The sequence below is a fragment of the Pinus tabuliformis genome, chromosome 4_2 (assembly GCF_031772625.1).
Source record: "Pinus tabuliformis cultivar Carrire ecotype Pingquan chromosome 4_2, CPIR1, whole genome shotgun sequence".
In the NCBI taxonomy this organism is placed as follows: domain Eukaryota; kingdom Viridiplantae; phylum Streptophyta; class Pinopsida; order Pinales; family Pinaceae; genus Pinus; species Pinus tabuliformis.
This window is the reverse complement of record NC_142304.1, coordinates 106802792-106874880: the sequence shown is the minus strand read 5'-3', so window position 1 is coordinate 106874880 and position 72089 is coordinate 106802792.

The following is a 72089-nucleotide window of genomic DNA, read 5'->3' as shown; positions in this document are numbered from 1 at the left end:
GAGGACACTTGCTTTTGTATTACTATGATTTGATTTCTGCGTGATTTGCTTATCGTCGTATTTGGTAATCTTATATGCTTTATAAGTTTACATCACATGCTCTGTTAAGATTAATCCATTAAGATTTTTACAGATGGAACTGTTGTATTGACTCTGCATTGTATTATTGATCCTTTCTGAGTTGATTGAATATTACTAGTCTTGATCGAATATTGTTATTATTTTGTTACAGAGCTTTTGTGCTGTACATTCATGTTATAGAATTCATCTGAAAGTTGTGTTCTTTATGATTGTTTGATTCAGAAGTAATTTTGTTCTATTTTGAAACGCAGTCATATTCCTGTTAATTAATATTGATGCTAGATTAGATTACTATTCAAGCATGTTGTGTGCGTATATGATTTCCAAGCGCTATTCCATAACTTATCAGTGATTAGTGTTGTTCTATTAGTGTGTGCTGCTTGATTTGCCTTAAGAGTGAAAGATTGCTATTTGATTACTACGAGTGCATTTGAGTTAGTAGATTAATTTTGATTACTGCTTGCGAGACTTAGTTGTTTGATTGCTGTTCCATTTCAGAATTGCTGTTCCATTTTAGAATTGTTGTTCCATTCTAGATTTGTTGTTTGATTTCTTATTTGCTGTTCCATTTTTCTATTTGCCATTCCATTTATTAGCATTTGTTGTTTTGGTGTGAGAGACGATCTAAGGCTGTAGTGAGCCTCAAAATTTACTGTCTAGCTCCCAGACCCGTGGTCCATGCTCTAATTTCCTTTCCATCAGTTTCCAAAGGGATGGGTTATCACTGCCGAACCCTTGACTGATAAGTTGCCTAGTTTTTTGAGTGTGTGATTTATTCATTTGAAGTAACTTAGTTATAGACAAGCATCCATTTACTCTTGTATTTTTGAACGTTGTACTACTAGCATTACTTTGACAAATGATAGCCTCAGACTGAGACACTCTTTGAAATAACAAAACACTCCCAGGTTGACATATTAATGTGAGGTAATTAGAGGTGAAAGAGACCCTTTTTATAGCTCTACATTTTGGCGCCGTTGCCGGGGAAAGAGTGTATCCATTTGTCTTTTCAGAGTAGTGTATGAACCTGCTAGGGAAGAGTTGGATCTTAAAAACAGAAGGTAAGAACCTGCGTACGGAGCATGTAAAAGCCTTGCTCCACTGTCCTCTTTCCTAATAGATTTGTTGTTGCTTTGTTTGAATAGTATTTAGTAGTTCATTTGAGTGCATGACTAAGCAGAAAAAACCAGAAAAGAATATCAAACCTCCACCCAAACCTGAAAAAGCTAAGGGGCCGGTGACCCTTGGCTGAACGACCTTCATAGACAAAATCTATAAGAAAACAGAATCTCAGCCATCAGTAGGCCCCAGGAAAATCAATTCTAAACAGCCTACTAGTTCCCTTCAAGCCACAGGATCACCATCTGTAGCCTTTGCTGAGGTGCATAGTCAAACTGAAGAGTAGGACTTTCAAGAAATTGAAAATTCTACTCCAAAACTATTGTAGGAAGGGAATTTCAGCAACCTTTGTGAAGGAGAAGGAGAAACCGGGAAACCGAGGAACCAAGATCTCCTATTGGAACAAATCAGCCATTAAATAGCCCAGATAAAGGGAGCGCTGCAAAAATCATTGTTGAAAGAACCCAATCTCCTCAGACATCAGGTATTCTCATTATCCCAGATAAAGGAAGTGCTATTAGAACTATCCCTGTCAAAGCCATTCCCTCTCAACCTAGGAATACCCTCCTAGATATCCCAGAAGGTTATTGGCATATATTTAATCCTATGGCTCAGAACCAGCCAAACACTCAAACCCCTACATTACAATACCCTATAGTGGATTCTGCAGCAAATGCGCGCATGAAAACTATCCCTCTTCAACATATCCCTACATTTCACGGTCTCACATCAGAAGATCCGGATGCATTTTTATTCGAATTTGATGTGTTGTGTAGGGGATATGATTACACCACCGATCCCCAGAAATTGAAATTATTTCCCTCTACATTAAAAGGGGCTGCTTTAAGATGGTTTATGGGATTAGGTGGTGGGGTCATAAACAATTGGGATCAAATGAAAGAATCTTTCTTAAAAAAATATCAGGATTATTGTAGGTCTAGAGAATTAAAGGACGAAATATTCCAAATGACAGCCAAACCGAATGAAACATTAGAGGAGCATGTGGAACGTTTTCAGTAAAATCTACAAAGATCTCCTTATGCATCACTATATTTACCTGATAATGTGTTAAAAATTGCATTGATAAGGGGCATGAAGGAACAATGGATTGAAACATTAAACATCATGGGAAAGGGGATATTTATCAAGAGAATTTTGCTGACATCATTGATTTATGTATCAGGAGTTCGAGAGGCAGCACAAGAGTAAAACGGGCAGAACATGATCGGTTTGTAAGTGATAACAAAATATCAACAGAAGGAGTAACACGTGTAGAAATTGGAAATTTATTGGAAAATTTTAAAACTGATATTCTGGGGACACTAACTACACAACTTGATATTACGCAGGCTAAACAGAAGCAGATGGAGGCAAAGCAGAATTTGGCAATCTTCTGTCCCCGATGCAGGAAAAAGCATAGTCACACGGAATGTCCACTGGATACAGTCCAAACATGTGCCATCTGTACAAAAGATCACCTTACGGAGAGTTGCCGTTCACTTCCTGGATTGAAAGTGGTATATAAGGAAGCAGAAGAAGAACCAGAATCGGTGTACTTGATCAACCAGCACCGCCAGTGGTAGCAAAGACAATCTGGTATGCTTCTAGACCCAAGTTCTTCTTTTCAGCCTCCACAGTATAATGCTCAACAATATAGTATGTGGCAAAGTCAGTCCCAACCCCCATTTTCAAACAGGTCACCACAGTCGTTTCCTTCTTCAAACCCGTGGCTGAATCAGGCAAGCCAATCTGGTTGGCCGAATTTCCCTTACACTCCACCATATTGGCAAAATAGCCCGTATCCTCCACAACGGACTCCCCCTACTTCACAAAGTTTAGCCTGGCAGACAAACTGGCAGAGACCGATGCACCAGCCAGTATGAACTATTCCGCTCCCTCAACCTACTCTGCCAACCTTACAACAAAATCCCCAGTCTAATCTGAGACCGCAACTCCTAGCCTAATCCAACCCCAATCCAAAGACCGGTCCAATCTCTCCAAATCATACAATCACCAGAAATAGGACCCAACCTGACGGAGTGTAATGATCTTTAGTTATGATCTGGACGTATTATTGAAACTGAGGGAGATAAAACAGTTCATATTGAAGATCAGTTACCAAGAGAACATCTGTTGCAACAAGAGGATGTGAATAAGTAGCAGAATCATAATCAAGCAACCACATCCTCTCCTTCATTCCCAGAATGATTAGTCATAACTCGACCTTTACAGTATCCTGACTTCGAAATTCTGGGAGAATTACAAAATCTGTACATAAAAATTCCATTCCTCCAAGCCATTCAAGACATTCCTACATACACAAAAACTATCAAAGAATTGTGCATAAAGAAACCAAGGAAGAAGATAACAAATAATCCAAGAGTCCAAGTAGTCGGCACTTTATCTGATTTACTATCAGGGAAAGAAACACCCATTAAATATGAAGACCTAGGAAATCCAATTGTAACTGTTCAAATTTATGGTCAGACCTTGTCTAGTGCCTTAGTTGATCTAGGAGCTGCAATTAATATTTTAACAACCACTACCTGCCAAAAGCTCGACATTACATCTGTAGAACCCACTTCTACTTTGTTAGAATTGGCTGACCGATCTGTGGTTAGACCAGAGGGTACTCTACATGATGTCATGGTCTCCATAGATTCCTGGGAATATCCAACCGATTTCCTGATAATTAATCCAAAAACCTGACTTGATGGACACCCGCTAATTCTAGGTAGACCTTGGCTTGCCATTGCCGATGCTTACGTTGGCTGTCGGCAAGGAAATATTACCATAACTAAAGGACCCAATATCAAGAATTTAGTTCTATATCCTCCAGCGCAACCAAGTGTCACAATAATTAAAACTAACAAGCACCCTGTATCATACCTTACTGACAACATTAGATCTCCATTAACTATACAAGAGGCGCCCAATTTTAAAGATCAAATAGAAGATGATGCCATTAATAACTTTATTAGTCAAACTAAATCCGGATCCTGCACACAGTGTCACATGATAGAAGCAGCATTTGATAATGAATTAGAAGAATATCCTCTGAAAGATATGCATGATCAAACAATACCTATTACTTCTATTGCAAATAGTAAAATTGTGGAAATTGAACCGGGCAAAACCTTAAATATTAATGCCAACCTCACACTTGAACAGAAAACAAAGCTCATCCATTTGTTAAGAAAATATCAAGAAACATTCGCATGGGATTACCCTGATATGAAAGGAATTGATCCCCAATTATGTATACACCACATTTATATAGAAAAAGATGCCAGACCTGTTCGTCAACTGCAAAGGAGACTTAATCCTCATCTAAAAGATGTGGTAAAAGCTGAACTTCAGAAACTTTTAGATGTCAATTTTATCTATCCTATCTCCGATAGTAAATGGGTCTCTCCGCTTGTGGTGGTACCAACAAAGAATGGGAAATGGAGAATCTGTGTGGATTATAGGGACCTAAATAAAGCAACACAAAAGGACCACTTTCCTCTCCCATTCATAGACCAAGTATTAGATACTTTAGCAGGAAAGAAATTTTTTTCTTTCCTGGATGGCTTCAGTGGATACAATTAGATTCAGATTGCCCCTGAAGACCAAGACAAAACTACTTTTACTTGTCCTTGGGGAACATTTGCCTATCGAATTCTACCTTTTAGCTTATGTAATGATCCTGCCACATTCCAAAGGGTTATCCTTAGAATTTTTGCAAATTTAATAAATGATGGACTTGAAGTATACATGGATGACTTTACACCATATGGTGATGATTTTGATCTAGCACTAGACACCCTAGAAAAAGTCCTACAACGTTGCATCGCTACCATGCTTTGCTTAAGCCACGAAAAATGTTACAAGATGATAACTGAAGGACTTATCCTAGGACACTATATTTCAGCAGCCGACATTTAGGTAGACCCAGCCAAAATCCAAATACTTTTGCTTATTCCCACTCCTAGTACTCAAACAGAGGTACGCAAATTTCTCAGATTTTCTGGTTACTATAGACGATTTATAGAACATTATTCACACATTGCTGCACCTTTATATGCACTAACTAGTAACGTTGATTTTCTTTGGACAGAAAAATGTGAGCATGCTTTCAAAGATTTAAAGAAGCTTGTACCCACAGCCCTAGTCCTTCGAGGAAAAATCTGGGATTTGCCATTCCAGATATCATCTTATGCCTCAGATACAGCCATTGGCGCAGTCCTTGGGCAGGAAGAGGATAAAAAACCATATGCTATCTATTACATCAGCAAAAATTTATCCCCTGCTGAATTAAATTACATTGTTACTGAAAAAGAATTCCTAGCTGTAATACATGCTGTCAATAAGTTTAGACATTATATTACAGGATATCCTATTATCTTGTATAAAGATCATTATTCCATCAAATATTTAGCAAATAAGCCAGTCACAAATGCCAGAATAACTAGATGGTTGATTTTATTGCAGGAATTAGATATCAAAATCAAGGATCGGCCTGGAAAATAAAACCCTGTAGTCGATTTTCTTTCAAGAATGCCAAAGCCAATCGATGCAGCAGCAGTTGAGGATCAATTTCCGGACGAACATTTGTTTGCTGTTGCTGTTCAAACACCCTGGTATGCTGATGTTGCCAATTACCTCGCAGTAGGTAAACTACCAAAACACCTAACCCCTAATGAACACAAACAGATTGTTCAGAAGAGTGCTCGATTCTCGTGGATTGGGGGCTATTTGTTTCACACAGGGGCAGACATGCATATCAGGAGATGTGTTCGAGAAGATGAAATCTTTGACATCCTAAAAGCCTGTCATGATGGACCATGTGGTGGACACTTCACTGAGCGCAGAACTAGACATAAAGTACTGCATACAGGATATTATTGGCCCACGATTTTCAGAGATGCAAAGAAATTTGTCCAAGCATGTGACAGCTGCCAGCGAGCAAGACGTCCTGGTCAATCTGACGAGATGCCTCTGAAACCACAGTTAGTCATTGAACCATTCGAGCGATGGGCTCTTGATTTCGTTGGACCCATCAACCCATCATCAAATCAGAAAACATATATCTTGGTGGCAACAGAACATGTCACCAAATGGGTTGAAGCAGAAGCATTGCCAAGAGCCACAGAGGACTTTGTCATACAGTTCATGTTCCATCTATTTATACGTTATGGCCTTCCAAGGGAAATAATTACAGACGAAGAACCACAATTTGCTGGCAATAGATTAGCTGCAACACTCAACAATTATCACGTCCAGCATAAAATCACTACTCCATACCACCCACAGGCGAATGGACAAGTAGAAAGAACAATAAGGTAATAGAATCAATCCTAATGAAAACCATTGCATAACATAGGCGTGATTGGGCTGCCAGCCTATCTGAAACACTCTGGTCCTATAGAAAAACATGGAGAAGCACCACTGGTTACTCACCTTAGCAATCAGTGTTTGGAAAACAACCCATTTTTCCCATAGAATTCGAAATCCAAATATTATGAAAAACACAGTGTTATAGACATTTTTGTGCCTTACAGCATGAAGCATGAAATGTCAATAATCTGAGGGATCCAAAGTCCCTAAACATGTTGTTCCTACCCCTAGAGGAACAAGGTCAGCAAACCACAGCACTAAATATCAGTTCTCCACCTGAAAACACTCAAAAACAAGCTAATTCTGGATCATGTCAACTGCTCCACTGAGCATCTGCGCTGAATGTCAACTGCTCCACTCTGTACCTGCACTGAATGTCAATTGTAATGAAGGCTACCTGCGCTGGGCGAGTTTGGCCAAGTGGCACTGTCATTCCTCAAGGTGTCAATGCCCAGGAAGCTTCCAAAATGACACTTGGGTCAGGGAATTCGCCTAGTGATGAGTAAGAGGGTCTAGATCTCCAAGTGGAAGCAAGAACCTCCAAGTGGACTCAAGAACTGAAGAATAACTAAAGTGGGAGAGGACACTAGTCAGCTCCATGCCAAGCTCAAGCTGACTCATCCTTTCTCCAAATATCCTATATATAGAGCTCTCTCATGAGGTCTAAGGAGGCTGGAATCTTGTGAATGTAAGGAAGTGCTGTTGGTTTGAGTATAGAACTATTGGGTGATTTGCTTGAAGGAGGTGAAGAGGAGATTTCTTTCTGCTGGGAGGTGATGCTGGATTGGGCCTATTATGGTTGTATTACTTCCTGAACTTTACTTCTTCCATTAATAAAGCATTTGAAGTTCTTCTATATGCATGTGTCTCAATGGCGTATTGATACTTGTATATTTGATTTATTCTAATCCTTGAATCAATTATGAATGTATGCTTCTTGTAGTTTCCCTCTCTTGTCATTTTGCAAGATCTTGGTGTAGCTGGGCCAGTGAAAGAGCAAGGAGCTGGGAGCAAGCAGCAAAGAGAGAAGATTGGATCAATCATTAGTGGAAAACAACGGTTAGTGGATCTTTCTCCCCTCTCTTACATCTCATAAAGAAGTAATCTCGAATAGCTTTTCTTTGATTGTTGCTGAGGTACTATCACCCTTAGAGTGGGATAGGGTCATTCCGTATTGGATACTTTTCCCAACAACACACAGGAAGTTGGCTTAGATCTAAGCGAGGCACATATTAACCGACTACAACAAATCAATGAGTTGGACGAAATTAGGCTCTCTACACTTCAAAATACAACACTGATTGAACAACAGCGAGCTAAATTGCATGATGCACTCATTAAAAACAAAGTCTTCCATGAGGGATACTAGGCTCTGTTGTACGACTCTCGGTTTTAGGACTTCCCTAGGAAACTCCAGACTCGTTGGTTGGGACCATACGAAATCCGGAAGGTACATGAAAATGGAACCCTTACTCTAATCACCATTAACAGTTCTGGATATGCCTTCAAAGTAAATGGTCACCGAGTTCGTCTCTATCGCAAACCACTCACTCGGGAATCCTTCTGCCAGCAGCTACCCCGAGACAATGATATGCAGATTTTAGGAGAGGAAGAGAAGTCTTCCTCACCTGTAATTCATTAAGGAATTCATTTCCTTTTACAATTTGTACATAAGTTCTTTTCTTTGAGTCATTATTGCACTTAAGTTTGAACTAATGTTTTCCTGTCATTTTTATTGTTCTTTTTTTTTTCAAAAGAACAGCATTTCGATTTTTGTCGTTCCTTTTCCAAAAGGATGGCATTTGTGTGTTTCTGTTGTTCCTTTCCTAAAGGAACAACATTCTCGATTTTCTGTAGTTCCTTTTCAAAAGGAATAGCATTCTCGATTTTCTATTGTTCCTTTTCAAAAGGAACAACATTCTTGATTGTCTGTTGTTCCTTTTTCAAAAAGAATGGCATTTGCTTGTTCTGTTGTTCCTTTTTTAAAGGAACAACATTTCGATTTTTTCTGTTCCTTTTTCAAAAGGAACGGAACTGCTGTGTGTTTGCTATCCCTTTTCCAAAGGAACAACATATTTTTGATTTATGTTGTTCCTTTTCCAAAGGAATGGCATTTTTGCATCTTTTATTGTTCCTTTTTCAAAGGAACAACGTTTTTGGTGGTTGTTGTTCCTTTTTCAAAAGGAATGACATTTCGAGTGTTTTCCTGTCCTTTTCCAAGAGAATATCATTTTTTTTTTTACTTTTGTTGTTCCTTTTTCAAAGGAACGAAATTGGTCTATTCTGCTGTTCCTTTTTCAAAAGGAACGACATTCACACTTTTGATATCTATGCTCCTTTGTTGTTCCTCTTTCCAAAAGGAACACTACTAGCATACTTTTTCTCTCCTTGTGAAACAGATCATTCCTTTTGCTGATCTAAATTGAGGATGCTTCTTGCTCCTGTTCTTTCAAAGTCTTTAAGATACAGCTAAGCACTTATGCAATGAACACAAAATCACAACATACTGAAATCCGCAAATTATAGATCGCTCTTTATAAGGCTCTGTATTGGTAAGAGGACAAAAGGAAGGACACACTTATTCATCATCTTTTTTTGTCATTGTCTTACTAATTTTGCTTTGATTGGTTATCTTTATCATGACAATCCCTTTAATCTTCTTTGATTATTGTTTAGGAATAAGAGCAAAAGGTTTATATCTTCCTATTGAGATGATAAGACTTATTCCACCATTCCTACTCTTAAGGAGTGTCGAACCACCCTTTGTATATAAATAAGGAAAAATACTTTATGAAAAAGAGAAAAGTAAACATGAATTATAAGTTGTCAAATGCAGGATAGGGGGTCTCATCAAGAGCTAGCCTACCATGATCATGAGGATGGAAGTGAAGTGGCATTCCCACTATGGCCACCACACCAGGGATATGGTCCAAAAGGTATCTCAGATAAACAAACCTTGGAACAAGAGGTCTCATCACGAGCTGGCCTGCCCACTTTTTGCTCCTTCCTCATGAATGGCATTATGGCTAACTGGTTACCAAGCCAGCATAATGGTCTACACTTTGACATTACACTCCTTAATATACACATAAAGGATCATGGTTCCAGGGGTGAAATAAACAACTCTGCCAAGGTTATGGAAACCTGTCGGCAGCAGAGCACTATTAATGGTATTGAAGTCACATTGGTTACACCAATAGGTAATATACTAATACTCTTTTATTTCTTATATCCTAGGAATTAATCATATATTATTTCCCGACTTATATATCGCATGAAAATTTATTACCACCAATCATGGCAAAGTAAGTGAAAATGACCACTTGAGATTTGGCAAGTACGATAGACATCCTATCCCCCAGCCTCGCATCATATCACAATAGCCTCTTACGTAATACGCGATCCAACTTTACGCCTCAATTTCGGTAATTTGTTGTTTTTCTAAACATGGCATATTTTCATACGCTATTCCTTTATGATTCTGTTGCAGATCAGGTTCTGCTCCTTTATTTGACGGCTGGGACAGCCTATCACATTGTGGGGGGGGAGGTTAACCTCATTATTCCCTAGATTACGTGTCATCTCACTATTTGGGAAAGGTTGTGTACTAGGGTATGGCACGGCTTAATGACATGCTGTTTCTATTTTTGTTACACAAGTTGTTGTTCATAAGCCATTTCTGTTGCATACTCTATTTTTTTCAAAATCTCGTGACTATTACCTTCTCTATGTTTCAAACAGCACAAAGAGTTATTGTTCCATTGAGAATCCACAGTGAAACCATGGGAGGGAGGGCGATTCGAAGGGAACCAAAGGTGTTGACAGTCTCTGCTGCTACCCGGGAGATCCTGGAAAGAGCAGGGTGGTTGACTTATCTCAACCGCTTGCAGGAGTCTAAGGAAACATTGGCGATTGAATTCTTGCAGAACCTGCAGGAGGATTACTCCATAGTAAGGGGGAGACAGATAGCAGTCACCGATGATATAATCGCAGAAGTCTCGGGACTACCAGCCACCGGACCTATATGGACACTAAAAAAGGAAAGACTACAGAAGATTATAGAAATCTTCCAAGACGAAGGCCAAAGCTTGACGATTAAAGGGAAGGGAGTTCTGCCAGCAACGCGAGGAGAGCCCTAGGCAGAATTAGCAAGAACCGTGCAAAGCTACATCACCTGCGAGGGTAGAAAAGACGTAGTAGTACCACGACATCTTAAACTCTTAGTTGTTTTAAAGCAGAAATGCTTTGTAAATCTTCCTGCACTTTTGAACTCATTACTTCATGACGTTGCACGAAGCTTAAAAAAGGCACATCATGTAGAGTCAGTTGTCAGTCACCATGGGTTAATTCGATTAATTGTTAGTCATAGCCTCACCCAGTGGCAAAGCAACTGGGAAGAGCTAATTGCAATAATTGAGGGAAGGGTGACAGCACCATCCCCAAAATGTAAGCATACTACCAGCACACCAGAACGTCCGGAACGTACATTTGAATGTCTAGATACACGCCAGGAATAAGAAAAGCGTAAGCATGCCACTGGTACACCCGAATAGCCAGAGAAATGCAGAAAATCAGTCTAGTTAGCTCGGATACAAGGAAGGCTGCAAAAGCTTCAGGAAAGCACCAACAAGCCAGTAGAAATTGAGGACGAGCAATCCTCACGGCCAGAAGTAGAAGTAGAGCAAGATGGAGGAGAAGAGAAAGAAGAGGTCGAGAAATCTGAAGAGGAGGCCGAGCAATCCAAAGAAGAAAATGAGGAAGAAGCTGAGCATTATGAAACAGAAGCTGAGCATTCTGAGGCAGAAGCTGAACAATCCAAGTAGGAGGAGGAAATGGGACAACAGGAAGGTAGCCCACCACAGGACCAGTGGGAGAAGATGAATTGGCCACATTTTTGGCCAATATGGGTGAGTATGGCCAACCTTCCAGTCCAACAGACCTCCACGACAAACCCCAAGAGGAAAATGCATCTGAAAAACCGCATGCAAAAGAGGCAGAAGAAGGAAATCTGCCTATTCATGATGAAGAAGAGATAAGAGATACTGAACCAGAACAATCCGTTCCTAAGGCACCGGGAGAAATTCCGGAGGAAGTAGGGGTAGAAAAAGAAGTTGCCCAGGAATTGATAGAACCAGCTAAGGTTCCTACCCCAGAACAGCCATAGAAGAACAATGAAGAAACGCCCCATGAGGAAGATCCAGCGACTAGTCACAGCCCAAACCGCAACAGATAACCTGTTGTTCCTTCTAACGAAACTTTGGAAATTAAAGAATTGCGAAAGAAACAACAGAGATTATTGAGCAAAATAGCCCAACTCCACCAGCAGATCAGGATCCTGAAAGCAAGGCAGAGGGTAAGAAAGACCGCAGGGAAGAAAAAGGTGACCACTCTACTAAAACTCCACAAGGAAAAAAGGCGGAGGACCAAAAATCGCCCTGCTATTCAAAACCCTGTTGAAAATCTAGTTGTTGTTCCAAATGATGCTGAAGAATAGATTGTTGTTCCATTTGAAAAGGAACAGCAGCAAACTGATATTCATGTTAAAATAGAAATGGATGACATGATGACTTGTGATAAGGAAATCCAGACGGAGGCACCACCCTTAGGGGTGATAAGGGTTCTGAACACAAAGCAACGCAATAAGAAAGTTCAGGTAAAACTCCCGGCCTCCACTGCTGCATGGAGGAGAGATCCAAAGACATTAACCTTGCGTAAGGGATTGAAACAGGCTCAGCAAGAAGCAGAAAAGATTAGAGAGCAAACGGTCCCTTGCGAGAAGTATGAAGAACTACAACAAAAACTTAGGAACGTCAATCAATCTGAAAGCCAGGCCTTTGAAGGTTGGTGGAAGGAACAAGAAAAAGTTGCAAAGGTAACTCGTAGACTAGATATTGTTATCAAGCAGATGGATACCTTATGTTCTTTATACAATGACGTTTTAGCATGTAGGGCCCCTACCAAAAATTATGCTCTGTATTTACTGGAACGATATTTACAATTAAAAATAAAAGTTGTTAAAGCAGGCGCCCCCATACAAATTAACATTGTCAATGACTTCATAGACTGTTGTAAACACTATGGGGTGAAGGTCCAGAGATTGTTGTGCGAATTCTATTTGCATAACCTTGTACTAGATCAGGAGACTGAGCTGAACCCTGGCCCTTTTGTTGGAGACATCCAATTGCAAGCATTCATCTCATTCGGGGTTAATTATATTAAATGGCTCAAATCCTATAATACTTTCCAGAGGAAGGAAAATGGCCTAGATTTGTGGGTAAGGACTGAGCCTAGGAACCCAGTGCAGTTGTGGAAAGCACATAGAAACCTCATGAGGACTTCGGGTGTCATTGAAACATTAGGACCCATGCATGAGGCACTCATTCAACAAGGTTTAGAATATTTTCTCGTTATCAAAGACCTTGCCATTGATGCAGCCAAATTTCGGTACCAAATCTCTAATCCAAATATCCAACTCAGGGAATCGTTTAAGTATGAGAATTTTGAATTAGATGCCAACCATTTGAACCTCTATGGTGAAAGCATTTTGAGAGCAGGGCCATCCTGGTTAGGATATAGATTCTGCAGTCCAATTATTTGGCACCCTGCACCCGGATACCAACCCCTGTATGAGATACCTGAGGGTCAAACAGGCCAGTTCTTTGACTACCTAGTTACTCATCACAGCTGTAGGCCTCCACATGAGATTCCTTCTCCAGCCAATTCCCTCATTGCCTTGCATGTCAACTACAACATTTTCATGAGGGCATGAAACAGGGTAAGCAGGGGGGTGTGTGGAGTACTAAAAAGGTATGTTTTTGATGATCATTTCAGTGGCTTTTTAGTAGAACTTGTAAACCTTTTTGCATCATGAAGTTGGAAAACAATAAAAAATTATAACAAAAAATGTGAGATTAATATGCAAGACTTAACCGCTAATAATTGTCATTCTCTCGTGCAGGAAGGGGTGAAAACGAGGAGTTGCTGTTCCAAAGAAAAAGACAAGGACAAGGTAACTACTGTCCATTTGATGGGAGACTGAGTGCAAACAAGGCTAAGAAGATCAAAGCAAATCGGCCCTGAAAAGGAGGAGAAGACACCAGCTCGGTGCAGGAGAAAAGAGATGATTAAGGATTAACAGTTTGGCGAATCCCTCAAGATCTTTGATCCCGAGGGATCATTGCTTTATCTATCTTGTTACTTAGACATCTCCGTTGTCACCCTTATATAAAGGGACAACACTGTTAGCTTTGGGGGATTATGATTTTATGTAATTTCTATTAAAGATCAAAACTTTGATCATCGAGTCTCGATAAGAACTGGTTCATTGTACTTTTGTTTCATGCATTAATACCAACTTGGTGATTATTTTATCTCTGCGTATGCATTAACCTAAAGCAGTGTACCCTTGGAGGCTAAGGGCCTGGCCTCGGAGGACACTTGCTTCTGTATTACTACGATTTGATTTCTGCGTGATTTGCTTATCGTCGTATTTGGTAATCTGATATGCTTTATAAGTTTACATCACATGCTCTGTTAAGATTAATCCATTAAGATTTTTACAGACAGAACTGTTGTATTGACTCTGCATTGTATTACTGATCCTTTCTGAGTTGATTGAATATTAATAGTCTTGAACGAATATTGTTACTATTTTGTTACAGAGCTTTTGTGTTGTATATTAATGTTCTAGAATTCATCTGAAAGTTGTGTTCTTTACGATTGTTGGATTCAGAAGTAATGTTGTTCTATTTGGAAACACAGTCATATTCCTGTTAATTAATATTGATGCTAGATCAGATTACTATTCAAACGTGTTTTGTGCGTATATGATTTCCAAGCATTGTTCCATAACTTATCAGTGATTAGTGTTGTTCTATTAGTGTGTGCTGCTTGATTTGCCTTAAGAATGAAAGATTATTGTTTGATTACGATGAGTGCATTTGAGTTAGTAGATTAAGTTTGATTACTGCTCGCGAGACTTAGTTATTTGATTGTCGTTCCATTTCAGTTCCATTTTAGAATTGTTGTTCCATTCCAGATTTGTTGTTTGATTTCTTATTTGTTGTCCCATTTTTCTATCTGCCATTCCATTTATTAGCATTTATTTTTTTGGTGTGAGAGACGATCTAAGGCTGTAGTGAGCCTCAGAATTTACTTTCTAGCTCTCAGACCCATGGTCCACGCTCTAATTTCCTTTCCATCAGTTTCCAAAGGGATGGGTTATTGCTGCCGAGCCCTTGACTGATAAGTTGCCTAGTTTTCTGAGTGTGTGATTTATTCCTTTGAAGTAACTTAGTTATAGACAAGCATCCATTTACTCTTGTATTTTTTAATGTTGTACTACTAGCATTACTCTGACAAATGATAGCCTCAGACTGAGACACTCTTTGAAATAACAAAACGGTCCCGGGTTGACATATTAATGTGAGGTAATTAGAGGTGAAGAGACCCTTTTTATAGCTCTACAATTGGAAGTCTGCTTTATTTGATAGGTACCCGACCAGATATCATGTACGTAATGGAAATAGTTGGAAGATTTCAAGAAAATCCAAAGGAAACTCATCTTCAGACAGTTAAGAGAATCTTCAAGTACCTTCAAGGAACTCAAAACTATTGCTTATGGTATCCTAGAGATACAGATCTCACACTTCATGCTTATACAGATGTAGATTGGGCCGGAAGCATGGATGACAGGAAAAGCACTAGTGGGGGTGCATTCTTCATGGGTTCCAGATTAGTATCTTGGTTCAGCAAGAAACAGAGTTCAATTGCTTTATCTACAGCTAAAGCAGAGTATGTGGTTGTTGCATCTTGTTGCACACAACTTCTTTGGATGATGCAAACCTTGCAGGACTTTCAAATCACTTGTACTCCACCTATCTCCATCCTATGTGATAATACAAGTGCTATTAGCATTTCAAAGAACCGAGTCATGCATTCAAAGACCAAGCATATACCTATCAAATATCATTTCTTCGGGAACAAGTGCTTGAAAAAAAAGTAAAGTTGGAGTATGTTCCTTCTAAGGAACAAGTTGCTGATATACTCACCAAACCACTGCCGAGGAGAACTTTGAATACCTTAGGCAAAAGCTGGGGGTAGTTGATGCATCATCTTGTTGTTGAATCTTAGCTGTTTCAGATATTGTTGGTTGTACGCGAGTTTCATATGGGGTATACGCATACATTCGCTGGTTCATGGATTGGTCAAAGACCATCTGGCACAAGTTCAGGGGGAGCATATATTCTTCTATTCATACATTGTTGGCATTATTGTAGAAGATCTTGGAGGAGAAAGTTCAGAAGGAGAACATGGATGCTGATTTGAATATTGTTTTGTCTCTATGTCTTATATCTCTTTTGACAAGGTCATTTATGGTGTATGGTGGATTATGGTTCTTCTTGAAGAAAATTTCTTTTATAGATCTGGCCTACAGTCAGGGGGAGCATGATCAGCATAGCATAGTAGAATTTTCAACATGTTCTTAGGGGGAGCATAACCCTTTGCCCTTGATGACAAAGGGGGAGATTGTTGGCATTATGATTCAGGTTTGGCGCTATGACACAGGTGTTGTACTTGATGGCAACTCAATCAAGTGGCAAATCTCTGTTCAGGCTCTCAAAATCATAGAAAAAGAGATACCCGCAGGTGAGCCTAAGAAAAGCTGCGGACTCGCAGGTGCCCCGAAGAAGAAGTGCGGGCATACCCGCAGGTTCTTCGAACAAAAGGTGCGGGCGTCAAATTCAAACATTTCAATGCAGATAAGCGCGTGCACGTGGGAATTTTTATGATTCTTCCATGGTATTTAGTTCGAAGTTCATGATCCTATTGTTTTGGTCTGTGGTATAGCATCTAAATTATTGAACCCCGGTTTTGGATCCCTTGTATTGGTTTTCGATGGTTTTTCTCCATGGTTTGAGTAAGGGCTTGCCTATAAAAAGGAAAGGAGATCACTTAGCTAGTCACTTGTGAAATTTGAATAACTTAAGATCTTAAATTTTGGGTGATCGGTTTGAAAAGCTAGGTGAAATCTCTAAATTATAAGGCGGATCTATTGATAGGTCATGATCTCTCTGGCGCATGATCAGATTTGTGGATCTGACTGCTTGTTGCACATTGGAGGATTGTTAAGTTGGCTCTATTCGGAGGTCCGAAGGCGATCCACAGCACAGGTGCGGGGTACGCAGCGCAGCAGAAGGCGCAAGTGCGGGGGTCCACAGTGCAGCAGAAGGCGCAGGTGGGGGGGTCCGCAGCGAGCAGAAGGCGCAGGTGGGGGGGTCCGCAGCGAGCAAAAGGCACAGGTGCAGGGGTCCGCAACGCAGTAGAAGGAACAGGTGCGGAGGTACGCTGTTGGGTAGACAGTGCAGGTGTGGAGCTGTGCAGTGCAGACACAGAAAAACTGCGGATATTCACAAGTTTCTATTGGTGAAGTTGCGGACTTTTCTTGAAATATTTGTTGGCTACCACTTATCTATTGATGCAGAGTTCTAGATTTAGATTAATGGTATTTCTTTTCTGGTTACTGCATTCTGAGAAGTTATTGGTTGACTCATTGGGTGATTGTAAAAGGAGACTGGTTGATTCACATGTACTTGATCATTATTTGATGTTCGTGGATCCAGTTTGAAACTTTATGAAACGTGGTCCTTGGAATAAAATAAGTAGGTCAGCACCTACGTACTAGTAGATCAGCTAGTACAAGAGCTAAGGGGGGTTGTAGCTCCCTTCCAGGAGAGACTGGAAAACGAGAGAGGGTTGTAGCTCTCAGCAGGTTGCAGCTTGCATACTCGTAAAGGACTGCACCAGTACAAAATCATTGTAAAAGAAGTTTCTAATTGAAAGAAGATAGAGACATATTGTAATAGGTGGTTTTCACCCACATTGGGTTTCCACCTTATATCTGGTGTTCTTTGGTGTGACTATATGTTTTTCTTGTTCTTTCTCATTACTATATGGTACTAACATACAAATTCATGATCAATATCTGAAGAATAAATTAAAGTATAAATATGGAAGATATATTGAAAGGAATTTGATAATACTGATTCACCCCCCCTCTATGTATTATTTCCTACACCATCACTAGAAACTGAATGTCACCAAAGGTGGTGTCGCCAAAAGTATAGGTGTTGTAGTGACATTCAAATTTTATCACCAATAATGATTTATAATTACAGATAGTGACTATCACCATTGCATATGACCAATGGTGATGGACCCTAGCCTCGGTCACCAAAAATTGAACATCACCAAAGGTGGCATCACCAACAGTATAGGGGTTATGGTGAAATTCAAGGTCCGTCATGAATATTGATTATAATGAAGGATAGTTAGCATCACCATTTCATATGAAAAAAATGATTTATTGTGATGGATTTTTAATGACTGTCACTATTGGTGCATATATATGGTGATGTTCATTGACCGTCACCAAAAGATGCATTGCTAGAAGTATAGATGTTGTGGTGACATTCAAGGTTCACCACGAATAATGACTATAATGATGGACAATGACCGTCACCATTTCATATCAATAACAATGATTTATGGTTATGGACCTTTTAGGGTCATCATTATTGATGTGTATATATGGTGGTGTTCGTTGACCGTCACCATTTCATATTTTGGTGAGGGTCGAAAAATGTCACCAAAGCTCATTGGTGACGGTAAAAGGAGCCTTCGTCACCAAAAATTGATCATCGCCATTCCATATGGATGTTAGGGCATGATGGAATTGAACCACCAACCTTGTAAAGCAGGTGCTCTACCATTGAGATAACACCCTTTAAAGAATTATATTTTTAAAAATTATACCTTGAAACTTCATAAATTGTAAATTCTACAACTTCCAATAAATTAAAGTCTCGGTAATATTTTACTAAACAAGAAAAGAAACATCGAAGTTGTAGGTCCCTACCTAATGGTTATTGAAGTTATGAAAATTGGGTGGAGGGAAAAATATTTATGTATAAGAGAATAAATATGTTCAGTTGAATACTCAATTAGAAGTGAATCTTTGAAGACATTTAAAACCTATAAATGACCTATAACGATCAAATGCACCAAATATTCCAAAGGAAATGTCATAAGTGGATACCATATGGAAGAAGAGGAGATAGGTACTGGAACCCTTGTACATCTTGGAATTCCTTAGCACTTGGCACATCTTAACATTCCCTAACTCTTACATATCCATTTGGGCACATCAACCTCGACTTACAAAGTAGTACTATTGGGGCCCATCAAACCCTAATTCAGTTGTTATATGCCCTAATGAATTCAACCATCAATAAGGCTTCCTTCCCAAGATATTCCATGATTGAAATCATCCAAAAAATACCTCTAAGAAGATTAGCGCAGGTAGGCTTTATCAGGGTGCGTTGCAGTGTAACCCAGTACACTGCCAGGGTGCATTATAGTGCACTTGGGCCCTCTTTGGCCTGCACTGGGCGAATTTGAAAAAAATATGCATTGGGGTTTGGAATATTCTTATCCATAGGATTCCTATAGAAGTTTTCCAAGGCTATCCACTCCCTTGGGCTCGAAATTGGATGAGGAAGGAAGTTAAGTAACATCAATCCCTTTATCACTTCCTCCATGGAACTAAATCCTAAGATTGGGAGGGTATTCATTATCACCATTTATGGCATAACTTCCTTCATTCACCTATAAAAAGACCACTCATCTAAGTGATCAGGGGCTGGAAATCATTGAATTATATGGAGGTGCTATTAGTATGAGACTTGAGATGGTTTCAAGTATTGTAATGATGTCAAAATGTCTTACTTGTTATGAGGAGAGGATGGGATTGAACTGGAGGAGTGGCACTGAATCAAGCAAATTGGGTTGTAACTCTTCCTTTTACAAAGAAAGTGTTCAAAGATTTTTCCATATGTTTGTGTTGTTTATTGATACTTTCATATGTGTATTGTGCACTTGATTCCATTTTATGTTTAATCAATAAATCATTACCATATGCTTCGATCGATTTTTGTCTTCTGTATGTGTGTAGGTAATTTTCAAGCAGATTAAGTACAGAAAGGAGCGACAGAATTGGTAAAGGGAGATAAGGAGTAATTGAAAGCTTTAGGTATGCTTTTTTACTATCTTATTTAATCTATTGGTTGTAGAAAAAGTAGAGAATGCTTTGCACTATTGTTCTAGACTTAGCTACTAGTCTAGCAGTTTAAGCATTTATCTGTAGACACTAAAACTTCCCAAAACATTAACATTACCTAACACACCTTGGTAGTCATGACCTCACAACTAGCATTTCACTTTTCCATGACTTGGGAGCCTTACATTTACTAGAAAACATTAGCACTCCCTAGTTGTCATGCCCTCTGCTATCCTCCATAATGTCCCACGCTGATGAGGAGATTGATGAAGGTAACCACGAAAAAATCTTTTAGTTTGGTATCTAGCCCTACAAAACTAGAGAGGTGTCTCTCTATGAAATCACAACTAAGAGATGAGTGGAATGTAAGGGATTTTAGGCTAGATAGCTAGGCTCAGGTGGGTTTTTGGAAAATTTAGGGACTTGGAACTCTATCCACCAGTGTCTTGTTTGGTAGGGACTTTGTCAAGGAGGCAAGGACTTGGAACTCTATCTAGAATAAAGCACCTAACATGCATGATAGAAGCTCCCTAGAATAGATTACCTCCTACCCAGAAGAGTTTCCCCTGCTCAAAATATATAACCCTTCTCTGTTGTGCACTTTTCTTCAAGATAAATCTGTTCATAAAATAGTACTAAGAAAGAAACATAAATTAAGAAAAGTGATCATCTAAGTCAAACTATAAAAGTATAATAAATACGACTCTATATAAGTTTGGGAAACACTAGACAAGCATCATTTCATACAACAACAATAAGATGCCTAAAATCGATGTGATTCTTTCATCGTTGCTATACCCTCACAGCAAAACTAGAATCTATAGCATGTACCCCAAGGTTAGGTGCATCTGTTGAAGGTATAGATTGAAAGGATCTGCTGAGATGAAGTAATATTAAAGGAGAAACACCTTCAAAACAATAGATAAAGTCTACTATGAATTCAACCCATTTGTACATAGACCAAGGTGACTATTGGGTACATTTCTCCGCTGAATGGAAACTACAATGTGTTGTAGTGTTCTTGAAGAAAAAACACCTTTAGTGCAACACAGGTAAAACTCTAAGAGATATTTTCATTGTCGCCTCGATTTTCGATGATATCATCAATATAGGTAACAACTTTGATAATTCAAAAACCAAAAGGTGAGATGCATGATCATTTGAAATGAAAAATTTGGGCATACTTTATTATTGTTTAGGAGTGTTAGTATAGAAAATGCAAGGTATCCTATTGCGTCTTTATGTCACAGGCCAAGGATGCGAAGAAATACATAAAATATTAAATAAAATGGTATAAGTTGATTGCAGGTTATTTTGAAACAGGAATGGAATTCTCATTTTGCGGGTTCTAATATAGTGGGTATAACTTTAAATAAGAAATTGATAGTTATGGGGTTGAAATTGCACACAATTCATGAAAAGTCCCAAATTTTTTCACTAGAAAGAAGCAGAGCGAGTCATCATGTTTATGGAAGGGAACACCCTATTCGTAGGAAGATAACTTGAAATTAGTTGGGAATATTATTTCTCGTCTTCTTTTACGTGTGTGCTTTCAAAAGATAACCACATCCAAAGAATCAATAACAACTATGGTAAAGTTTATAGATCTAAAGCACTTCTAAGAAAACCCATCGCTTAATGACAATTGAGAGAGGAATATGTCAAAGGATTCAATCCTCCACTCAGTCATAAAAAGGAAGTTAGGGTATATAGCATCTTGCCAACAAATCGACTCCAACCATAATGTGAAAGGCAAGTTAACTGTGAAACCTCTTTCCCACTTTGTAGTATTGTTCCCTCTTGAATTCCAATAGGTATTTGGCCGCTTAGATCCACAAAAATCATTCCAGGTAAAATATACATGATATAATTGTGTTGTGCAAGATTGACACACACTCTAGTTTCCCTCTAAAAGAGGGTAAGTCAAAATATTATTAAAATCTTAATTGTAATTTGATCATACACTGTTGAGGTATTGCATGGAATAAACAATATACTATCAATGCACTAATGAAGAACTCAAAATAAATGAATTTCTTATTGTTACAATACCACCTCTTGGGATTCTGGATAAAGGACCTAACCTGCATGGTAAAATCTTCCTAGAATAGAGTGTCTCCTACCTAGAAGTGTGTCCCCTACTGAAAATATAGAACCCTTCTCTACTATGCACTTTTATTAAAGATAAATCTGTGCATAAAACAAAACTAAGAAAAATGCCTAAATTAAGAAAAGTGAGCATCTAAGTCGAACTATAAAAGCATACTAAATATGGTTGTATCTAAGTTTGGGAAGCACTAAACAAACATGCTTTCATACAACAACCACAAGATGCCTAAAATCGATGCGCTTCTTTCGTCCCTGCTACAACCTCATAGGAAAACTATAATCTACAACATGTATACCATGGTTGCATGCATGTACTAAAGGTGAAGACCAAAAGGATCTACTGAGATGAAGTATTGTTGAAGGAGAAACACCTTCAAAACAATAGATAGAGACTAATGTGCATTCAACCTATCTACACATAGGCCAAGGTTGCGACTGGGTACACTTCTCCCCTAAATGGAAACAACAGTGTATTGCTGCTCTAATAAAGGAGAAACACCTTTAGAGAAACACAGGTAAAATGATAACATATATTGTCACTGTGGTATCGATTGTAGAAGATCTCATCAATATAGGTAAAAACTTTGATAATTGAAAAAAAAAAAGGCGAGCTACGTAGATCATTTGAAATGATAGATTTGGGCATACTTTATTATTTTTTAGGAGTGTTAGTATAGAAAATGCAAGGTAACTTGTTGCATATTTATGTCACAGACCAAGGATGCGAATAAATAAATAAAAGATTAAATAGAATGGTACAATGCGATTGTAGATTTTTTTGAAACAAGAATGGATTTATCCTTGTGCATATTCTAATATATTGGGTATAGATTTAAATAAGAAATTTATAGTTATGGGGCTGGAATTGTCTCACAATTCATGGCAAGTCCCAAAGTTTTTCACTAGAAAGAAGTAGAGTGAGTCGTTAAGTTTATGAACGGGAACACCCTATTTACAGGTAGATAACTTCAAATTGGCCGGTCATATTATTTCTCCTCTTCTTGTATGCGTGTGCTTTGAAAATCTAACCACCTCCAAACTCTCAAGAACAACTCTAGTAAATTTTATAAGTGTGAAGCACATATGAGAAAACCCATCACTTAATGACAATGAGTGAGGAATATGTTGAAGGATTCAATCTTACACATGCATAAAAAGGAAGTTGGGGTATCCAACATCTTGCCAACAAACCGACTCCAACCATAATGTGAAAACCAGGTTAACTATGAAACCTCTTTCCCACTTTGTAGTATTGGTGCCTCTTGAATTTCAATAGGTATCTTGCTGCTTAGATCCACAAAACTCATCCCAAGAAAAATTTTCATGATATAATTGTGACGTGCAAGTTTGACACACTCTAGTTTCCCTCTAAAAGAGGGTAACTCAACGTATTATGACAGGCTTAAGTGTAATTTGATCATACATTGTTGAGGTATTGTGTGGAATAAACAATACACTATCAATGCACTAATGAAGAAGTCAAAATAAACGAATTTCTTGTTGCTACAATAGCACCACTCTTGGGATTCTCCAAGGAGCCACTAATTTATACACATTTGGAATCTTTACTTGGTATGCATAACGATTAAGCAATGGTAGTGATCAATCTTTTCCTCCCATGGAAGGTCTATACAGAGTCAACAATAAATTGATTTAAAAGTGAGGTATATGCCTGACAAATAAGAGTCCAACTCTTCAACTCTAATTTAGTGGCAAGGAAATATTCAACTGTAAATGCTTGATCTTCTACAGTGTAAATTTCTAGATAAATGGCTAGCATATATCTGTCCATTGTCCACATATCCTAGAAAACCATGTATGTCTGGACTCTGGTTGTGTGTGAGAGAGGGGATATCACATAAATAATCCATTATCAAAAGAGAAGGTTAAAGCACAACATTCTATGGAGAATTTTTGAAAAATTACATACCTTAGAAAGTTTGAAAGGACATAACTGAAGCTTCCCTCTCCTTCCACACTTCATTAAATATGCCCCTTTTCTAATGCAGATGTTGCCTGCAGAATCAAAATCAACAAATATAATATGAAAAGTAAGTTTAATGAATTAAAGTAGCTTTTTTATGCCTCAAGCAAATGGACTATAAGAAATTGGATTCATTCTATACAAAAGATGATATAGCAAGATCTAATTAGATTTTAAACTAAAACAAAGGTAAATTGGATTCATGCTCTGCAATAGATGATATGATGAGATCTAATGACATTTTAAACTCAAACAAACACAAGATGAGTAAGTTCAAGGTCAAAAATGATGGCATCCAAATTCTGAGTGGCAGTTACTGTATATATCTAGCTAGAGGCTATAACATAAAGATATTTGTTATATGTGAAGATAAAAAAATGAAAGGAATGTGAAATTTTGAACATCAACTATAAGTTCCTTTCAAGGACTAGACCAAACCATAACATTGTTATCAACATAATCAACTCACCCATGCTAGTATGCTTCTAGTAGTTTCATGATAAAACTCAAATTTAATAAACTTCAAACAACATAAATTAACCAACAATATGTCTGAGGTTGGTTACCTAAGTATTATATCACACTAAATTACCTTTTTCATCTAACATTGAAAATTAATGTGAAAGAAATGAAGACAAATCAATGGTTATGATGGATGCATGTGATGAAATAAAAAAAGGGACCTTTCTTCTTGCTATTGATGAGCCTTCTAGGGGAATCATGGATGAAGTTGATCTTGATATGCTTTCTGACATCAAAGAGACACTTTCTAGCTACTCTAATTTGACAAACAAAAACCCTAATGCTTATTAAAATGAATATGGAAATCAATAGAAATCTATGAAACTTGTCTTGAATAAGGTGTCTCAAAGTATAATATGTATAGTATTTTAAATTTCTACAGCTAGTAGAGCGTTTTCCCGGTTGGGTTCCCTAGATTTTTTTTTAATTTTTTTTGGCTATAGTGTGATTGTGTTTTATTTCTGTTCTATTCCACTACAAATTAGTAGAGATATTTTTTGTCTTGGTGCAACAATTAGTTTCAGCTTTATTCATTCAGGCAATAGCAGAATTTCAAGGAAATTCTACACAAGGGACAAGTAATCTATATTTTCACTTATATCTTTTGCAAATAAAATTCACAACTAAATTCTCATCCAAAGTGTTTAGGTTACTAGCAAGTGGTATCACATTGCAAGGCATAAATCATACAATTCAATAAGGTTGAGAGTTGATATACAAAAATATTCCTAAGTTATGCAAGCAAGAAAACTATTGAATTTTAGTTCTAAATCTATCCAACCAGAACAAAATTCTGCCATTTTCAACACCCTCCAATCAAAGCTATTCCTGGCCTCATTCAACTCAATTAAGAATATGTCAATCTTGATGATATTTCTTCTTTATTTCATGCTTCTAAGTTATATATTTATGGAACCTAATATATCATTTATGTTAATTGATTATTCATTCAAAATTGTTTAGTTCGTCCAGTGCATCTACCTAATTTTCTGATAAGTTTATGGGAAAACTCTATTAGACATTTGCAGTAGAAAATACAAGACTATTTTAGTACGTAGTGTTATAAAACTTTAATCTAGAAAAAGTATTTTGGGTTGTTTCCCTAAAAATATTTACAAAATTTTCAAACCCAAATCCATTTCAAGGAGAATTTTAGTCAAGGAGAAATTTAGTATTGTTTTTGGAAAATTTGAATGCAACGAAAAGAAATTCTTCTCGTTTGCTCAAAAGATTCCAGCACCAAATATGAGTGAATTCATAGAACTTAAGATTTGGAAATAATTAAATTTCACTTCGCTTTTCCAAGACCATATATGGGTGAATTCACAAAACCTGAGATTTGGATTCTAGAGACACTTAAATTTCACCTCATTTATTAGGATTGGAAGTTCCCTAAGATGCAAACATGTAGCATTAAGTATCTACTTTTCTTGTTTAAGGACAATGTTCAGTTTATAAATAGTGATACAAGAATCCTTGTATACATGCTTAACACAGTTCTTTGGTTACAACTAATGAAATTGAACTCTATCAATACATAACAGACAAGGTAGAATGTAAGAGAGCATCTACTTTTCAACATATACTCTGACAAAAATAAACATCTATACAGTCATATAATGTTTTTTTTTGAATAAGTCTACTCGTATTATTGATATAAAAATTTTACAACGAGGCGGCAGCCTCAAGAGTTCTAGCCTAGAAAATGGCTTTCTCGCATGACAAATTTGGAAAATAATCTACTGAAGCAAGCATCAGACCGCCTAGATCTAGGACTAATACCGGAGCCTTTAAATTGGAACCGCTTTGACAAAATGAAGACTGTATGGAGTTCCAAAAATGCTTAACAGAGGTGATACTATTGACTTGAACTGTTGACATAGACAGAGACCAACTGAACTAAGATAGAAAACAATAGAGCATTTACTTTGCACAAACACAATGATTTCAAAAAGAATGACAACCTGATCAGGCATCATGAGCAGTGGAGGGAGATTCTTCCATAATTGGACAGCCGAAACTTGAGAGGTCATCCTCATCAAAGGGAAGACCCTTTTCTTTTCGTGGACTCCCATCACCTGGAGGATTTGAACGCACCACAATAGGCTTGACCTGGAATGTAGAATTCTTTGGGATTTCACACTGCTGGCACTGATTCTGAGAGGTGCTTGGAAAGTCTTCCACCCCCGGCTTCGGTGTAGCATATGGGGAAGGTGAAACCATACCTGCTGCACCCTCACTTAATTGAATTGTGACTGTGGCTATGAAAGAATGATTGTTTAGCGTGTAGGGAATTTGAAAGTGGGCCGAGTGCTCATAAGTGTGATGGGAGCTCAAAGTTGCCACCCGTTGTCCCCCGCCATGACCTCACCCACGTCTAGGAGTAGGATGACTCTTAGAGGAAGAGCCAGGGACTATATCTGCTAAATAGGACAAGGCATGGCGCAATGGATGACTACGAACTCCACCCCTATGGAAATCCATTCTTTTTCATAGGATAGTCATGTTTCCCAGAGAGTAAAGCACAGGAACAACAATGCTAAGGTGAACAGGGGATATAGGAAGGGGATGACTTAACAAGATGGTCATAGAATTAAGAGAGTGGGAAGGCATACAGCTGAGGAGAATGTTGTAGGGGCTGTGGCGAACCGGGAAAACCATCATCGTAGTTGCTCCATGAGCCTGAATACCATGGAAACCTGAAACCTCCACCAAACAGAGCATAGCATTTGCGAGGAGGCCTAAAATGCAAGAGAAAGGAATAGAGCTGAAATGGGTATGCGCCATCTGATTTGAGCAGGGGAACCTGTGTAAAATGTCGGGCCTCATTAACACGGCTTTGAATGAGCTCTCTGGAGTATTGAATGCCAGCCGCAGGTGAAGCCAGATGGTGCAGGAAGTACTCCACACGTCGACTGATCCCGCTGCCATCGTCCTGTTATCTGTCCCGATCACCCGCATCAGGGAGGGACAGATCTTGTTGTACTGGAAGAGTGAATTCGTGTTTGAGTTGCTCATCATTAGATCTGCTTAGAGGACCAGAGAAGAAAGGGAGTTGTTGATCAAATCCCTGGTTAGCCAGTCTATTTGAACATGTTGGAAAGTAATGTTGCGAGGAGACCTAAGCCAATCTTCAATTTGCTCTAGTTTGCTTAGGAGCCTCCAACTGGAGGAGATCTTTCTAGCTGATGTGCCTGATTGGATCCGAGAAATCACTTCAATTAGGATTTGTGAGTTCCCTTCTATCACTAGAGGAAAGAGATTTTCAATTACAGTTGTGTAGATGCCCTTCCATAAGCCCTCTAGATTAGCAGCATTGTTGGTATCTCTTCCTATCGAGTCATGATAAATGTGGAGAGTCGTACCCTCAGCATTTCTAAAAATACCTCCATATCACGCCGGCCTCGGATTTCCCTTAGCAGCACCATCGAAGTTTAATTTTATGGTTTGAAAGATAGGAGGACCAATGATGGGGGGATTTAGATTAAATGGAGGGATTTGGGGAGGCTTGAGCAGAGAAGGTGATATTTAGATTCCAATTATCCAGTACTAGGAATTCCTAAGGCATGGATGGCAGAGTCGAGTTTTGCCAGTGTTTCAGAGCCAGTGTTTCTTGAATATGCTATTTAAGAAGAAGCCAAAGGGATTCTAGGGGTGAATGGAGATTTTTAAAGATCCTGTTGTTCCTCTACTTCCATAAGGTACACTAGACAAAGCCTGGAATAAGGATCCATAGGGAGTTGAGGACTGGACTTTGAAAGGGTTGCAGAGGCCAATTCCTGATAGTATTTGTGATATTTCCTACTTGTCTTCCTGATCTTCTGTTCCACAGAGCAATTCTCTCCCATAGTTTTGCAGCTAGAGGACAGGTATCCCAAAGGTGCATGATGGTTTTTTGGTGGCTATTATGCTTTTGAAGATTATCCCAGGTGAGGATCCATTGTTTACTTAATAGCCAAAGGAATGTGGAGACTTTTCGCCAAATACTTGGTTGCCAGATCCTATCCCAAAGCTGATATCTTACTATCTTCTTTGGATGAGAGAGAATTTGGTATGCCTCCTTGGTTGTGAATGTCCCTTTTGGTGTATATCCCCATCATATTTTGTCCCTTTGATCCGAGAGCTTAATTTTCCTCGGGTTGAGCTCCTGATCAATCTCTTCAAAGGTTCCCTCTTGCCAGTTGACTTGCCATGTGTCTTTTGATCTCCATTGTTGATAGCCTTGAAGGGAGTGCTACTTCCATAATTGATAAACCTGGGTTTGATCATTGTGTTGCATGGTGGCTTTCCATTTGGGTTTGTGGAAAAGAGCAGCAAGTTTGGGGAGCTGCTACCAGGAGTCTTCCTAAAATCTTGATGTGGTACTAGAGCGTATTTCCCAAAAACTGTGCGCTTGAATGAAGACACTGTGTTTTCTAGCAGCGTTCCAAATTAATGAGCCTGGGATGGTGATGTTTATGCGAATGAGCTCCTCCGAGGGCCTTCTTGGGGCATACTTGGCATGCCATATGCGAGCCCAAGGAGAGTGTAGATTGGAGACCCATTTCCACCAGATTCTGGCGCCCATAGTGTTGTTGTTGTGGAGGGGACCCCTCAGACCAATTCCGCCAGCTGACTTCGGTAAGCAGACCTCAGTCCATTTGACAAGTGCCCATTTTCTGTTGAGACCTAAGGAGCCCCATAAAAAATTTCTTTGGAGATTGCGAATTCTCTTCAGAACCCATTTGGGACCTGCCAATATGGAGAATAAATACAAGGGCATGGCTTGAAGAACGGATTTTATAAGAATGAACCTGCTGGCGATATTGAGAGAGAGGAAGGTCCAGGAGGAAAGCCTAGATTCTAGCTTGTCAAGGAGAGTTCTCCAGGAGGCATGCTTTATGGCAGAGATTATCAGGGAGCACCAAGGTATTTTGAGAGAAGCATAGCTATGGGGTATCCCAAGATCCTGGCTACATTCTTTTGAGAAAGGCTGGGGGTATTGAAGAAGAAGAACTGGGATTTGGTAGCATTGATGGAGGTGCTTGAGGCTTTCGAGAATAGATTAAGAAGGTCAAGGAGGACTGAAGCCTCATGAACAGATGGATGGCCAAAGAGAATTGTGTCATCAAAAAAATGTTGGTGAGAGAGGGGGGAAAGTCCATGGAGAGAAATGCCCTTTAGAGAGTGAGAGGAGATAGCACAGTGAAGGAGACGACTGAGACCTTCGGCCATAAGCACAAAGAGGAACAGAGAGAGAGGGTCACCTTGGCGAATGTCACAGGAGGGTTAGAAAGGCGAGGAGGGGGAGCCATTCAGAATGATGGAATAACTGGGGTAGGTAATCATATTCATGAGCCAATGTGTCCAAGTAGCATTGAAGCCAAAAGCTAAAAGCATTTGATTAATGTAGGACCAACTGAGTTTATCGAATTCTTTGGAAAGATCAAGCTTGAGAATCATACCTAGATTTTTAGAACGTTGAGTGAATGAATCACTTTGTGTGAAAGTATGATGCCATCCAAATCTGGCACCCTTCAACATACCCTGTCTGCTCTAGAGAGATGAGGAGAGGGAGGAGAGGTTTTAGCCTGTTTTCCAATACTTTTGAGATGAGTTTGTAGATTATGTTACAGAGAGCAATAGGCCTGTATTTATCTGGAGTGTTGGAATCTTCCACCTTAGGCACAAGCACTATGAAGTTGGAATTGAGAGAGGGGAGGATCCAGTGCATAGATCTTGCCTCTTCTACAAGTTCCCATACCTTTGTTTTAATGTGCTCCCAAAAGGTGTGGAAAAATTGGTTGTAAAGCCATCAGGTCCTGGCGCTTTGCCGTCTTTTAATTGGGCTAGCGCTTCCTCCACTTCTTGCATTGATATTGGTAGGAGCAACGTTTTTTTGTGGTCCTCCATGATGATCTTTGGTATATGTTGCGTAATAGATTGTATTTCCGATGTTCTGCTACCTGGGGGCTCTTTCAGGATGTCCTGAAAGAACTCTTTGAATTCTTGTTCCATATCTTCATGCGCTTCCAATCGTTCTCCTTGCTTATTGCTGATGAAGGCGATGTGATTGTGCATTCTCCTTTGAATTGTGGTTCTGTGGAAGAATTTGGTGTTTTTCTCTCCATCCTTGAGCCATCTGACCCTGGATTTTTGGCGGCACAACGTTTCTTCTTGCTTCTGTCGAGTTTCAATCTTGGCTAGGAGTGACTTCTCCTGTAGCGCATAGTCTTCGGTTCTACCCTCATAGATAAGGGGCTATTGCAGAGTGTTCATTTGCCCCTCCAATAACTTCTGATGGTCGGAAATATTTCCAAACTGGATACGATTCTAGGATTTGATCTCTTGTTTTAGAAATTTTAGCTTTTGCTGAAACTGGTACATTTTGGCTCCTTTTGGGGGATTGAAAGATTTCCAGGCATCGAGTACCACATCTTTAAAATTAGGATGTGAAAACCAAAATGCTTCAAAGAGAAATGGTCTATTGCTCCTGACACCCAGACGCGACCATTGTAATAAGATGGGCCATTGATCAGAGCCTGCTTGAGGTAAGATGGAGGCGCGAAAGTCTCCTCCCATGTGAATAGCGTTATCCGACATGAGAAATTGGTCCAGTCTGGAAGAAATTTGCTGTGAACCTCGTCTTTTATTGGTCCATGTAAAAATGTCATTGGATGTCTGAAGGTCCATCAATTGATTCCGGTAAATGAAGTCTTTGAGGTTGTTACTATCTTCATCCAGTCTCGAGCATCCACCAGACTTTTCCTCCAGAGAGGTAGTGATATTAAAATCACCCCCACATATCCAGAAGGGAAAGCATCTGTTAGCATTGAGTTCAGAAATAGTTTCAAGCAGATCCAGTTTTTCCTGTAATTCTTGTAGAAAATACACATTGGATAGATGGCCATGGCTATTTGTTCCAATAAGGTGGAAGGTGGATTGTATGAAGAAATGGGAGGCATGAAAGTCATGAAGGTAGAGTTCTTGAGGATTCCATATGATTGCGAGCCCTCCAAAAGCTCCAGAGGCGTCCACAGAGACTGACCTGCACCCTGGCCAGGCTTTATTTAGTATTTTTTCTAGAACTGTGCTATTGCATTTTGTTTCTTGAAGGTAGATTATAGAAGGCATGTCTTGCTTAATCATTTTTTTGATCAGCCTGTGTTTTGGAGGGCTATTGAGCCCTCGCACATTCCATGAGACGAGCTTCATGGGGAACTATGGGGAAGAGATTTGTAGAACTTGGTCAGCTTAGGGAATCTACCAGAATCCACCAACATTTCTCCAAGGATGATAGTCCTCTACAGGTCTATCTTGCGTCCTTGCTTCTTTGTCTCCTTCAAGATTTTTTTCACATCCCAATGACTACCTGCTCGAATGCCTAGATATTTGTTCTGCTTTGCTCTGGTTAACACTTCTTCTAGCCTTTCTAACCCATGAGTATGTATATTTCTATATTCCTTTTGTCTGCATGTTGCTTCCAGCTTAAGTATGTGCAGACCTACCAGATCCACACTTTCTGGTTCCTCCTCCATATGGATCGGTGTGCTCTGTTCTTCCTCCTTTGAATGTTGTTGCATGCTTAGTGCCAAGGCTGCGTCTAACTCCATGTTGGAGGATGGTGGATTTGTATCTTTGTATTTAATAGAATAGGAAGTGGAGGTGGGGGTTATGATGGCTTTGGAGTTTTGGAGGGGATCTGAAGACTAGGGTGAATGAGGGGGCGACGATGGGGATGGATCTGCAAGGGGGATTAAGGAGTTGTTCTCCATGCTATCTGAGGCAGTCAGGATATTAAAACTATTTCGGGTTGTAGGTTTCTTGAGATTTTCAGGGTCCATAGGGGGTTTCTTAGCATGCCTTCTTCTACTTGGGACTTTTGTAAAACGCTCAGCATCTTTACTTGCCTCCACGACATTATTTTTGGACTGCAGATTCATAGGGCAAACCCTAAAGAGATGGCCATGTTCATGGCACTTCCTACAACGAAAGGGAATATGCTCGTAGTCTATAGTTTGAACCCATTCATAATCATCATGAAATAAGCTTACCGAGTCCGCCAGAGCTTTGGCTAGATGCATGTGGACACAGATCCTAGCGTATGAGATGTATCTTCGGCTTTTTGTTCCTCTGCCACTTTGATGAATCCCCCTAAGTTGTTGCTAATGTTCTTCAAGGTATCCTCATTCCAGTATTCCAAGGGAAGAGAGTACATTTGGATCCATACTAGAGCCCAGCTAAAGTCTTCCTTGTCTGGATTAAACCTCTCAACCCAATCACGCAGGTACAGGCTGACAAAGTTAAAGAAGTATGGGCCACCTTCGAAGATACGCATTTTATCCTCCAGTCAGTTGAAAGTAGCGGTAAAGAAGCCTTTAGGTCCAAGGTGCAGAGTAACTTGACCTTTTGGCTTCCACTTGGAGGCAATCCAGGCTTGCAAGGCTTTTTCAGTAGGCCAAAAGCCTAGAAACTTGCCTATGAGGGCATGATCCCTCATGTATTGAATCTCGTTGTTGATGCGCTGACTGGGGAGATCTATTTTGATTCTTTCTGCCATTTTGGGGATGCATGTAGCAGATGATGCTCTGGGTCTTGCTGTGGATTTGTTTTGGTTAGAGCCTTTGTCTCTAGCTATAGATGGCCTAGTAACGAAGTTTCCTTCAACATTTGTGACTTGATCATTTCCTGCTCTGCCAGCGGTTCAGAACCGGGGTTGGCATTTTCCTCTACACTGGTTGACTTGTCAGGATTTGGATTGTAAGGGGGAGAGGGGGCCGTGCCCGCCCCTCCAGAGAGTGGCATCATGGTGTCATCAGTAGAAGCGCTAGCGTCTGGAGAACGAGAGCGCCTTGGTGGAGAAGGCCAGGAGCACAGAACCCTAGTTGTGCATGTCAGCTATCGAAAACACCCGCACTATCGCATGAGTACCCTAGGGGCCAATACGATGAATATGAGTTATACAATCATATAATGTTGTCACCACACCAAGAAAGGAATTAAAATCCAAAATAAAAAAAGGAACAAACTTGGATTATTATGGTTACTCTAACAAAATGTTATATAGGATCTATATGTTAATATGGAAAATAGTGTACTTGATTATAATTTATTGAGCCCAAGGGGTTAGCCCAATCGAATGTCATTAATGTTACTGCATATTTGGCTAGTTCTATGCTGGCAGGTGCCCTATTTGAAATCGCTTGAGTGAGGTGCACTAGTCAATGGCAATGGGTTTACTAGGGATAACATCCATGAATGTGGGGAAACATCCATTGGGATTCCCCAAAGAGTTTTTCTTGGAAGGAAGAAAAATAGGATTTCCTAAAGATAAATTTTGAGATGCATACAATGTACACCCAGTAAAATAAACTCTATAGAGACAAACCATAAAAGAAGGAAAAGTATAGATTCTCCATCAATTATACTCATGAAGAGATTATATTTCAGGTATGCTTATGGACAGTAAGATAATACGCCTGCATACCCTTATGTGTGGCAAACAAAGATCTTACTAACAATGGATCCTGTGATCAAGTGAAATAGTGCTAATGTCAATGATGAAGCGAGTGATCGAGTAAAATACAAATTGTGATTGAGCTTCGATTATATGGTTTTGATCTTACTTCCCTCTTCTTCAACTAATTGTTGAACAATTCCAGATAGATAAGTATTCCTAAATGTATATATGAATTGTATTGAATTATTACTAATTTTTTTATGGTTTATTTCATTGCTGAATTAATTTTTAGGTTGCCCTTCTTGTGTTAGCCGCATGTGTGATTTATGGATTCATGATTAATGGAGTGGTTGTGTGTATTTAGGTTGAATAAATCTATATTTTCATGCATTTCAATAGTAAATAGTTAATATCAATTACTTCGTAAATTTGTGTGAATTTGTGTTCACTTTTTATGTGAACTATTCAGTTTAGTTACTTTGTAAATTTGTGTGAATTCGTAAATTTGTGTGAATTTGGGTTCAGTTTTTGAGTAAATTTGGCTAGTAAACTGAAGTACCACATCCTCAAATTTCACATATGTTATTAGCTATATTACATGCATGTACCAATACTATGTAGCTATGTTTGATGTGCATGCCCTAAAAATCTAGATCCTATAAAATAGGAGAAATACCCACAATGACATGCACCTATAAATGGAACCAACATGATGGAATATGGAACATACAAATCTAGGGGCTGAAATTCCCTTAATGCACATTAGAGAATCTAGCTCGGTGGGCCTCAGTGTCTGTGAGAAAGAGTGAGTAGATCAAAGAGTATTAGCTTATTTCAGTCTTTACATAAAATTAAAGTAATTTTTAGTTATGAATCATATAATTAAATTCTACTCATTTTCATAATTTAATGCTTTATTTCAGTCTTTAAAGAAAATTTAAGTAATTTTTAGTTATGAATCATACAAGTTTTAAAATAAATTCTACTAATTTTCATAATTTAAGGGCACTTTCACTGATCTAGAAATAGAGAATGAATAAAAAGAATAGGAGCTTACTGATGATGACATCATCGCAGGGGTTCTAGAGCTTCATTTTTATTCCATTTGAGTTCAGTGAGGTGTGCAATATTCTCATAACATCCCTGGTGACCGCAATGTTAGAAATTTTGAACATCTAAGCCTCTCATTTGGGTCTTCTTCCCCTCCTTTATTATAATAAATGGCTTCCCAAAGTCATCAAATGGCAATACCATCCTTGCAAACAGTAACAAAGTGAGGCACAAAGATTAAATCATAAACTTAAAAGAAGGATGAAAAAATTAGTGAATTTTGAACCAAAGATCTGAGGTGTGTGTACTCCTCCTTGTGTGGAAGAAGACTAAAAGTGGGGTGGAAATGTAGCAAGGTTATAAATGAAACATACCTAGGCCCCATTAATGGATGGAAGATCCAATGGTGGGGTTCGATATCAGTCTGCTACTGGTAAAACCTTAATTCACAACTCTCTTCAATCTCATTTTCCCTCCGCCCTGTGAAAAGTGAAAATATGCTACTTGTAAACTTAAAAGCAAGGATGAAAAAAATAGTGAATTTTGAACTAGAGATTTGAGGTGTGTGTAATCCTCCCTGTGTGGACTTATACTAAAAGTGGGGTGGAAATGTAATGAGGTTAGAAATGAAACATACCTGGGGTCCATTAATGGATTGAAGATCCAATGGCGGGGTTAGAGACCTGAGGTGTGCGTACTCCTCCCTATGTGGAAGAAGACTAAAAGTGGGGTGGAAATGCAGCCAGGTTAGAAATGAAATATACATAGGTGCCATTAATGGATTGAAGCTCCAGTGGCGGGGTTCGATATTAGTCTGCTACTGGTAAAACCTTAATTCACAACTCTCTTCAATCTCATTTTTCCTCCCGCATGTGAAAGGTGAAAATATGCTACTCGTTTTCCCTCCTCCTTATGAAAAGTGAAAAATTAATTTACAACTCTCTTCAATCTCGTTTTCCCTCCCTCTTTTTCCCTCTCGCCTGTCAAAAGTGGAAATATGCTACTCGTTTTCCCTCCGCCTTATGAAAAGTGAATATTTAATTCACAACTCTCTTCAATATTGTTTTCCATCCCTTCCCGTGAAAAGTGAAAATATACTACTTGTTTTAGAACATAAATGAAGATTGGAATTGGGAGGGCTTTGTTACATCAAAATTAAGGCTGAATTTTTTCAAAAATGTTAAAATTTCACTCCCTAAAAAAAAATTAATACAATGTTTATATAGTATAGAGTAGATGTGTAAAAGTCAAATTATGAAGGGTGATTATTTCAATAGAATGAGGACTGCAGTTAAAAGAATAAATTTTTGCAAAGGCCAAGGTCACCAGAGCACTCCAAACCATCCATCCACTTCATATTCACTATCTATTCATCATTCATCCATCCCATTTCATTCCTGAAAAAAAAAAACAAAGAGAGCATCCCCTCCATTTTCATGAAATTTCCATTTGCAGTCAGCAACAAGGACGGTCAAAGAGAAAAGGAGGATCAGAAAGAGACCCCTGTCACTCACATTTTTATTTTACCACTCATTACCATTCATTCCTCCACCATTTATGTCATTTTTTCCACTCATTTACTTCAGTTAACAAAGGGAATATCTTTTCTACTGGATGATCCTGTAGGTATTACAGTGACCCAGAAATCCTACAAAAGGCAATCCTAAGGAAAAAAAATGGTGGAATAAGGTAGCAGAATATTGATAAGGGTGTTGAAGACCTTGCCAAATTGAAAAATATTCAAGAACCAATCTTGAATAAGGGGAGGAAGGCAAGCTAATAGTCTCAAGAAACAATGATTTTTCTTTTCACAAATATGTTTTTGGGCTTTTCCATGTAGAACTTGCAGCCAATATTCTTAATTCACAAGAGAGAGGGCACCAAGGCCATGGATGAGGCACAATGAGTACACTAAGTTGCTCAGAGGATGAGCAACACTTTTATTAGGGGGTTATGATGGGCCTCTAAATTAGACATAAATTAAGGCCCATGCCTCTAAATTAAACAATAAATTAGGGCCTATGACCATCCTTCAACACATTAAACCTCTCTTTTTGCATCAAATAATTTATTTTTAACATTAATATATTCATTAGGACGGTTTATGAATAATTGAATATTTGTGCCTAATGTTATTTATTTTTTGTGGAATATTATGAGAATATTGGGCGGATTATGAAGAGTTGGAGGAGGAAATAATTTAGGGACTTGTGCCCTACTACTGGAGGATCAATAATAAATAAATAATTAAACAAGATATTATCGAATTATGGCACAAATAGTGGAACTCCAATGATTGAGAAAATCTAGGAATGTGTTCCACTAATCAAGGGAATTCGGTGGGGAAATCTTCCTGCATCCATGGGGAATCATTCTTAATCATTTTTTATATATACGAATTCGAATTTTCCTCTAGGGAATGATTGAGAAAATCTAGGAATGTCTTCCCTGTCATTTAATGCAAATTCCTAGTATTGGGGACTAGATCCATTAATCAAGGGATTTTGGTGGAGAAAGCTTCCGCCATTCATGGGGAATGATTCCTAACCATTTTTTTATAAATACCAAGTTGAATTTCTCTAGAGGGAGATTTTCATTAGTGTTATTATGGAGAGAGCTTGTATTTTTGCAGCTCCATTGTATTTTCTTACAGGGATGTAATTCTATTGACGAAAATAATGAAGATTGGTGTCATGTTTAGCTTCTAAATATTGTTCTCCTCCATAGGTATCTGAGTTTCCTTGGGCTTGGCCATCCTAGGAACCTTCAGTACAAGAAAAAAAGACATTGGTGAGGGGCAAAAAATGTCACCATAAGCTCATTGGTGATGGTGAAAAGAGCATTCGTCACCAAAAATTGAATGTCACCAAAGGTGGCGTCACAAAAACTATAGGCATTGTAGTGACATACACATCCCATCACCAATAATTATTTATAATGATGGATAGTGACCGTCACCATTTCATATGAGCAATGGTGATGGACCATAGCCTTCATCACCAAAAACTGAGCATCACCAAAGGTGGTGTCACGAAAAGTATAGGTGTTGTAGTGAAATTCAAAGCTCGTCACCAATAATGATTTATAATGATGGATAACGACTGTCACCATTGCATATGAGAAATGGTGATGGACCATAGCCTTGGTCACCAAAAACTGAACGTCACCAAAGGTGGCATCGCCAAAAGTATAGGTGTTATGGTGACATTCAAGGTCCGTCATGAATATTGATTATAATGACGGATAGTTACTATCACCATTAGATATGAAAAATAATGATTTATTATGATGGATCTTTAATGACCATCAATATTCGTGCATATATATGGTGGCATTCATTGACCGTCACCAAAAGATGCATTGCTAGAAGTATAGATGTTGTGGTGACATTCAAGGTTCGTCACGAATAATGACTATAATGATGGACAATGACTGTCACCATTTCATATAAAAAAAAAATGATTTATGGTTACGGACCTTTGAGGGTTATCATTATTTATGTGTATATATAGTGGCATTCATTGACTGACACCATTTCATATTTTTGGTGAGGGTCGAAAAATGTCACCAAAGCTCATTGATGACGGTAAAAAGAGCCTTCGTCACCAAAAATTGATCATCACCATTCCATATGGATGTCAAGGCATGATGGAATTTAACCACCAACCTCCTGCTTGTAAAGCAGGTGCTCTTCTATTGAGCTAACACCCTTTAAAGAATTATATTTTTAAAAATTAGACCTTGAAACTTCATAAATTGCAAATTCTAAAACTTTCAATAAATTAAAGTCTTGGAAATATTTTACTAAATAAGCAAAGCAACATTGGAGTTGTAGGTCCCTAACTAATGTTATTGAAGTTATGAAAATTGGGTGGAGGAAAAAATAGTTATGTATAAGAGAATCAATATGTTCAGTTGAATACTCAATTAGAAGTGAAACTCTGAGGACATTTATAACCTATAAATGAACTATAACTATCGAATGAACAAAATATTCCAAAGGAAATGTCATAAGTGGATACCATATGGAAGAAGAGGAGACAGGGACTTGGAACCCTTGTACATCTTAGCATGCCTTAGCACTTGGCACATATTAGCTTGTTTGACATGTCTTCATACTATCTAGCACATTTTAGCATACCCTAACTCTTACAGATCCATTTGGGCACATCAACCCTGACCTACAAATTAGTACTATTAGGGCCCATCAAACCCTAATTTAGTTGTTATATGTTCTAATGAAGTCAACCATCAAGAATTCCTCTTCCCAAGAGATTCAATGATTGAAATCATCCAAAAACTACCTCTAAGAAGATTAGTGCAATCAGACCTTTATTAGGTTGCACTGTAGTGCAACCCAATACACTGCCAGGGTGCATCGCAACACACTTGGGCCGTCTTTGGCCTGCGCTGGGCGAATTTGAGCAAAATATGCACTTGGGTTTGGAATATTCTTATCCATATGATGCCTCTAGAAGTTTCCCAAGGCTATCCACTCCTTTGGGCTCGAAATTGGATGAGGAAGGAAGTTAAGGAACATCAATCCCTTTATCCCTTCCTCCATGGAAGTAAATCCTAAGTTTGGGAGGGCATTCATGATCACCATTTATGGCATAACTTCCTTCATTCACCTATAAAAAGACCACTCATCTAAGTGATCAGGGGCTGGAAATAATTGAATTATAGGGAGATGTTATTAGTATGAGACTTGAGTTGGTTTCAAGTATTGTAATGATGTCAAATTGTCTTGCTTGTTATGAGGAGAGGATGGGACTGAACTAGAGGAGTGGCACTGAATCAAGCAAATTGGGTTGTAACTCTTCCTTTTACTACTAAAGTGTTCAAAGCTTTTTCCATATGTTTGTGTTGTTTATTGATGCTTTCATATGTGTATTGTTCACTTGATTCCATTTTATGTTTAATTAATAGATCACTATCATATGCTTTGAACGGTTTTTGTCTTATGTATGTGTGAAGGTACTTTTCAAGTGGATTAAGTACGGAAAGGGGTGACAGAATTGGTAAAGGTAGATAAGGATTAAAAGAAATATTTAGGTAGCCTACTTTACTATATTATATAATCTATTGGTTATAGAAAAAGTAGAGAATGCTTTGCACTATTGTTCTAGACTTAGCTACTAGTCTAGGGTTTAAGTATTTATCTGTAGACACTAAAACTTCCCAAAACACTAACATTCCCTAACACACCTTGGTAATAATGACCTCACAACTAAAATTTCATTTTTCCATGACTTGGGAGCCTTACATTCACTAAAACACCTTGGCACTCCCTAGTTTTCATGCCCTCCGTTATCCTCCATAATGTCCCAGGCTGATGAGGAGATCGACGAATGTAACCACGAAACAAGATTTTAGTTTGGTAGCTAGCCCTACCAAACTAGAGAGGTGTCTCTCTATGAAATCATAACCAAGAGATGAGTGGAATGTAAAGGATTTTAGGCTAGATAGCTAGGCTCGGGTGGGTTTTTGGAAAATTTAGGGACTTGGAACTCTATCCACCAGTGTCTTGTCTAGTAGGGACTTTATCAAGGAGGCAAGGACTTGGAACTCTATCTAGAATAAAGCACCTAACATGCATGATAGAAGCTCCGTAGAATAGATTAACTCCTACCTAGAAGAGTGTCCCATGCTCAAAATATAGAACCCTTCTCTATTGTGCACTTTTCTTAAAGATGAATCTGTGCATAAAATAGTACTAAGAAAAACACATAAATTAAGAAAAGTGAACATCTAAGTCAAACTATTAAAGTATAATAAATTCGACTCTATATAAATTTGGGAAACACTAGATAAGCATGATTTCATACAACAACAATGAGATTCCTAAAAGCAATGTGATTCTTTCATCGTTGCTATACCCTCACAGCAAAACTGGAATCTATAGCATGTACCCCAAGGCTCGGTGCATCTGCTGAAGATGTAGATTGAAAGGATCTGCTGAGATCAAGTACTATTGAAGGAGAAACACCTTAAAAACAATAGATAAAGTCTACTATGAATTCAAACCATTTTCACACAGACCAAGGCTACTATTGGGTATACTTCTCCCCTGAATGGAAATTGCAATGTGTTGTAGTGTTCTTGAAGAAAAAACACCTTTAGTGCAACACGGATAAAACTCTAAGAGATATTGTCATTGTCGCCTCGGTTGTTGATGACATCATCGATATAGGTAACAACTTCGATAATTGAAAAACCAAAAGGTGAGATGCATAGATCATTTGAAAATACAGATTTGGGCATACTTTATTATTGTTTAGGAGTGTTAGTATAGAAAATGCAAGGTATCCTGTTGTGTCTTTATGTCATAGGTCAAGGATGTGAAGAAATACATAAAATATTAAATAGAATGGTATAAGTTGATTGCAAGTTCTTTTGAAACAAGAATGGAATTCTCCTTGTGCGGGTTCTAATCTAGTGGGTATAACTTTAAAAAAGAAACTGATAGTTAGGAGGTTGAACTTGTCTCATAATTAATGAAAAGTCCCAATTTTTTCCACTAAAAAGAAGCAAAGCGAGTCATGAGGTTTATGGAAGGGAACACCCTATTCGCAGGAAGATAACTTATAACTTGAAATTAGTTGGGAATATTATTTCTCATCTTCTTGTACGTGTGTGCTTTCAAAAGATAACCACATCTAAAGACTCAATAACAACTCTTGTAAAGTTTATAGATCTAAAGCACTTCTGAGAAAACCCATCACTTAATGACAATAGAGAGAGGAATATGTCGAGGGATTCAATTGTTCACTCAGTGATGTAAAGCTGTAACAAGGGCCTTTTTCACCTCTAGTTATCTCACATTACAAGTCAATCCGGGAGCGTTTTGTTATTGCAAAGGGTATCTCAATTTGAGGCTATTTGTCAGAGTAATGCTTAGTAGTATAGGTCTTAAGAAATACAAGAGTAAACGGATACTAAACTATGGCTAGATTACTTTTGCAGAAAGAAATCACACGCAACAACTTTACCAGTCGAGGGTGCGGAAATAGTAACCCATCCCTCTAGAAATTGATGAAAGAAAAGAAATTAGAGTATGGATCATGGATCTGGGAGCATAATAGTGTCTGCTGTGTCTCACGACAGCCTTGATCCTCCTCTCACACCAAACCAAATGAATGCGAGTAAAAAGGAACAGCAGGAAAGTAAAATGGAACGGCAATGCAGAAATGGAACAACAGTAAAAGGAACAGCAGTAAGGAAACTAAATCTCGCGAGTTCAACACTCTCAATCCTTTGCATCAACTTATATACAAAGACAGAGCAATCTTTTGTACAAGTAAATAGCTTAACCAAATGGAACAGCAAACCACCATAAACAGGAAACGTCAATCATATGTACAGATAATCTGAAATGATCACCGGTAGTCCACCTACAACTTTAATTCCATTTTCTTATGATCGTCACTCCAACCATATGTAGCTAAAGCATTCCACTTATAAATTCTGTAACAGAAGTGAACAATTCAGAACAACGTTATGTGACCAATTCTGGAAATATGATGTGGACTTGTTATAAAGATTTACAATAGGAAAAACTACTGATGAACGAGTATGGGCAACAACATGTAAATATATCAGATTATTAAGAATGATAAACAAACCATACAAAGCCAAACTGTAATGATACAATCAGCCAGTGTCCGTTGGAGCCGGGCCCTTAGCTTCCAATGGCACACCGCCGTAACTTACTTCAGACGCAGAGAGAAAGTAACACCAAATATATTATATTAACGCATCAATGATAGTACAGCAAAAACTAAGTCTCAAAGAGACTCGATAGTCTGAGTTTCAGCTGACTGTGAAGTGTGTAAACAAAAAATAAAGATACAAGATAAAGAGTCCCCCAAAGTCTTCAATGCTACCCTTTTTATACTAGTAATGGCGGAGTTAACCAGACAACAAAATAATTGAAAGTAACGATCCCTCAGGATCAAAGATCCTGAGGGATCTGTTAAACTGTTAACTCCTCTCTTTTCTTTGCCTAGTCTTCCGAACTGACAGTCCCTTATCTCGTCCCAGATTGATTTGTCGAGATTTGCTCGCCCTAGTCTGGACTTTAGTTAGTTTCGAAGGGACAACCATTATCTTCTCATGGAACTCCAGTTTTGCACCGCGCCTTCCTACTTTTGTCTTTTTCTGCATAGAGAAGATAACTATTAGTGATTGGGTCATTCGTGCTCATTCTCATTACATTCTCCTTACTTTATAACAAAGAAAAGATTACAAACATTACTTGAAACATCACTAAATTATGCATTAAAACATACCTTTCCAATGCTCTACACACCCCCCGGCTTACTCTGTTTCATGGCCTCATGAAAACGTTATAATTAACATGGAGAGCAGTAAGCGAATAGGCGGGAGAGGGTATCTCGTGAGGAGGTCTGCAACCATGGTGAGCAACCAGATTATCAAAGAAGTAATTCAGTTGATCTGCAGGCATATCATACAAGGCTTGGTATCCAGGTGCAGGGTGCCAAATAATTGGGCTACGGAACCATATCCCAACCAAGACGGCCCATCTTGCAAAAGGCGCTAGCCATAAAGGCTCAACAGTTCAGCAGCCAGCTCAAAATTCTCGTATTTGAATGGCTCCCTGAGCTGGATGCTTGGGGTAGAAATCCGATAATGGAATTTGGCAGCATCCAGGGCAGAATCTTTAATAGCCAGAAAGAATTCCATGCTATTTCGGATCAAGTCCTCATGCATGGGTCCTAATAGTTCCATGACGCCCTGGGTTCTCATAAGGCTTTTGTGTGATTGCCATAGGTGAACTGGGTCTCTAGGCTCGGCTCTGACCCATAGATCTAGGTTGTGCTCCTGCCTCTGAAAGGCATTGTAAGCCTTGAGCCACTTTAACTGATTGACCCCAAACGAGACAAAGGCTTGGAGTTGTATATCTCCCACGAAGGGCCCAGGGTTTAAGTCAGTTTCCTGCTCGAGCACCATATTGTGCAAATAGAATTCACATAGAAACCATTGAACCTTAACCCCATAATGTTTGCAACAATCAATAAAATCATTAACAGTATTAATCTGAATAGGGGCACCTGCCCTGACAGCTTTTATTTTCAATCTTAAGTATCTTTCAAGGAGAAATAAAGCATAATTCTTTGCAGGGGCCCTGCAAGTCAAAACATCATCATACAACGAACATACAGTGTCCAATTGTTTAATAATGGCATCTAGTCGACGTGTTACCTTGGCAACCTTTTCCTGTTCCTTCTTCCATCCTTCAAAGGCCTGACTCTCTGATTGACTCATGTTCCGCAGTTTCTGCTGCAATTCTTCATATTTTTCCCGAGGGATCATTTGTTCTTTTAACTGCTCAGCTTCCTGCTACAACTCCTCGTATTTTTCCCGAGGAATCATTCGTTCTTTAATCTGCTCAGCTTCCTGCTGCAACTCCTCGTATTTTTCCCGAGGGATCATTTGTTCCCTCAGCTGGTCAGCCTCCTGTTGGGCTTGCTTCATTTTGTGGTGCAAGGCCTTGGTTTTTGGATCCCTTTTCCATGAATTCTCGGAGGCAGGGAGTCTTACCTGTACCTTCACGTTTCGCTGCCTGGAATTCGTGTCCCGAATTATCCCTAACGGTGATCCCTCAGTTTGGACTTCTTTTTTTTCCCTTTCTTTCTTCACATGGATAAAGGGGTACGATGGTCCCTCTGTAAATGGAATATCGTCTTGCGGCTCGGTTTTGATTGGAACGGCAGTTGGTCCCAATGGGCTATTTGGGACAGCAGTCTATTCTGGAATGGCATTCTGCTGTTCCATATCAGATGGAACGGCATTTTGTTCCTCAGTACTGGTCGGAACAGTCGTAGGTCTATCAGCAGAGTATTGACCTACGAAACGCCTATAAGCCCCTTGCCTTCTCTTCTGACAGGACCCTGCTGCATTTGTTCTTCTTTTTCTCCTTACGGCCCTTCTTATTCTCAGACTGGCTTTCAAACTTCTAATTTTCTGCCGAAGCTGGGCTATAATATTCAGCAGTCTCTGCTGTTTCTTTCTCAATTTCTTAATTTCTCTTGCCTTGGCAGTGGGCGTATGAGTGGCCCTCAGTTCTGTTCCTTTTTCATCGAGGGTTTCTTCTGGCATTCTGGGAACGGAATGTTCCCAATAAGCGTTTTCATTCCCCACGTCATCAGCAGGTGGGTTTTCTTCTGGTGTCTTGGGAACGGATTGTTCTCGGTCGATATTTACATTCTCTCCGTCAACAACAGGGAGGTTTTCTCCTCCCGCCATCTCTTCATGCAATTCTTCATGCGCCTCTTCCCCAGAGAGTCCTTCAGGAGGGTTTGCTGGACCGGAAGGTGAAGCATAATCTCCCATGCTGGCCAAGATAGTGGCCAGCTCTTCTTCCTCCATGGCGACCTGTGGAGGGCTGCCCCCCAATTGTTCCATCTCCTCCTCCTGAATTGGCTGCTCAATGGCTGCCTTCGGATAGTCGGCTTCGGCCTCAGAGTCAGAAGGTTTCTTTCCTTCCTCGGCTTCTGCTTCGTCCTCAATTTGTTCCACATTTTCCCTCGAAGGTTCCTGTTCTGGCACTGGTGGCTCATCTGTTATTTCGATCGGCTGGTCAATGCTTGGCTGGATTTTCTCCAGCCTGCCTTTTATTCTTGCCAGCCGAGCTGACTTCCTAGGTCTCTCGGGTCGCTCAGGTGTACTGGCCGCCTGTTCTTCCACCACCACCTTTCTACGTTTTTTAGATTGTTCTGGCGTGCCAGAGGAATGCCTACGTTTCGAGGCAGCACGCTCTTCTGCGGCCAGTTCCTTATGTTTTTCTGCATGTCCAGATGCCCTAGAGGAACGTTTTCATTTTACTAACTCCGTGCGTTTCTTGGGTTGCTCGGGTGTATCCGAGGGACTCTTAGGTTTTGGTGATTCTCTGGGCTCCTCGGGTGCTTCAGAGGTACTAGCAGGGTGCTTAGCCTTTGGGGATGGTGATGCTCTGGGCTCCTTGGGTGCTTCAGAGGTACTAGCAGGGTGCTTAGCCTTTGGAGATGGTGATGCCACTCCCCCTCTAATTGCTGTAATAAGCTCCCCCCAGCTACTCTGCTGTTGAGTGAGGCTGTAGCTCACTATCAGGTGGATCAACCCATGGTGGCTAACTACTGCGTCTTCATGGTGTGCCTATTTCAGGCTCCGAGAGGCATCATGCAATAATGAATTTAACAATGCAGGGAGATGCACAAAACATTTTCCTTTTAACACAGCCAAGAGCTTAAGGTGACACGGTCTTACCACATCTTTTCGGCCCTCGTAGGTGATGTAGCTCTGCACCACTTTTGCCAATTTGCTCCAGGGTTCTCCTAACGTTGCCGGCAGCACTCCTTTTCCTTTTACTATTAGATTTTGTCCTTCGTCTTGGAAAATCTCAATGATCTTTTGCAACCTCTCTTTCTTTGTTGTCCATATTGGTCCTAAGGCTGGTAATCCTGTTACCTCCGCGATTATTTCCTTCGTGACCGTTATCTACTTTCCACCCACTACGGAGTGTTCTTCCTACAAATTCTGCAGGAATTCCATGGCCACGGTTTCATTTGATTCACGCAGGCAGCTAAAATAAGTTAACCACCCCACCATTTCTAGGATCTCCCGAGCAGCTTCGGAGACTACCAGCTCACTAGGCTCGCTTCTGATAGCCTTGCCTCCCATTGTTCTGTTTCGGGCTCCTAGATGGAACAGCAATTACCTGTCGCAAAGAACGTAATCGCAGCTAGAAAAAACACAGAGCATGCATGAAAATTGATTGTAAATAACAACTTATTGCAAAAATAGTATTATCATGCCGTTAACCCATATCGTACCTTCGTACCATATCATTTCCGAATGGTGTGTTACCACGTGGCCGACGGAGTAATGAGGTCACCTCCCCCCTCGCAATATGATAGGTTGTCCCAGCCGTCAAATGAAGGAGGAGCCGCCATCCCGTCACCAAGTCATAAAGGAATAACACCTTTGCATTTTTGTTGTTCCTTTTCAAAAGGAACAGCACTTCTGTGTTTTTGTTGTTCCTTTTCAAAAAGGAACAGCACTTTTGCGTTTTGCTGTTCCTTTTCAAAAGGAACATCACTTGTGTGTTTTTGTTGTTCCTTTTCAAAAGGAACAGCACTTGTGTGTTTTTTATGTTCCTTTTCAAAAGGAACAGCACTTGTGTGTTTGAACAGCACTTTTGGGTTTTTGTTGTTCCTTTTGAAAAGGAAACAACATTTGTGTGCTTTTGTTGATTTTTTTAGGCAATGCATCAAATGAACTCCTCCTCACCCTTCCTTTCAAAAACAAGTGAAAGGAAAGTTAACTACGAAACCTCTTTCCCACTTTGTAGTATTGTTCCCTCTTGAATTCCAATAGGTATTTGGCCGCTTAGATCGACAAAAATCGTCCCAGGTAATCTTTGAATGATACAATTGTGGTGTGCAAGCTTGACACATGCTTTAGTTTCCCTCTAAAAGAGGGTAAGTCAAAATATTATGACAATCTTAACTATAATTTGATCATAAAATATTGAGGTATTACATGGAATAAACAATATACTATCAATGCACTAATGAAGAACTCAAAATAAATGAATTTCTTATTGTTACAATAGCTCCTCTTGGGATTCTGGGATAAAGCTACTAACTTGCATGGTAAAATATTCCTAGAATAGAGTGCTTTCTACCTAGAAGTGTGTCCCTTGTTCAAAATATAGAACCCTTCTCTATTGTGCACTTTTAGTAAAGATAAATCTATGCATAAAACAAAACTAATAAAAACACCTAAATTAAGATAAGTGAGCATCTAAGTCAAACTATAAAATCATACTAAATATGGTTGTATCTAAGTTTGTGAAACACTAAACAAACATGCTTTCATACAACAACCACAAGATGCCTAAAATCAATGCACTTCTTTCATCTCTACTACAACCTCAAAGGAAAACTACAATCTACAACATGTATCCCAAGGTTGCATGCATCTACTAAAGGTGCAGACCGAAAGGATCTACTGAGTTAAAGTATTGTTTAAGGAGAAACACCTTCAAAACAATAGATAGAGACTAATGTGCATTCAACATATCTACACATAGGCCAGGGTTGCTACTAGGTACACTTCTCCCCTGAATGTACACTGTAGTGTATTGTTGCTCTACTGAAGGAGAAACACCTTCAGAGAAACACAGGTAAAACTATAACATATATTGTCACTGTGGTATCGGTTGTATAAGATCTCATCAATATAGGTAAAACCTTCGATAATTGAAAAACCAAAAGGTGAGCTACATAGATCATTTGAAATGATAGATTTGGGCATACTTTATTATTTTTTAAGAGTGCTAGTATAGAAAATGCAAGGTAGTCTGTTGCACCTTTATGTCATAGACCAAGGATGTGAATAAATACAGAAAATATTAAATAGAATGGTACAAGTCGATTGTAGGCTCTTTTGAAACAAGAATGGAGTTATCCTTGTGAATATTCTAATATATTGGGTATAGATGTAAATAAGAAATTTATTGTTATGGGGTTGGAATTGTCTCACAATTCATGGCAAGTCCCAAAGCTTTTCACTAGAAATAAGTAGAGCGAGTCGTCGGGTTTATGAATGGGAACACCCTATTTACAGGTAGATAACTTCAAATTATCTGGGCATATTATTTCTCCTCTTCTTGTATGTGTGTGCTTTGAAAATCTAACAACCTCCAAACACTCAAGAACAACTCTAGTAAAGTTTATAGGTGTGAAGCACATCTGAGAAAACCCATCACTTAATGAAAATTGAGCGAGGAACATGTCGAAGGATTCAATCTTACAATCAGTCATAAAAAGGAAGTTGGGGTATCCAACATCTTGCCAACAAACCAACTCCAACAATAATGTGAAAGCTAGGTTAACTATGAAACTTCTTTTCCACTTTGTAGTATTGTTGCCTCTTGAATTCCAATAGGTATCTTACCACTTAGATCCACAAAACTTGTCCCAGGTAAAATTTGCATGATACAATTGTGACATGCAAGCTTGACACACTCTAGTTTCCCTCTAGAAGAGGGTAAGTCAAAATATTATAACAGGTTTAACTGTAATTTCATCATAAACTGTTGAGCTATTGTATGGAATAAACAATATACTATCAATGAACTAATGAAGAAGTCAAAATAAACGAATTTCTTGTTGCTACAATAGCACCACTCTTGGGATTCTCCAAGGAGCCACTAATTTATACGCATTTGGAATCTTTACTTGGTATGCAGAAAGATTAAGCAATGGCAGTGATCACTCTTTTCCTCCCATGGAAGGTTTATACAGAGTCAACAATAAATTGATTTCAAAGTGAGGTATATGCTTGACAAATAGGAGTCCAACTCTTCAACTCTAATTTAGTGGCAAGAAAATATTCAACAGTAAATGCTTGATCTTCTACAATGTAGATTTCTAGATAAGTGGCTAGCATATATCTGTCCATTGTCAGCATATCCCAGAAAACCATGTATGTCTGGACTCTGGTTGTGTGTAAGAGAGGGGATATCACATAAGTAATCCATTATTAAAAGAAAAGGTTAAAGCACAACATGCTATGGAGAATTTTTTAAAAATTACATACCTTATAAAGTTTGAAAGGACATAGCTGAAGCTTCCCTCTCCTTCCACACTTCATTAAATATGTCCCCTTTCCAATACAGATGTGGCCTGCAGAATCAAAATCAACAAATAGAATATGGAAAGTAAGTTTAATGAATTAAAGTATTTTTGTTATGCCTCAAGAAAATGGACTATGAGAAATTGGATTCATTCTCTACAAAAGATGATATAGCAAGATCTAATTAGATTTTAAACTAAAACAAAGGTAAAATGGATTCATGCTCTGCAATAGATGGTATGATGAGATCTAATGACATTTTCAACTCAAACAAAGGTAAGTTGAGTAAGTTCAAGGTCCAAAATGATGGCATCCAACTTCTGAGTGGCAATTACTGTATATATCTAGCTAGAGGCTATAACATAAAGATATTTGTTATATGTGAAGATAAAAAAATGAAAGGAATGTGAAATTTTGACCATCAACTATAAGTTCCTTTCAAGGACTAGATCAAACCATAACATTGTTATCAACATAATCAACTCACCCATGCTAGTATGATTCTAGTAGTTTCATGATAAAACTCAAACTTAATAAACTTCAAACAACATAAATTAACCGATAATATGTCTGAGGTTGGTTACCTAAGGATTATATCATACTAAATTACCTTTTTCGTATAAGATTGAAAATTATTGTGAAATAAATGAAGATAGATCAATGATTATGATGGATGCATGTGATGAAAAAAAAAATACCTATCTTATTGCTATTGATGAGCCTTCTAGGGGATTCATGGATGAAGTTGATCCTGATATGCTTTCTGAAATCAAAGGGACACTTTCTAGCTACTTTGATTTGATGGACAAAAACCCTAATGCTTATTAAAATGAATATGGAAATCAATAAGAATATATGAACCTGGTCTTGAATATGGTGTCTCAAAGTATAATATGGATAGTATTTTAAATTTCTACAGCTAGCAGAGGGTTTTCCCAATTGGGTTCCCTAGAAATTGTGTTTCTTTGGCTATAGTGAGACAGTGTTTTATTTCTGTTCTGTTCCACTACAAATTGGTAGAGATATTTTTTTGTCTTGGTGCGATAATTAGTTTCATATTTATTCATTCAAGCAGTCATAGAATTTCAAGGAAATTCTACACAAGGGATGAGTAATCTATATTTTCACTTATATCTTTTGCAAGTAAAATTCACAACTAAATTTTCATCCAAAGTGTTTAGGTTACTAGCAAGTGGTATCACATCATATCTCAACATTGCAAGGCATAAATCATACTATTCAATAAGGTTGAGAGTTGAGATACAAAAATCTTCCCAAGTTATGCAAGCATGAAAACTACTGAATTCTAGTTCTAAATCTATCCAACCAGAACAAAATTCTGCCATTTTCAACACCCTCTAATCAAAGTTATTTCTGGCCTCATTCAACTCAATTAAGAATATGTCAATCTCATTGAGATTTCTTCTTTATTTCATGCTTCTAAGTTATATATTTATGGAACCTAATATATCATTTATGTTAATTGATTATTCATTCAAAATTGTTTAGTTCGTCCAGAGCATCTACCTAATTTTCTGATAAGTTTATGGGAAAACTCTATTAGACATTTGCAGTAGAAAATACAAGACTATTTTAGTACATAGTGTTATAAAACTTTAATCTAGAAAAAGTATTTTGGGTTGTTTCCCTAAAAATATTTACAAAATTTTCAAACCCAAAGCCATTTTAGGGAGAATTTTAGTCAAGGAGAAATTTAGTATTGTTTTTGGAAAATTTGAATGCAACGAAAAGAAATTCTTCCTGTTTTCTCAAAAGATTCCAGCACCAAATATGAGTGAATTCATAGAAATTAAGATTTGGAAATAATTAAATTTCACTTCGCTTTTCCAGGACCATATTTGAGTGAATTCATAAAACCTGAGATTTGGATTCTAGAAACACTTAAATTTCACCTCATTTATTAGGATTCGAAGTTCCCAGAGATGCAAACATGTAGCATTAAGGATCTACTTTGTTTGTTTAAGGACAATGTTCAGTTTATAAATAGTGATACAAGAGTCCTTGTATACATGCTTGACACAGTTATTTGGTCACAACTAATGAAATTGAACTCCATCAATACATAATAGACAAGGTAGAATGTAAGAGAGCATCTACTTTTCAACATATACTCTGACAAAAATAAACATCTATGCATTCATATAAAGTTGTCACCACACCAAAAAACGAAAAAAAAAACCAAAATAAAAATAGGAACAAACTTGGATTGTTATGGTTACTCTAACAAAATTTTAAATAGGATCAATATGTTAATATGGAAAATAGTTTAGTTGATTATGATTTATTGAGCCCAAGGTGTTAGCCCAACCAAATTTCATTAATGTTACTAGGTATTTGGTTAGTTCTGTGCTGGCAGGTGACCTGTTCGAAATCCCTCGGGTGAGGTGCATTAGTCAATGCCAATGGGTTTACTAGGGATGCCATCCATGAATGTGGGGAAACATCCATTAGGATTCCCCAAAGAGTTTTTCTTGGAAGGAATAAAAATAGGATTTCCTAAAGATAAATTTTGAGATGCATATAGTGTACACTCAGTATAATCAACTCTATAAAGACAAACCATGAAAGAAGGAAAAATATAGATGCTTCATCAATTATACTCATGAAGAGATTATTTCAGGTATGCTTATGGACAATAAGACAATACGCCTGCATACCCTTATGTGTGGAAAACAAAGATCTTACTAACAATGGATCCCATGATCAAGTGAAATAGTACTAGTGTCAATGATGAAGAGAGTGATCAAGTAAAATATGAATTGTGATTGAGCTTCGGTTATATGGTTGTGATCTTACTCCCCTCTTCTTCAACTAATTGTTGAACAATTCTAGATAGATAAGTATTCCTAAATGTATATATGAATTGTATTGAATTATTACTAATTTTCTATGGTTTATTTCATTGCTGAATTAATTTTTAGGTTGCCCTGCTTGTGTTAGCTGCATTTGTGATTTATGGATTCGTGATTAATGGAATGGTTGTGTGTATTTTGGTTGCATAAATCTATAGTTTCATGCATGTCAATAGTAAATACTTAATATTAATTACTTCGTAAATTTGTGTGAATTTGTGTTCACTTTTTGTGTGAATTATTCAGTTCAATTACTTTGTAAATTTGTGTGAATTCATGACTTTGTGTGAATTTGGGTTCATTTTTTGAGTAAATTTGGATGGTAAACTGAAGTACCACATCCTCAAAGTGCACAAAAGTTATTAGTTATATTACATGCATGGAGCAATACCATGTAGCTATGTTTGATGTGCAAGCCGTAAAAATCTAGCTCCTATAAAATAAGAGAAATACCCACAATGACATGCACCTATAAATGGAACCAACATGATGGAATATGGCACATACTAATCTAGGAGCTAAAATTCCTTTAATGCACATTAGAGAATCTAGCTCGGTGGGCCTCAGAGTTTTTGAGAAAGAGTGAGTAGATCAAAGCGTATTAGCTTATTTCAGTCTTTACAGAAAATTAAAGTAATTTTTAGTTATGAATCATATAAGTAAATTCTACTAATTTTCATAATTTAATGGTTTATTTCAGTCTTTACAGAAAATTTAAGTAATTTTTAGTTATGAATCATACAAGTTTTAAAATAAATTCTACTAATTTTCATAATTGGCGCTTTCACTGATCCAGAAATAGAGAATGAATAAAAAGAATAGGAGATTACTGATGATGACATCATTGCAGGGGTGCTAGAGCTTCATTTTTATTCCATTGGAGTCGAGTGAGGTGCGTAATATTCTCAGAACATCCCTTGTGACCACAATGTTAGAAATTTTGAACATCTAAGACTCTCATTTGGGTCTTCTACCCCTCCTTTATTATGATAAGTGGCTTCCAAAAGTCATCAAATGCCAATGCCATCCCTACAAACAGTAACAAAGTGAGGCACAAATATTAACTCATAAACTTAAAAGAAAAGATGAAAAATTAGTGAATTTTGAACCAAATATCTGAGGTGTGTGTATTCCTCCCTGTGTGGAAGAGGACTAAACGTGGGGTGGAAATGTAGCGAGGTTATAAATGAAACATACCAAGGTGCCATTAATGGATTGAAGATCCAATGGTGGGGTTCAATATCAGTCTGCTGCTGGTAAAGCCTTAATTGACAACTCTATTCAATCTCATTTTCTCTCCGCCCTGTGAAAAGTGAAAATATGCTACTCGTAAACTTAAAAGGAAGGATGAAAAAAATAGTGAATTATGAACCAGAGATCTGAGGTGTGTGTAATGGATTGAAGATCCAATGGCGGGGTTAGAGATCTGAGGTGTGTGTACTCCTCCCTATGTGGAAGAAGACTAAAAGTGGGGTGGAAATGCAGCCATTTTAGAAATGAAACATACATGGGTACCATTAATGGATTGAAGATCCAATGGTGGGGTTCAATATCAGGCTTCTACTGGTAAAACCTTAATTCACAACTCTCTTCAATCTCATTTTTCCTCCTGCCTGTGAAAAGTGAAAATATGCTACTCGTTTTCTCCTCTCCTTATGGAAAGTGAAAATTTAACTCACAACTCTCTTCAATCTCGTTTTCCCTCCCTCATTTTCCCTTGCCCCTATTAAAAGTGAAAATATGCTACTCGTTTTCTCTCTGCCTTATGAAAAGTGAAAATTTAATTCATTTCCCTGTTGCTTGTGAAAAGTGAAAATATGCTACTCGTTTTCCCTCCACCTTATGAAAAGTGAAAATTTAATTCACAGCTCTCTTCAATCTCGTTTTCCCTCACTTCCTCTGAAAAGTGAAAATATACTACTTGTTTTAGAACGTAAATGAAGCTTGCAATTGGGAGGGCTTTGTTACATCAAAATTAAGGCTGAATTTTTTAAAAATGCTAAAATTTCACTCCCTAAAAAAACAATTAATACAATATTTATAGAGTATATAATAGATGTGTAGGTGTAATTTAAGTATGTAAACAAGTTAAATCATAATAGTAATAATGTTAATAAAATTCAAAAGTATGAGGATGAGTGCAAAAATCTAAATGTTGGCTCAATTAATAATATTTTGATTTTGTTATTAACTTGTGGATAGGTTTTGTTACAATACCATGAGCCAATACCATGGCTTGCCAATACCTCAACCCCAAAAACCATAACTTATTCAACCAAAATATTTTATAACAATATGACAAGATTCTTAACCATGGACCTTAGATGCGGGTGATTGTTGTGTGATTTAAGTTGATGGGACAGGGGTTGGGCAAGGCAGGATGCCACTTGCCCGACCAGTACAAGGACCGTGGAGTGGTTATGGCACTTGGTGCATGGCACAATCGATTGAATGGTTATCAGGATTCGCAAGGCCATCGGTTCAGGTGGAACAACAGGTCTGCAGTAAAGGAGTTCAGCTTCACACGCACCAACATGCCGCAGAGAGCACGAGCCATTAATTAGCAGTTATGGGAGGAGACTCCCGAGACAAGGCAAGGAACGTTAAAGCCAGAGAAGGGCCTGGGGGGATGGAAATTTCATTGGCTCTATTACTCCTCCCGCATACCTTCGATCCTGCAAAGAATTTCAGGGAGCATGAGGGGAATTGGATCATGGCGTTGATGGCCTTGGCCTTCCCTCCGAGGTTGGTTTTACTCCTCCCCGGGTATCATTCACGTATTACAAACTGGTCTTCTCATTCACATATCTTGGAAACTAATTTCTTTGTATGGTCTTTAGTTTTGCACATGAGCAGGGATTCGGCGCACCAGAAGGAAGGGTCCAAGCTTAGCAAAGGAGGCTCAACAAGTAGGCAAAGCCGCTGCCAAGATATTACTCTGCAGCTACAATCCTGGACCTGGGCCATCGTCAATTGCAAGATGCCTCTACTGAGACCAAGAATGGGCAGCCGCAAGGGGCAGCCGAGAAGGGCCCCAACTAAATCGTCCTCCAGTGACTTGTCAGGGAGGCGCAAGATTCCTTCTTGCAGCAGAAGATGAAGATCTCGTGCCTCTAGCTCTCGGCTCGGACCTATCCCTACCTTTGGCTCCGCCATATTTACCTTTGACAACGCTCTAAATAGGCCCAGGATCACTGCCTATTTTACAGTGGTTTTTCAGGAAGAAATTCAAGTTGATGATTTAAGGACTCAGGCAAGGAATTCAAGGGCAATCCCGGATCCCTCTTCATCATTTCAGTTGGCTGCGGAAAATGCCCCTCAGCAGGAAACAAATGAACAAGTGGGCAGAGCACAGGAGGCGATGATGGTTGATCCGGGTCCTGTGGCTTAGAATGCGACTCAGACAGAGGAATTACCTGATATGGGTTGGTGTCGAATCATAGAAGAGCCCATTGATGAATAGCAAATCCACCCACGCTTCTTTTTCTGGTAGAATGCCCCTCACCACTGGGCACGGTTGTAAGGTGACTTGGTTCTGGGATCTTTGGTATCCCTCAGTTCATTTTGAGTTTTTGAATTGTCTTATGCTTCATAGATCGTTCCCCTACATGGGACACAAAATTAGACAATTTTCAAATGTTAGATATCATTTTGGGATTCAACTGCGTTAAGTAAGTCATTCACGTATGACCATTTCCATGAGAGGTAGTCGTAACTGACTAATTTCTCATGATTTTGGAATAGTTCACTTAGCACTCATTGCATCGGGTGATGCTCACAGGGGTGAAGAAGTGGGATTGAAACTAGTGAAATGAATCACATATCATCAATCATCACTTCCAGGGCTTGCACCCAGTAACCAGGACTTCCCAGGAGGTCACCCATCCCAGAACTCCTCTGGCTCAAGCGCGCTTAACTGTGGAGTTTTCCCCACAATCAAGCCCACTTAGCTTGCTACCCCATTTTCAAAACCTTAGCAAGTATTGTGCCTCATGAACCATTCAAGTAGAGATCCCTTGACTCTTTTTGAATTGAAGTATGGGGGTTTACGCAGTGCATTATATTAGATATCATTTTGGGGTTCAACTGCGTTAAGTAAGTCATTCACGTGTGACCATTTCCATGAGAGGTAGTCGTAACTGACTAATTTCTCATTATTTTTGAATAGTTCACTTAGCACTCATTGCATCGGGTGATGCTCACAGGGGTGAAGAAGTGGGATTGAAACTAGTGAAATGAATCACATAGCATCAATCATCACTTCTGGGGCTTGCACCTGGTAACCAGGACTTCCCAGGTGGTCACCCATCCTAGAACTCCTCTGGCTCAAGCGCGCTTAACTGTGGAGTTTTCCCCACAATCAAGCCCACTTAGTTGCTACCCCATTTGCAAAACCATAGCAAGTATTGTGCCTCATGAACCATTCAAGTAGAGATCCCTTGACTCTTTTTGAATTGAAGTATGGGGGTTTACGTAGTGCATTATATTAGATATCATTTTGGGATTCAACTGCGTTAATTAAGTCATTCACGTATGACCATTTCCATGAGAGGTAGTCGTAAATGACTAATTTCTCATGATTTTTGAATAGTTCACTTAGCACTCATTGCATCGGGTGATGCTCACAGGGGTGAAGAAGTGGGATTGAAACTAGTGAAATGAATCACATAGCATCAATCATCACTTCCGGGGCTTGCACCCGGTAACATACAATCATCAATTTTCAAATGTGTTTGTTCTGGACAGATTTGCGTCCTACAGGAGCAGAGTGCTTGACTTCGGTCATGATGTAAATTTATTGTTACCCTGTTAATATAATAGATATAGTTTTACACAGAACTATAGTTTTAACCATGGATATTCACCCCCCACTTTATAGTGGATATTATTAACTTGTAAAAAAATGGTTTTTTTATAATACCATGGGCCAATACTATGGCTTATGAATACCACATGCTCTAAAAATATAACTTATTTCACAATAAAAATATTTTATAACAATATGAAAATATTCTTAACCATGGATATTCATTCTCACTTTACCATGGATATTATTAACTTGGAAATAGACTTTGTTACAATACCATGGGCCATACCATGGCTTATCAATATCACATGCCCAAAAAACATAACTTATTTCAAAATCAAAATATTTATAAGAATATGATAGGATTCTTAATCATGGATATTCACCCCTGCTTTGTCATTGATATTATGAACTTGTGAATAGGATTTGTTACAATAGCATGGGCTAATACCATCGCTTATCAATACCACATGCCAAAAAATCATATCTTATTTCACAATCTAAATATTTTATAAGAATATGACAAGATTCTTAACCATCGATATTCACCCCCACTTTACCATGGATATTATTAACTTTTAAATAGGCTTTTTTACAATAACATGGGCCAATACCATGGCTTATAAATACCACATGCCCAAAAACCATAACTTATTTCACAATAAAAATATTTTAATTTAATTTAATTTAATTTTATAACATTTTTTATTTGAAGCTAATAGGAAAAGGGTTGTAATTAGTTTCAGATATATATAAACCCTCTATCCTCAAGACTACTAAAATTATTCCCATGAAAATTAAATTAAGGTTTTAATAAAATTAAAAATGAGAATACTTTTGTATTTAAAGATGTGAAATTTATATAATACAAATATTAGTAAGAACCAACATATATCTATCTTAACTAAGGATCCACGTCATGATAGAAAGAAAAGTGAAGGGAAGAGAGGGGAGGGGGATAGTGACAAAGATGGAGGGTGGAGATAGAGAGAGAGAGAGAAAGAAAGAGAGAGTGAGAGAGTGATGGGGGGAATGGAGAGAAGGAGGTAGGAAGAGAGAGAGGGGAGAGAGAGAAGAAGAGAGGGGGAAGAGAGATATGGAGTTGGAGGGGTGGAGAGAGAATAAGAAAGGTGGGGGGAGAGAGATATGGAGTTGGAGGGGTGGAGAGAGAATAAGGAAGGTGGGGGGAGAGAGATATGGAGTTGAAGGGGGAGAGAGAGGGAGGAAAGAACTAAGGCATCGGGAGATAGAGGTGGAGAGAGAGGGAGTGACAAGGGATAGATGGATAGAGAGAGAGGGAGAGGAGAGAGGAGGGAAGAGAGAAAATAGGTGGGGATAAAGATAGGGAAAGAAGGGAAAGAGATAGAGAGGGAGGCACATAGATGGAGGGTGGGAGAGATAGTGATGGGGGGGGGGGGGGACAGAGGGAGGTGAGAGAGAAATGGAGTGAGATGACTAAGAGAGAGGAGAGAGAGATGAAGTTGGAGGGGGAGAGAGATGGAAGGAAGAAGAAAGACATAGAGGGACAAAGGTAGAGAGAGAGAGGGAGTGACAAGGGAGCAATTGAGAGATGAAAGATAGAGGGAAGAGAGAGAGGCAAAGTGGAAGAGGGAGGGAGAGAGAGATAGATATGAGAGAGATTTTGTATGTTTGGGGGTTGAGATAGAGAGAGGGAATCAGAAAGAGAAACATAGATACAAATATAGATATTATATAATATTATATAACCAGCCTAGATCCATCTTAACCTCAATCTATCAAGTGCCAAAAAAGAGGTTTTCACATCGAGAGATTGGATCCCTCTCGACGCTTCATAGATCCGGGATAAGGTGGATATAGGCTAGCTTAATAAATTTTTAGTTGTATTTGATAAACTAACACTTTTTTATGGTTGTGCTTGAAACCATTTTTTCCATATTTGGTGTATTTATCATATTAATATAATCTAATTTTAATTTAATTTTAAGCTTACCTTTTTTATGCAATGATTTTGTTATTAGTTTATAGAGATAGAAATGTTATACTTTTGGAATTTGAAAAGGAAACACGTGCTCTTAACTTGGTTGTATTAAAAACATAAGTGTTCTTGTATACTAGGTGGGTGCAAACAAGAGAGTATATGGTAAGTGGATTAAATAGTTAAAAACAAATGTTAGTTAAGGTGAAAGTTACAAAAATCTAACAAATATGCTAGGTTTAGGATATTACTGTTTTGGGACATATAAAATTCAAGGTACATTTTATGGAGGTGTAGACTAAGCCCTTGGGTGTAGGACACATATTATGAGTATATTGAACTTTTGGTGTGCATTAGTGGTGTCAACTAGTGGTGGAGAGTCCAACCAATGAGTAGGAAAAATTTTTCATTTACAAGCTTGGCATCAATCAAGTATTCTCCCTCTCTACCCAACTCTAAGATGAGGAGTGTGCATAATGGACTTATTATTGTAACAAGTTTCAAATATTTGATTATATTTAAGTTCAAGGGCTTGAACTGGCTGCCTCAACCTACAAATATTTAAAGTAAATATGTGTTTTTCAATTAAAACCTTGTGGTCAAGGAGCTGCAAAAGAGGAAGGCCTTATGGCTATTTTTAAGGAGTTGTAATTACCTTCTTCTTGTGATAAATATGTAGATATGATGCTAATCGTACTGATCTCAGTACATTCACGTATATAATGTAAATATTTTCCTATCATATTGCATTGTATAAATATGATAAATATTTTATGGTTACCCTGATGTACATGTTGAATTTCCACTTGCATGATTATGGGAAACACTTCTCAGTTATCCTTGCGTACATGGGGAAGATCATAATTACTTTATGTCCACAAATATAATAGTGAATAGTTTCTAACTGAATCAAAACCCTAACCATCGACCCAATCTCCATTTGTGAGGCTTCAACCAATGGTCCTTCCTTAAGTTAACCACTTATAATTACTGATGGCACATTTTTCTAACTCAATGAACCTTGTAATAACTAGGGGGAGTTAGATGGAACCTAAATGACTTCAAGGTGAGGGTAATAACAAAATTTCAACATATACCATAATAACATATACATATGTCTTTATACGAGGGACATGATAAAAGTATAAGGAACTCTATTAATTGGGGGTTAAAGAGCATATAACTCGACTCGTATAGTTGAAAGAGTAAAAATAATTCAACCCAAGACCTAAGAAGAGACCCACAGACACTCACAGGCATAATATTTACATTGCTTGATGCAATCAATGAGGGTGGGGAGATGTTTTTCAACCTATTATCACACATGAATGGATTTTTCTCCTCCCTCACACCTTGTCGATTCTAGAACAGACCTAGGAAGAGGGAAAATGAAAGATAGGGAGAAAATGGGAGGCTAAATGGAAAGAAATGGAAAATCCAATTAGCAAAACCCTAACTAACTAGAAGGATGGAGTGAGAAGTAGAAAGAGAAGAGAAATTGGGATAAGGAGAATAGGAAGAAAAAATGCATAGTGAGAGGAGAGTAAGGGAGAAGGAACTAAGAGTGAACAAGATGAGGATAGGGCAATCAAAGGCAAGTAAGTAGCTAGGTAACTACTCGAAGGGTGTTGTTGCAAGGAGGGTGTCACACTTGGACATTGTGGGGTTTTCACCACAAAGATAACAAGCTGAATTTCAGATGTCATAGGTAATCCTCCATCATGTTGTTGAACTGTACATTTGACATTTACGGTATCAAACTACCACTTATCTGCATCTAATTAACAATCAAGTTCTCGGGTCTAGCACAATGGAAAAATCACTACCATGAATCACTTTAGAGAACTACAATTTCCAAAAGATCATATAGTCATATATTTGTTGGTTAGTTTTACAATCTAAGATTCAGTAACCTTACCTTCATGCTTGTGGCTTAGCCATCTTCCAAGTAATGCGATAAAAACACCTAGTAATATTTTCACATTGAACACTATACAATAAACTTAATGCTAATATCTTAGTGAAGAAAAGGTAACTAGCTAGACTCTAGAAGGGTTTTTGGATTGACTATTAGTGAAACTCATTACAGTTAGGTGTGCTAATGTGTGTTGAGTGTTAGTGAGTGCTAGGGAAGCACAAGGGAGCACTAGGTCAAAATGCATGGAAATGAATGAATAAGAGTGCATGACATGGAGTGTCAATGAGTTTCAGGTGTGGTAAGAGGGGACTGACATGGTATGCTAAGCAGTGCTAAGTCATTCTAGTGTGCCAAAGTGACATGCAACCAATATGTGCTAGGTTTCAGGTGTGCAAATAATGCTAGGAAGTGCTAGAGAGCATTAGGAAAATAGAAGGGAGCATTAGGTGAAAATAATGCATGCAAATGAATGATTAAGAGTTCGTGACAGGAAGTGTCAGTGATTTCAGGGTGTGTTAAGGAGGGAGTGACAAGGTATGCTAGGTAGTTCTAAGGCATTCTACAGGCTAGGGAAACATGACAAGATGTGCCAGGTGCTAAGATGTGAAAATGCATGCCATGGAGAGTTATGGAGTGTCAAGGAAAAACAAGGGAGCACTAGTTGCAAATGCATCGAAATAAATGAATAAGAGTGCATGATAGGGATTGTCAGCGAATTCTAGGTGTGCTAAGGAGGGAGTGACAAGGTATGCTAGGTAGTTCTAAGGAATGCTAGAGTTGTAGGGCTACATGCCAAGATGTGCCAAGTCCTAGGGTGTGCCAATGTGTGTCAGGGAGTGCCAAGAGAACACAAGGGAGAACTAGTTCAAATTGCATGGAAATGAATGGATAAAAGTGTGTGATAGGGAGTGTCAGCAAGTTCCAACTGTGTTAAGGAGGGAGTGACAAGGGTATATGCTAGGAAGTGCCAAGGCATGCTAGAGTGTTAGGGAAAGTTAAGGAGTGGTATGGTCTATTAGGAAGTGGAAAATCATGCCAAGGAATGCAGGGGATGATAATGTGTGCCACGTAGTGCCAATGGATTGTTATATGTGCCAAATGTTATGGCATGTGAAGATGTAAACTATGTTTCTTAGTTGTTTTATGGGAACGGTTGGATGTGAGCCTTAACTTGCTAACTTGTTAAGGGGGATGAATTAAAATTGGACATGAGAAGCATGAGATGATTTATATTCCATTAGGGTAACAATGCATAGTTTAGTTGTAGTAAATGTAACTTGGTAAAGTTGTTGTAGTCGAGGCAGGACTTGGTTGGGTTCCTAAGTCTAAAAGAAAATAAGGGTAGTTATGAGGGCATGCTAATTAAGGAGTGCCATGGCATGCCAAGGAATGAAAAGTTGTGCTGACCTATTCCAGGTAGTGTCAATGCATGTCAAGGAGTGTTTGGGAGTGTTAGGGAATCGTTTGGGAGTGTTAGGGAATCACAAGGGAGAACTAGGTCAAAGTGCATGGAAATGAATGAATAAGAGATTATGCCATGGAGTGTCAATGAATTCTAGGTGTCCCATGGAAGAAGTGCGTTAGGATAACTTGATATTAGGACATGTAGGAGGAGATCCTATGATTGTGATAAGAGGATGGAAAAATCAGTTTGAGACAAAGGGAGACTTTGGTCTAGGCACAACACTATTTTTTCAATGACTTGGTTGGGTTCCCAAGTCACAAAAAAAATAAGGTTATCTATGAGGGCATGAAAACTAGGGAGTTCCAAGGTGTGCAGGGAATTTTAGTAAGTGATAACACATTTTGGAAAGTTCCAAAGAATGCCAGGCATGTCAAGACATGCCAAGTGCTAAGGCATGCCAATGTGTGCTAGGTTCTATGATGTGGCACTAACACATGCTAGGGATTGCCAAGGAAACACAAGGGAGGACTCGTTACATGTAAATGAATGAATGTGTGTGTGTGATAGGGAGTGTTAACAAGCTATAGGTGTGCTAAGGAGGGAGTGAAAATGCATGATAAGTAGTTCCAATAGACGATAGAGTGCTAGGGAATCCTACTAAGATGTGACAACTGCCATGGTGTTCCAATGTGTGCCAGGGAGTATTAGGGAGTGATATGGAAACACAAGGGAGCACTAGGTCAAAATGCATGGAAATGAAGGAATAAGAGTGTGTGGCATGGAGTGTTAGTGAGTTCCAAGTGTGTTAAGGAGGAGTTACAAGGCATGCTTGGCAATGCTAAAGAATTCTAGAGTTCTAGGGCGACATGCGACTAAGATGTGCCAACGCGTGCAAGGAAGTGTTAGCTAGGAGTGCCAGGGAAAAACAAGGGAGAACTATGTCAAAATTAATGGAAATGAACAAATAAGAGATTATGATTAGAAGTTTCAGTGAGTTCCAAGTGTGCTAAAGACAAATTGACAAGGTATGCTAGGCAGTGTTAAGGCATGCTAGAGGCTAGGGAAACATGCCAAGATATCATAGGTGATAGGGTGTAACAACACGTGTCAAGGAGTGATAAGGAGTGCTAGGGAAACACAAGGGAGCACTAGGTAAAAATTCATGGAAATGAATGAATAAGAGTTTTTGACCAAGAGTGTTAGCGATCTCTAGGTGTGCTAAGGAGAGAGTGACAAGGTATACTATGTAGTGCCAAAGAATGCTAAAGTGTTAAGGTGGTAGACCAAGATATGTAAGGTGCTAGGGTGGGCTAGAGAGTGTCAAGGGGTGTCAGGGAAACATAACGAAGCAATAGGTCAATATGCATGGAAATGAATGAATAAGAGTGTGTGAGAGGGGGTTTCAATGAGTTCTAGGTGTGTTAAGGAGGGAGTGACAAGGTTATATGTTAGGCAATGCCAAGGTATTCTAAACTACCAAGGCATGTCAGGAAGTACCACGGTGTGTTAGGGAGTGTCAAAGCATGCTAAGGAATGTAGGGGATGTTAATGCATGCCACATAGTTCCAAGGCATTCTAAGACATGTCAGGTGTTATGGTATGTCAAGATTTAAATTGTGTTTCTTAATTGTTTTAGACCAATGTTGGATGTGATGATCCTTGTATTGGTAACTTTCTAAGTGAAATGAGTTGAGATTATACATGAGTACCCTAATATGATTTACAAGTAGTTCTTAGGTGAACAAGGAATATGTTGAATTTCCATGACACATGAGAATTCGGGTTTGGCCTTAGAAATTTTTATGCAAACACACTCAAGTGCCACAGCACATCTACTATGTAAAATGAAATCTACCATGAAAGAAAAAGTAATGGATTGAATGCATGGAGTTTAGGGTCTACTAAATCTTCATATGTTAATGCTTATTATTATGATATACAATATCCATTTATATGTCTGGTGTAAGACTCTCGTGGAGATTTCTATCCAGCAACATCTCTATGGTAAAAGGTGTACTATTAGAGGTTTCTCCATAAAAAATAGAAACCAAAAGGGACCTTACTATGCACACAGATATAGAATTAAGAATATTGTTATCTATGAGTGCTTGTGTGGAGGTATGGGACAAAATTACGCAAGCAACAAACCTTTTTGTTCAACCAATCAAGATCTAAAAAGGAAAATGTGTGATTATATATACATGTGTGATAGTATTTGGAGAAATGCCAACCTAACCCACAAATTTTTTGACATTTTGTTGGTGCTGACCTATAATTTTCCTAAATTTAATAAACAGGTAAAATAGGACTGACTTTTCAATACAAAATATAAAATTGATAGGAACATGGCCAAATTGTGAAAGTGTAAAAATTACTATGGTTTAAAGGGACACGTCCCTTTGAAAAGTATTAAACGTTGCAATGAAGGTTGAGCCTCATTCTAGAACCCCTTTAGGCATCCATCTTAGGAATTGGTGTGGGATGCAACACTTCAGAGTAATTTTTGTAGCAGTGATGTCAACACTTGTATGGTGACATGGGGTTGGAGTTGTCCTGTCAAAGCTCATTAGTCTACTTTGGAGCTCCCCTAGGTTGATATCTTAGATGCTTTGGAGTACGAGGGCATGATTTGATATTTAGTTTGCATTGAAGAAGCTTTGGAGGCTAGATATTGCAGAAAAACCCCTTGTTCTGAACAGGGAAGCACATGCCATTGAAAAAAGTAATAGAAAGTACACAAATTTGAAAGTCAAATCACATAAATATTTATTACTCTTTGAAACAGGAAATAAATAAAAATTTCAAACACTACTATTCACTTTTCCTTTAGTCTAGAAGGTACAATGAATCTGGAAACATGTACAACATTGTCTCAACTTTCTTAACTCCAAATCCTAATGCATCTTCTTTGCATGTATAGACAAGACAATTAAATTATGCCTCTACTGAATATGATATGAGATATGAAAATATGCTTCCTTAGCTGAGACTAAGAGTTAATAACTAGGGAAGTGCTCCTTTCAACTGTGCATGAAAAAACTAAATAAAGAAAATAGTTTCGCTACTCCAGGTGCTAGAAATGAATCCACTGCCTAAGGTAAGTTCTTTTCCCAAAACAAGATACGAAGGACTCAAAAGCTTTGTTTCTTCCTTCAAGAGAGGTGTATGCCAAACAGAACTAAGCTATCTCGCACTAGCCTCCAAATTCATTCACCTTTAATAGAAAACTTGTGCCCAGAAAAAGACAAGAGACCAATATCCAACAGAATTTGTTGACCAACCAGAGACCCTTTTGCCCAAACAGAGAGATAATAAGGGAATTTCAACTAGGGTGGAATATTTCACCACCGAAATTGAAAAGATATAGAAGGGGTCAAAAACTATCAAACCAAATGCTCAAGAACAAATGAATTAATCCACACTTGGAGATCCAAAATTAATTCAATCCTTCTTTATTTATAGATTTTCCATAGGGGTTTCATATTCTCAAGTGATTGAGTAAACCTTACTCCAAACCCCAAATTTGGGTTTTTTAAGCCTAGTTTCCCCAAAAATTGGCTAACAATGGGTATTTTTGGGTTTTTTCCCCTTTATGGAGGACTAAAGCCTACGGGGATGGATAGGATATTACGTCCCATTCGTCCTCAATTTGTAGAGGATGTTACATGGCACCTAATAAAAGAAACAGTGCTTTAGTTTAGGATGTATTAAATAATTGCTTATTTCTCTCCACATAGGACATACATCTTGCAAAAATGATCATGGGGTAAAAATACTACAAAACACCTAAATATTACTAGCATTGTCATAGTCCAAGAATAAAAACCCTTTCACGTGAAACAAGGTCAGTACCACATACTACGAGACCTTCAGTAATCAATCAATACTCACTATTACACAGTCCAAACTCCATATCGGGGAACCGCCATCATGAGCCTAAGTCCAGACTCCATTTCAGCTAGTCGCTAGCATGTTCTCTATCCATACTCCATATCGACCCTCGGGCAGTCATGCGTCACCTTCAACATGTGTTACCTTCAAGCTTAGCCAGTTTGCTATTCAACATTCGAGGTACATTGGAACTTGGCTTAAATAATAAGTATATTACTATATTGAAGTTTCAATGTCGTTTTCAGTGGTAAGTTTCAAGTTTCATTGTTTAGAAATCGAATGTTCGGTGCATTCCTTTGGTTATGACTTTTCAACCCTATAAATGGAGCTTAAATATATTTTAAAAATGCACTAATAAATGGTTTCATACCAACCACAGGCCAAGTCATGAAGCATTCCTTCCTTGGTCGATGTCTTGCCAACTACAAAGGATTTAACCATGCATTCACAACTTTGGGTATTATTGTTCTTCCATAATATGTTAATGATGTATTGGTTCAGTTGTCTTATGCGAAACAAACTTGAAAATTCAAGATTACAATGTAATATATTTTTATAATATTTACATTAGGTATCATTTCCTCATATATACCTAATTGTGTTTCGAGGTCATAATGATATATTAGGTCCAAATTTGCTTGTCTTGTTTGTTATAGACATTTTTGTGCCTTACAACATGAAATGTCCATAATCTAAGGGATCCAAAGTCCCTAAACATGTTGTTCCTACCCCTAGAGGAACAAGGCAAACCAACCACAGCAATTCACAGAAGTTCTCCACCTGAAACCACTCAAAAACAAGTCAATTCAGGGTCATGTCAACTGCTCCACTGAGCATCTGCGCTGAATGTCAACTGCTCCACTGTCTACCTGCGTTGAATGTCAACTCCAACAAAGGCTACCTGCGCTGAGCGAGTTTGGACATGTGGCAGACTCATTCCTAAAGGTGTCAGAGCCCAGGAAGCTTCCAAAATGACACTTGCCTCAGGGAATTCGATTGGTGATGAGTAAGAGGTTCCAAATCTCCAAGTGGAAGCAAGAACCTCCAAGTGGACTCAAGAACTGAGAGAGGGAGAGGACACTAGTCAGATCTCAAGCTGACTCATCCTCTCTCCAAAATAACTATATATAGATCTCTCCTCCATGAGATCTAGAGGCTGGAATTTTGTTATTGCAAAGAATTGTTGTTGGTTTGAGACTGGAAACATTGGGTGCTTAATGCTTTGAAGGGAGCTGAAGAAGGAATTCCATTCTGCTGGGAAGGAGATGCTGGATTGGAGCCCTTTGGGTTGTATCTCTTCCTGAACCCTGTTATCAATCAATAAAGCTATCTTGGTTCTTTCCTATATGCTGGTGTATTTTGTATGATTGCATTAGTGTATTTGATTTACTTCTAATCCTGAATCATTTATGAATATGAATATTTGCCTTTGTGTTGTGTTCTTCTCTTGTCGCAAGTAGCTGTTCTCTTGTCACAGGTAGTTGTTCTCTTGTGATCTCGTGGGAATCAAGTAGTTGTTCTCTTGAGCAAGCGAGGAGGCAAGTAGCTGTGAACACCCAAAGAGAAGAGGATCTAGATCGAGGGACAAACGGAAGACAATGGTAAGTCTATCGATCTCCCCTATTTCACATTTCATAAAGGAAGAAACCATAATAGCTGTATATGTTTGTTGCTAAGGCACTATCACACCTTAGGTGGATAGGATCGTCCTGCATAGGCATTTTTCCCCACAACAAATTGACGACTCCGCTGGGGACAATTTGTTTATTCATTTCATTTGTGTTTCTGTCATTTTTTTACTTCATAGACTTGACAGCAACTATCGAACTGCATCTTTCCCGGATGCAAAGTAGAAAGTTGCTGCTTTGATCCAGTTGCTGGACTTGTCTATGATCTAAACAATGGATCCACAAATGATTTGATGATCCTTTGTGATAGTCTTTAGTACCCTCTCAAAGCATCCCTCTGTTCATACCTTGCTTGTGTTTCTGATTTGGCCTGAAACAGTTGATTTTTGAGCATTTTGTGACCCAGAACCCAGGGGAAATGAGAGTTTATCCTTCAGCGCAACTGCTGTGAAGGAAGTCTGCATTTCAACGCAGGTCCCGTGAGGGCTACCTGCGCTGAATGTAAAATCCTCACTGTTGAGGTTGCGCTGAACCAGTTTGGCCTTGTGCAGCTGGGGTTCTCTGCTCTCTGTTGCCCTGTTTTGATCTCTGTTTTTTGCAGCCTTTAACCAGCATAGGTACCTGTCAGATAACTCCTTTTCTTTGCTTAGATTCCGCCTCCTTTTGTACAAAAAGACTGTGAATGTTTTTATGTGTTTGTGGCGTCATTTACAGTTTTCCTTTGCATGAGTAAAGTAGTCATCCTGTAGCCTTTGATTCAGATCTGATTGATTGTGATCTTAGAAGAGAGTTCATTGGCTGTTTTCAGATTGATTATAGATTTACTTTTGCTTATTGGTTTGAATTTGTCTCTTTTGAAGTGTCAAAACAAGTCTTTATTTCGAAAATCGTTAAGTAGTGTAATCTCTTCTACCCTCTCTGATTTCGAAAAAGTGAACTTGTTTGTATTGATCATTTTAAAAGCAAATTCAAAGTTGTACAAAAAGCTTTCTTTGGAGGTGTTATCACTTAGAACCATAGTTCATGTATGTAATGTTGTCCACAAGTTTCATATAAAGGTTTTCAGTTTTGTGAATAGGTTTATATGTGTGTGTCACTTTGAAATTTGAATTTCAAAAGGTATTGATGTAAGTTCGTGTAAGAAAAAAAATCGTTAGATACCCTCCATCATTGTCAGTTAAGGCATGTCATGTCATTAGTACTTTGCGCAGTTTCGCAGCGCATGTCTGGTTGGTCAATTTAGCTGCGCAATGATGTTTCCGTCTTTTCGCAGCGTACTGTTTATCAGCCATTTCGTAGCGCGTTTTGTTAAATTTGAACTGTCCGCGCTACGAAATCGGGGTTTCGGGGTTTTTGTAGCGTTTTCTCTTGCAATGTCAAATCTGGGAGGGGTGAGTCATAGGTCCGTTCATGTTTGTCAGTTGATGTCCTCTCCAGGTCATGATAAATCATCATTCCGCCATAAGGTCCAGAGTCATGCATATGAATGTCAGCTTAAGGGATTTTAACAAGGTATGGTTATGTCATAATGTGTTTTCATAATGTGTAAACATGTTTGCTGTATGAGAAGCCCAAGTTCTTATTTAAAGGGATCATTGCAAACGAGCCTGCACTCCAAAGTCGAGATTGTTTTCGTGTTGTAGCTGCCATTAGTTTCCTGTGTGAAAATATCCGAAGCAAGATGGAAAAGAGGGAACATCGATCCGGTAAGTGTTTGAGGACAGAGCCGGAGGGGTTAGATGTTACTCTCAGGGATGAAGGTGTAGCAAGAGCCTTTCGAAATGCTGGTTGTTGGAGGTTCTGCGAGAAATTGAAGGGAGGACATGCAGAGGTAACGAAGGCTTTCGCATTGAATTTTACTGGACTGAATTCAAAGGTGTCAATGTTAGAGTTTCCTGTGTCTCCTGAAGCTATTTCCAATGTCACTGAAATTCCGAGGGGTGGTCAAGAATGGTTCAAAAACTTTAAGTTCGACATGAGTCCCTGTAAAGAGTTTTTGAAGGAACCTTATGTAAATGAGGACCTCACCAAAGCGGTGCCAAGGAGTTACATAAAATAACATTATGCTATGCTCCTCACATGCATCCAGAAATACCTGACATGCGAGGGAAGGTACAATAAAGTTTACTCCTACCACTTCAAACTTTTGTTGCATTTCACAGGTAAGGTTTCAATATACATACCTTTCTATTTGTTCAGAAGCATTAGTAAAATGTGTGATAAAATCCAGTTAAAGAAAGATGGTTGTGAAACATCCCTGTTTCATCATGGTTTAGTAAAGTTGCTGGTGTTGGATGGTTTACAAAAGATTGGCAGAGATTGGGATTCATTTGTGTTTATGGCCGGCTTCCCAAGAAAAACAGGCCTCACTCCATTTCCTGTGAGGGAAAGGGAAGAAAGGAGTGAAGAACCCACTCTGGCTGAGCTTAGAAAAGAGGTGACAGACCAAAAGAAGCCTAAAACCAAGTTAAGGAAATCAGAGAAGTTTGTGGCAGCAAAAGAAACACCTAAATCATCAGCGAAGGAAACTCCTAAGCCATCAGCAAAAGAGACATCTAAATCATCAGAAAAGGAAACTCCTAAGTCATCATCTAAGGAGACACCTCAGTCATCAAAGCAGAAGATCCAGAAAAATAAGGATGAAGCTAAATCAAGTGAAGTTGAAAAGATTTCAAGGGTGAAAACCAGAGGTCAACTAAACAAGGAGAAAGGTAAGTCAATTACTGTGGAAGAAAGCCCTATTTCAAAAGGCAGTTTAAATGACTTACTTGAAGCTATTGAGCTTGAGCAAGATCAGCCAATACAGATTGAACCAATAGAGTTTGAGCAAGATCACCCAGTGCAGCCAATGCATATTGACCTCACTCAATCTTCACCCGAAAGTTCTAAAAAACCAAGACCTTCAAAAAGGTTGAAATTTGAGGAGCCTAGTAAAGAATATGCTTTCAAGCCACGTAGGCCAATTACAAGAAGACAAATGAAAGAAATGGAGAAAGCGCGGAAAGAGAAGGCACCTTTAGAAGTGCCTAGTACAGATGTACTTGAGGTTTTGACCAGAACAGTTCATGCAGCCAGAAGCAAAGACAAGGGTAATAGGGTCATCATCAGCCAAGGTGGAAATGTCATTGCTATCAAGCAACAAGCAGGAACAACACAAGAAGAAGTGCCTCAGATTAAAAATGTTTCTAAGGAAAGGGCAGTGAGATATGCAAATTATAAAAAGGCTATGATAAAAGGCAGAACAAGTCTAATGAGCCAAACTGACTCAGTGTCTGATGCATATGTGTGGACGGTGCCAACTCTAAAGCAGGAAAAAATCATGAAACAGATGAATACAAGTTTAAGAGCAGAAAACAAGGTTTTGAAGGAAGAAATTAGAATTTTGAAGAAGAAGCTAGGTAAACTAGCTGATTAATCCAAGGGGAAATTTGCTTTTTAAGTTTTGATAAATTTTGGCTGTCATCATTTTGAAACTTTTTGGAGCCCTTACACCTGTACAAAATAGCTGAAGAAATCACGGAGTTAAGTCATCAGTGCTTTAAAGGTCGTATGCTTTGTTTTGATTACCTACAGCAGTTTCGTAGCGCGCTACGAAACTGCTGTAGATGACTGTTTATGTGAAAAAAATGAAATTGATGCTGAGGTCAGCAAATCTTAAAAGGGATGACTCGAGGCCAGCATGGAGATTATACAAGGCTATCTAAGAATTCAAAAGGTGACAGGTGTGAGTATGTAAGGAAAAGGTGAAATTTTTTGTCTTTTGTTAAAGTCTTCCTAAAGTTACTTTATAGCCGAAATATTAGGGTTCTGGTAGGGTTACCGAAATTTTGAGTGGTACACCTGTTCAGTTCACAAAGTGTCCAGATCATAAGGCATATTGAATTATGCGTGGTTATTAGAAGAATTAAATGGCTTGGAGCATAGTCTTTTAATGCATGAAGACTAATGGGAGGCAAAGACCGTGAACATAGGGCACAGATCCTTATCAATTGATGAGTCATCCACATATCAAGTATCCGAAGCTGCTCATTCAGTGAATGTTCCTCCAGCATGTCTTGGCTATTACTGAAGTGATACAGGTGTCAAATTTCAAGAAAGCATCAATGCACACGAGGAGATAGACTTAGAGTTTCAATGGGAATGGGACTCTATGTTTTCACAGCGCAA